Here is a 71,732-nt window from a genome sequence, read left to right on the forward strand (position 1 = left end):
TCAGTTAATTTCCATGCTCTCTGATTGTGAATACACACACACACACACACACACACTGTGTTTAATAGTTTTTACATTTTTTTCTTTTAGGGTATCCTCTATTATCTGGCAAAGCAAAATTCTTAATACTTTGGTTCTTTTATATTCCTTTTACTTTAAATATATATTTAATATACTGTATATGAAATCTGGTTTCCTTGTGAACAGTTTCTTTTAACTGTCTCCCACTCCAAGATATGAGCCATACTTTTCTTTTGTGTCTCATATTTTCGTTGACACTTAGATGTTTGCCATAATATAGCAACATCAATAATTCAAATTCTCTTCCCTCTACAGGGCTGTTGGTCTTATTGTTTTAGTTTACTGGCCTTTATGGACTAATAATGTGTTAAAGTCTATGTGCACACATATATGTATGTGTATTTGTGTGTTAATTAATTATTGTTAGAGGAATTCAGACCAAGAATAAGTCAGACTTTGAATTCTCCACTTTCCTGTGCTTTCTGTTTCCTATAATCTTTGGGCTGTTGTTGTCTATACACTGTACGTATCTGATATCTGTCTGTCCCTGGCATCTGTCCTGAATAAAGAGCTTCACTCTATATTTCTCAGACAGCACAGAAAACAGTATGGGAAAGGAATGAAGAATTCTTTTCCACACAAATCTTTAACAGAATTTTACAAGGAAAAATTACTTCATTGATCCCAACTGACCCAGAATAGCTCTCAAAGCCTTAAACAAATCCTAACTATGTGTTGTTTCAACAGTAGGCTGGATAATTGTTTTGTCTAAGGATACTTTCAGCCTGTTGGCTGCTTTCAGCAATTGATTACCACAAAACACACACACACACACACACACACACACACACACACACACACCCCTACATTATTCAGAGTTGGAGGCATGGGAGAATAAATGGTGGAACATTAAAGCTATAGACCAGTGAGCCATGGACATCTTTAACTTTGCAGCTTTTTTCTTCTCCAAGGCTGGCATGAAAACATCTCTGCCAGCAACCCTTAAGTGCCTATATATCCTTGGGGATGCGAGGGGCCTTGTGAACATCTCTTTCCTCCATGAATGGGCCCCATCTTGTGTATGGATAATGATAGCTTCTGAGGGTTCAGGAGAGCAACAGGCATGTTATGCCCAGAGGAAAGCGTTCCTCAAACCTGCATCCTTTACTTGGGCTCTGATGTAAGCTATCTTCTGTGATGCTCTCTGTGGTGGTTTGAGTAAGAATGTACCCCCATTGGCTCTGGTACCTGAACACTTGCTTCACAGTTGCTGGCGCTATTTTGGAGTCTTATATGGTTGCAGCCTTGTTAGAGAAAGCACATCGCTGTGGGTGGGCTCTGAGCTTATATAGCCCCACTCTACTTCCAGCTCTCTTGCTTTGTGTTTGAGCTTGAAGATGTAAGCTCTTAACTTCCTTGCTCCTGCTGCCATTACTGACACTTGCTGCCACGCTTCCCCCGCTTGCTGCCACGCTTCCCCGCTTGCTGCTACGCTTCCCCGCTTGCTGCCACGCTTCCCCGCTTGCTGCTACGCTTCCCCGCTAGCTGCCACACTTCTCCCTCTTGCTGCCACGCTTCCCCGCTAGCTGCCACACTTCTCCCTCTTGCTGCCACGCTTCCCCGCTTGCTGCCACACTTCTCCCTCTTGCTGCCACGCTTCCCTGCTTGCTGCCACACTTCTCCTGCTTGCTGCCACGCTTCCCCGCTAGCTGCCACGCTTCCCCGCTTGCTGCCACGCTTCCCTCACGTGCTGCCACACTTCCCTACCATGATGGACCCTTATACGTCTAGAACCACAAGCCCCAAACTCTGCATTCTGTGAGTTGCTTTTGGTTATGGTATTTTTATCACAGAAACAAACAAACAAAAAAAGGAACAAACCCATTCCCCGGGACATAGAAGGAATAATAAAGATGTCTCCGTTAAGAGTTACGCATTCGACGATCATTATTGTCAGCGCTTTGATCAGTTATGAGTCTCTGCAGTAACTTACACATAACTGTGAAAAGAAACTTTCCTTGGCCAAGGCTGACAGCAGGAATAAATTACAGGCATAAGCACAAGTGCTTCAAAGTCAGTCTGGCAGCTACATCATATCTATTTAGCCGAAGGATAAAGGAAATCCCCTAATAGGACCTATGACGTCATTGCCCATAGGCATTTGACCAGGCTTACGGTACTTGATATGAGTTGCCTGCCATGAAGTAGACCTTAAGTCTGGTCAGAAAGCAGTTGGTAGTACCCACGACAGTTGTGCCACTATCGCACTAGTGGCCGCATCTTGTCTCACAAGTCTGTGGTCTAACAATCAGGCGTCACAGCTGAGTAGGACACTGATGACCTCCAAGCAGCCTGCACAGCACCTTCCAGCACTGTGAAAACTAGTGCTAGCAGGAAGGAGGCTTCTCGTCCAGCCCCGGCTTGATCTCTGAATGTCCCAAAAGCAAAGTCTAAGCCCCAGTTGCACGTCTCATCTCCCATAGCAGGGACAATATGAACGCCACCCCTAAGCTCATCCTTGGCTCTGCCAGGCACCCCCCCCCAATATAGTACCAAGTGTGGGAATTTTTCTTGAGGGGACAAACAAACATCTATTCATTCAAGATAGGACACTGATAACAGACCAAACAATTGGTTCCATGCATGTATACACTGGTGAATAGAAGAGTTTAGGGTTATAGGGGCAGTGGCAAGAGGTTACCTACAGGAGCATGGTGTTCACAGTAAGCAACAAAAGCCACAACTGAAGCTTAAGGTAGCTAAAAGCCGGACTAGCACTTTATAGGAAATTAGTAGTAGGCTCTACTGAGCTTTAAATCAGGGCCTCTGCCTGGATGGTGGTGCACACCTTTAATCCCAGCACTCAGGAGGTAGAGGCTGGCAGATCTCTGAGTTTAAGTCCAGCCTGGTCTACTGAGAGAGAATTCCAGGACAGCCAGGGCTGTTAAAGACAGAAACCTTGTCTTAAAAAACCCAAACAACATCTTGCCCCCAAATCCCAAACATAGGGTCTCTGAACCTTACAGCGCAGTGCTGTTTTCCAAATCTTGTAGTTGTTGGAGTACAGTGACAGGACTGTGGAAAATGCGCTCCATACTAAGTAGGTGGGGCCAAGTGCTGCCATGCTTTTGTCACTTCTGCTGTGTGTCAACACACCCATTAAGTGACCAGTACGCTGCACCATGCTGCCTTGTTGGAGATAAACAACATTTAGGAAAACAAAAATTTAAAACACACACACACACACACACACACACACACACACACACACACACACACAAACAGGCTGGTGATGCAGCTCTGTGCCAAAGTGCTTGTTTGACTTCTAGGATCACAAGGAATTTAAAAAAAAAAAAAGGTGAGTGTGAGCTGTATGCATATAAAAAACAAAGTCCACTTCACTGATTTTAAGCAGACATTTCTTCTAGCAGCTGTTGAACCTTTCAAAAAGAAAGAGAACAAAAGAGCCATGTTACACAGATGCCATGAAGTGAAGTGGCCTTCACACTTAGTGAAGGACAGCCACCTCTGCCCTCGCCCCACCCCTGCCCCCACCCCACCCCCGCCTCTGCCCTGCATATGTGGATATAAAAGTGAGTACCTTTGCAATATCCGGCCTCCTGTTTTTCTTTTCCTGCAGACACTGACTAGCAGCAGAGTACATAGCTTCAACGGAAGCAGGGTCCGCATCGTTCATCTTCTCGTCAGTGTAATCTTCAATCGTCTTTTCTTCATCTTCAATTTCATCTTTAATATCCAGCTTTAAAATGGGCATTAAAACTTGGTTAAAATCTTCAAAATGAAAGAAATCATAATATAAATTATTTAAATTCATCTTTCTTTTTTTTTTTTTTAAATAACCTCATTAGGAATTGAAGCCATACAGGACAAATGTTAGATAAGATAATGTACACACATGCACATAACAGATCGACTAGTTTTATTTCCATTCATTCCTACTCGTCTCCTTTACAATTCTAGTCTTTCTGTGATGAGCTGACTGCTTGCATCCTTGTTGGCAGCACTTGCCTGTTCAGGGCCATCAGCTCCTTGAGACATTTTTGAAAATGCAGTTCTACTTTCTGGATCCAGACACCTGTCTTTATCCTCAGGGACTCAGACTGATGAATGAGAGAGAGAGAGAGAGAGAGAGAGAGAGAGAGAGAGAGAGAGAGGGAGAGAGGGGAGAGGGAGCCCGGGAGATGAGTGAGGAGGAGATGGCGCTGTGGGTTGAGTGGTCCATTGAGTGGCAGCTCCAGAAACATGTACCTGTGTATGTCTGGGCCCTGGTTCCTGGAGTCTGTACATATGACCTCATGCAGAAAAATGTTGTTCTCTGAACCCGAGAGGTCATCTTGGGTGTAGTGATTTGAATGCAGTGTTCTTCATGGGCTCATTTGCTTTTCAATTGATGGTGTTATTTGGGGGGCTTGGGAGGTGTGGCCTTGCTGGGGGAAGGAGGGTTGGGGTGGGGGAGCTTAAGGCCTCACTCTACTCCCAGCTCACTGTCCCTTTTGAACTTGTGGTTTAAAGTGTGAGCCGGCAGCCCATTCCCTTTCTTCTTTGTGTGTGCTTGGGCCATGGTGTTTTATCACAACAATAAGACAGTAACTTAAGACACTGGGTTAACCAGGTAATAATTTAACTTCAATGCCAAATGTATGTGTGTGTACATACACACATACACACACACACACACACACACACACACACACACACACACACACACACACGCAGACCACCAGCAGCAGAGACTGTGGACACAGGGCTACAAGTCAAAGCCAGCAGAAGGCACAGGTTCATAAGAGGCAGAGATGGTCCCCCCGGATTCTCATGAGGCACTCATGGTCTTTCTAAACGTTGACTTCAGACTTCTAGCCTGTACTGAGAGACTTGTTCCTGTCACTTGAAGACGCCTGGCTCATGGCATATTTTGTAGTAGCTCAAAGAAACTTGGATTGAAAGAAAGGATGATGAGTGAGGAGCGGAAGGTAACACTCCAAAGCTATCCCAAAAGATGGAGTGTGAAAGCACACATGCCATGGTAAAAGCCGCAGAGTGACTACTCTGAGCTACCTACAGTCTTAGGACTCTTGAGCTGACCACACTCAAGGGTATGCCTCCTGATTTCTTGTGACTCAGAGAGCCCCTTTATTTCATTCTCATTCAAGCCTGAGCGAGGACTTGTACACATTCTAAAGGGGAGAAGGGACAAGGTAGGTGCAGGCAGGCCTACATCTTGCCTGAAACAGAAGCCCAGGCCCGCATCGCTTTCCTTGTCCTGTGGGGCTCTGTTGGCTTTGCTTTTTTTGGTATTAGGGATCCAGTGTTGGGTCTCGTGCAAGCTGGGCAAGAGTTATACCAATAACCTGCACCTCAACATCCTTCCTATAAGAAAGCAATTTTGCATTTATTTATGTATGTATTTATTTTGAGGGGGTGGAGGTCAGAGGATGGCATGAAGGAGACCGAATTCAGGTCAGATTAGGGGCAGCACCTTTACATGCTGACCACCGCTAGGGGGCAGCACCTTTACGTGTTGAACATCTCTCTGGCCTTGTATTTCCAATACTTAACGTCTTTAATCCAATCTCCACCCTGAACTTCATCTATGTCCTTTTACTAATGGCTCAGATATGGCCTCTCCAGTTCAAGCTTCTCTCTTGACCTCCAGTAACTGATGGGTTAGAGACGTTTATATTTCTGGTTGACGTAACATTTTACCTTTTGATTTTCCGTTATAAAACTCTGATTATTGTTGGGGGCTGGTCTGGTTGCTGCCCAAATGAGAAGACTCACATACCCCGAAATGCTTATAATCTTGCCTAAACGCTCAGTCCTGTTTGATCAGTAAAAAGCCAACACACTCGAGCAGGGCAAATGGGACAGGCATGGCTAAGGTTCACAGAGCTTTGGGACAGAGAGGATCTTGGGAAAGGAAGCAGTCAGAGAGACCAGAGGGGGATCTTGGGAAGAAGGAAAGAGAGGAAGAGGAGAAGGAAGGAGGCCGCCGTGGGTTAGGGGGAGTAAGAAGTGCATGACCGGCGTGGATGGAGGATATGGCCCAGATGAAAAGCATTAGCAAGTATTATGGAATTGTGGATGGGAGGTCACTTGATAGCAGATGGAATGGGCTAGAGTTATTGCAGGAAGTTTAGGAGGTAATATCTGCCTTGCCCCGTGTAAAGGCTTGTTATAAAATACATCAGCTGTCTGTGTTTTCATTGATTGTTAGTGGGTTAGAAAATATTGCCTTAATAATAATTAGCCTAGTAATAGACATTTATTAGGCCATACTTTTAAATTAACCACAACGGAATATCATTACAACAGTCTCACAAATTTCTCACGATAAAAATATATTACATGTACATCTTAAAATTACATTTCCAACATCTTTGTTTTATGGTGGACTTTGTAACAATCTCATACCCTACAGTTTACTCAAGTCAGTACTGGAACTAAAACTTTAGCTGGCGTTCTGAAATTCTATCTCAACTGTCTGTGTGTGTGTGTGTGTGCGTGCGTGCGTGTGTGTGTGTTGCTATGTGGGTGTGAGAACAAGTTATGCCGGTGCCTATGGAGGCAGAGGTGTTGGTCCCTGGGGCTGGCGTTACAGGCAGTTGTGAGACACTGAACATGGGTGCTGGGAACTGAACTTAGGCCTCTGGAAAAGCCGTATAAGCTCTTAACTGCTGAGCCATCTCTCCAGCCTCAGCACCAAGACCGAACAAGCAAATTATACCTTCTGATTGTCTAATCCTAGGTCTGGGACGTGATCTAGTATATGTTTGTACCCATTTGCTCTATCAGGGCCTATAAATGAGTTAGAATAAAGGGAGCATAATTGTTAATTTTGAGAAACATTAGTATATGATATATATGTGTTTATATATAAAGATAAATGTATATGTGTGTTATATATCTTTATAAATATATATATATATATATATTCACATACAAACTTTAAAGAAGATGGCATGGTTTATCTATAGTTTAGTTACCATTTATAGTTATTCATCTATATTTAAACTCTCAATCAAATGCTCAATATGAAAATTAGAAGTCTAGGAATGGTATTACAAGAGTTAAGTGTTTTCACTTTGTTAGTAAACACTCCGAAGATACTCTCCCCGCCTGGAAAGTGACAAACTACGGGTGAACTAGCTTCCTTCTCATTTTGTCCACAAAGACACTGAAACAAAGAACATGCAAATAACCTTTTCAGGCTTCACAAATACATCCTGTCAAACTGAAGATCAGAATATGCATCATGCTCTTTCACCATGCCCTTCCACATAGCCAGTCTTATGTCGGAAAATCCCGTGTCTATATGCGAGAGTTACCCACATAAGTCTTAGACCACAAAGGCAAAAGAGAAAAAGACTGACAGAAATAAATTAGTTACTAGTAATTGAGGTTCACGGTTTTCATCCACGGCCGCGAGTCCGGTTATTAGCTCTAACAACACCTAGGAAGACAAAAGGGTCCATTTAGCAAAACACTTAGGATAGCAAGCAGCAGAAATTAAAAGGAATATGGACTGGGCCAGGGGACGTGAACGCAAGGCTTTCTTGTTGTCTAAGCACTGGCCTGGAGCCCAGGTGATGACTGCACATGGGTACCAAAGAAGTTCTATTCAACATGCCTTCTGGGAACTCCACGTCCTTTTATCTCTTACCAAGCTCTCAGGAGAAACTTATTTTCCAACCAGTAGCCACATTTTACAAGCCCGTGCCTTAACTTTATGGTGGAGTAAAGTTCAGTTTCCATAAATGAAACGTATTTGGGAAACTAAGATAGAAGATAAAGCCCCACTAGTCCTCCCATCCCCCCACCCCGTTCTCTACCTCTGCCTGTTAGATGATAAAATGACAGAAAAGGAAAGAGAGAGAGAAAAAAAAAGCACCCTTGACATGTGACATGATTCACTTTGTGCTCTCACTCAATTTAAGCTTCATTTAAATTCATTGTAAGAAAATCTTTAATTGCGATAATTAAAAAGAAAATAAACTCAAAACTTTTAAACATTGGGAATTGCTCATAAAATTTCTGGTATAACTAGAGGCAATTGTGAATAGTTTATATATTTATATAAGGGAGCTTAAAAAAACCACATGCATTAAAATGTTCTAATTTAATTCACAATTTAAAAGGCATGATCACGGGTTGGGAAGATGGCTAGCAAGGAGAGAACTTGCCGCCAAGCCTGGCGACCTGCGTTTGATTCCCCAGAACCAACGGCATGTGTATGTGGTGGCATGCACACACTGTAAAGAAATACATGCCGAACAGTAAAAAGAATCATCACCTACCACACCAAAGCTGTAGATGTCAGATTTGGGTGTTATTTCTCCTCGTAGAGCTTCGGGCGCCATATAAGCTGTTGTGCCCACAATTCGGCTGGTCATGACTGTCTGTGCCAACTTCGCTGAAGCCCGTGCGAGCCCAAAGTCAGATATTTTGGCAGTGAAGTCTTTGTCTAGTAAGATATTTGCACTAGAGGAAAATGTAATAAAGGAAGAAAAAACAGTTTTCTTGCTTAGGAGGTTATAGAAGTTCTTAGGAACTTACACACACGCGCACACACACACACACACACACACACACACACACACTATATGTATATACATGTAGTGTGTGTGTGTAGGTAGTTACATTACAGTATGCCATTCTGTAGATACAGCATAGAAGACTAAAGTGTGTTTAAATCAGTCAATTATTCAGATAATAGCAAGAGAGAAATTACTGTTTTCCTTTTTTTCCTGTATCTCGAAGAGAGATGTTTAAAGAAATGACAACATAATAAAATTTCTTCTTAAGGGAGGCACATTTTCAGTATGTCATAGACAGCTATTACCAGTAACAGCCTGCAAAGCCTTCCAAAGGAGCTTCTTAAAAAATATATTATTATAATATGTATGATTATACTATATTATAGCATCACACACAGACACACACACACACACACACACACACACACACACACACACACACACACACTCAGTCTGGGCAACAGCTTTACTACTGAGCTACATCCATAAGCCAAAAGCACTGGTCTTTGGGAATAATTGCAATTTCTAATGGGGTCTGTTTGCGTACCTTGTGTGGTACATCACGGGAGTTCAGTCTCATCCACAGCGCGTGAGAGTCACATCGGGCTTGGAAGTGTGTCAGCCCTACAGCTGTTAGCCATTTCTGTGTGCTGGGATTTTGTGTTCTCACAGCCACACTGAGAGACCTCACCACCATCTTAGCCTACAGTTCCACTGAGCCGAAGAGGCCTCAGAAGCCATGGCTCAACCCTGTTTGGTGCTGCTTCTGTCTTGTCTCCTGGCCTCCCTGCCCCTACTGAACACTCCTATGTTCCAAAGTTCTCTGGGATTACTTTCTTAAAATGAGTGAGAGCATGCGGGATTTGCCTGTCGGTGTCAGGGTGACTTAATTCCTTTCCCTTCAATTCTCAATATGTTTAGAAACACATTTCTAACCAAACCACTGATGTTTTTCGATCTTTCACCTGTCCTTACTCCCTAGAACAGTCAAATATATATGTAGCCCTGGCTGTCCTAGAACTCACTATGTAGCCCAGGCTGTCCTAGAACTCACTATGTAGCCCAGGCTGTCCTAGAACTCACTATGTAGCCCAGGCTGTCCTAGAACTCACTATGTAGCCCAGGCTGTCCTAGAACTCACTATGTAGCCCAGGCTGTCCTAGAACTCACTATGTAGCCCTGGCTGTCCTAGAACTCACTATGTAGCCCAGGCTGTCCTAGAACTCACTATGTAGCCCAGGCTGTCCTAGAACTCACTATGTAGCCCAGGCTGTCCTAGAACTCACTATGTAGCCCAGGCTGTCCTAGAACTCACTATGTAGCCCAGGCTGTCCTAGAACTCACTATGTAGCCCTGGCTGTCCTAGAACTCACTATGTAGCCCAGGCTGTCCTAGAACTCACTATGTAGCCCAGGCTGTCCTAGAACTCACTATGTAGCCCAGGTTGGCCTTGAATTCACTGAGACCAGCCTGCTTCTGCTGTGCCAGCATGACCAAGTTACCCCCTGGAATCTTAGGGAGATTATACACAGCTAAAAGATCTTCCATTTATCACACGCATCCATTTGAACGCATTTTTTTACTAAGAGCCCTTATACTTTATAGGATTTAAGATGAACGCTTAACATGAAGGTAAAAAAATCACAGATCTTATTTGTAAGACATAAGAATAATTTTTTAAAAAAATCAATGAAGACTACATGATGGGTAATATTTGGTACAAAACGCTGAGAGAATAATTCTGTCAAGTGAGCAGAGGTGGGTTCTAAAGAGCAGCTCGCAGGCATGTTAGTCATAAAGAGGTATTAGAGGTGGAAGGCTCTACCGGGTGAGAAAGACATGGGGCAGGCGAGTGGCTGCACATGTCCAAGACGGTGATATTACAGAATATACGGTGTACGGTGATATTACAGAATATACGGTGTACGCGATCCCTCAGCTGTCCATGGAACACACAGGGAATCTGGACTTTCCCCTTGAGCACCAGGACACCATTCAGTTTTCAGAATGGGCGGCTGATGTTGTCAGACCTGCCTTTTAGGACCCTAACCTGGCACTGTGATTGTGAACAGCTGAGGAGGAGAGTTTGACGCAAAGATGAAAAAAGCTAAAAAATGTCTCAACAGGCGGAAGAGAAAATGTGCAGCCACATCCGATAAACTTCTGCAACAGTGTGGCGTAGAATAGGAAGACTAGAAGATACTGAGAAAAGCCCAGCACGTAAGACCCAGCAGTGTGGCTATTCTCTGAACCAGCCTGGAGAGGAGTGTTAATTCGGAACATGGCTGCTCTAGCAAGAGCTCACATCCCAAGACCATCTAGGTCTGTGATCCGGCTGGAACACAAATGCACCTTTGACCGAGGAGACAGAGGCAAGCAGATCTGAGTTCAAGGCCAGCCTGGCATAGAGCAAGTTTCAGGAAAAGAAAAGCTGAGGTCCAGGCATGGTGGTACATGTCTTTAATCCCAAACAATGAAGGTAAAGTTAGTTTGTAGAAGGAAGCATCCATGTTTGAAAGTGATGTCTAATTGAGTGGCAGAAAAAGTGATGAATCAGAGAAAGGTTTGACAGAAGAGGACACGCCCAACTCTCACAAGAAGAGAGGGGAAAGGGAAGCTACTTAAGGGGCAATGGAGGGGCGGGGGCGGGGTGGGGAGGAGAGAGGAAGGAGGAAATTTGGAGAGTTTTACGGAGACATGTTGAGTGACAGAATAAGCTAGACACAGGTGAAGACAGAATGAGCGAGAGAAAGAGAAGGAGCCAGAAGATTAGAGCAGATGGCTGGAGTCAGTTTAAGGCCAAGCAGAGCAATTTCAGGGGCTGAGCGAGAAGCCAGATTGAATAAATCAGCCGGGAGAGGAATTTGAACCAGAACAGCTGAGTTGAACCAGCCAGCCCAGAGCTCAGTAAGAACAAGAGAGGGTGAGCTTATTCAGCAGTAACTCTCAGAGGCTGAAAACATTCTAGATTGTACAGAGGCTAGGAAGCTTCCAGAACTAGGCCTAGGTTTGCAGATGGAGGCAGTAAGCCTCCAAGACAACAACTGAAACAGGTGAATAAAAGTCCTTTTTACACCAGCCTCCTCCTCTGTGTGGCTCCCTGTGTCCTCCATGCCTTAGTTTATGAACTGCCTTATTATTTTTCTTCATTGTATCCGTGTCCCCTTTTCCTAGGCCCGTCTCATAGCTGTATATGAAGGCACTAGTCTTGGTTTTTTGAAGTGTTTCCTAAATGACAGATCTGCTTCCAGAGGCCACACTTAGTGTCCAAATGCCACACGAGGCTTCTTTACACTAACACTGAGCACTACAACTCACACTTAAAACTCTAGTACTTTGTGATGATTTCACTGAGGCTGACCTCTGTTTTGAGCTACACCTGCTAACCATATTGTGTACGATCTCTAGTGTAGAGTTGATACAGGTAATTATTTAACTAGGTAAATAACTTAAGAATGGGGAGGACCCCTACCCAGATCCAGCCAATGGACAGGACATTCTCCACAGATAAGTGAAGAGAGGGGACTGACGTTCACATGTACTCTGGTGCCCCATATTTGACTACATCCCCTGGATAGGGAGGCCTGGTGGCACTCAGAGGAAGGACAGCAGGCTACCAAGAAGAGACTTGATACCCTATGAGCATATACAGGGGGAGGAAATCCCCCTCAGGAACAGTCATAGGGGAGGGGAATAAGGGGAAAATGGGAGGAAGGGAGGAATGGGAGGATACAAGGGATGGGATAACAATTGAGATGTAATATGAATGAATTAATAAAGAAAAAAAAAGAACGGAGAGGATGAAAGTGACTCAGGAAAGGGGACCCAGAAATCAAGAGAGAACCCCATCTCCTTAAGGAAAAGCGGGTCAGAGGGCTTGGAGGCATCTCCAGTGCAGAGTGCTTCTCAGCGATGGGGGAAACTCCAGACACACACGCAAAGAGCGAGAGAAAATTAATCTCTAAAGATGGCTTTCGAGGCTTCGTCACAGTAGATTTACCTTTTAATATCTCTATGGATGTGATGATTTTCATGTAAAAACCTGATGCCATTAGCTGCGCCCTGAGCAATCGTGCATCTCCTGTGCCAAGAGAGCGGTGGAGTACCGTCCTTACGAAGAAACAAATTTATTTTAAACTATGGCTTAGGTGAGGAAAAAAAAACCCATAGAAAACACATAACACTATTTTTTTTTTGTAGTCAACCGATAAAGGGGTGTATCCTTAAGAATTTAGCATTACAATTTTTAAAGCTTGCAAAAATTAACCTCAAATAAAATTAAATGGGTTCTACACTCCTTATTTGAAAATAAAAATACATGGTGATGTCTTCAACATCCAGCCTCAGCTGATGCTTTTGTATCCTAAATTTGCAGTTCCTGTCAATACTTAAACTACATCTTACAGAACCAGAGAACGTTATATTTTCTGTGGCTTAAGTGACCCTGACCAAACGCGAACATCAGCATCTCAGTACAGAGACAGAAAATGAGTCAAGCTGGTTACAAGCGTCTTACCAAGCAGGACAGCCTGTCTAGCAAGGAGCCATTGGGCATGTAGGCATACACTAAGCACAGGTCATCGCTGTCACTTGAGAAGCCGAGTAGCTCTACCAGGTTTTCATGCTGGCACCTGTGACGAGAGAGGTACCGTGCAAAAACTGTCATAGTAAACATTTCTAGGGGTCACCCAATTTAAGAGTTTTAGCAGAAATATCGAGCTATTGGTCTGTATAAATAGTATGCAATATGACAGATATTCTTAACCTGCTAACATGCTCACGGAAATTGTTGATTCTTTCTTGTAAACGGTTCTGGTTTCAGTAACACTGATCCACTACAGAAGCGAACCTCTCCCAGTTCTGTAGTCCCAGCTCGATCAGATCAATGGAACCTGAGACAGGTTAGTTCAGGATGAGGCCGATGCCCCGTCTTTGTTCAGTGCATTTTCAAGATCTGGAAACTTGTAACATGGATGAATCCACTAACGTAACAAAACTCTGACAGACCCAAAGGCACAGCTTTGTAGGAACGATCTTCAGTCACATTTAACTTTCATTATTTACTGTCTTTAACCATAGGCTTGTCTACAATCTGCGTTTTTTATGTGTGAGAGAAATGAATACAAAAGCCAAGAAGTAACAGAGGCGCAGGGGCCTCAGCCGAGAGCGCAGTGCTGCCACCTCCTGGACATGTGGCGCATGGCATGTTGGCAACCTCAGCTTCAGGCTTCCCTGCATACAGTGTGTAACAGTACCGCCTAGCATGGATGCTGTGAGAGCTAGTGAATAACTGTGGAAGCCCTGAAGCACGCATGGCACATGAGAGATGCTCCGTTACTCATATTGCTCATCCCAAGCCGCCTATAATTCTGCATACCCTTGTATAAAAATCAGACTTCCAGTGTGAGAAACACTCTTGAGAAGTGTCCAATAAACTCTCCGTGTCCACCAAACTTGCATATTTTAAATACAAGTAGTTAACGTTTGTTGAGTTTCTATTATCCATAAATTAGGTGGTGGCTCGCCTGCTCCGGTTCATCAACCTTCACAGCATGTTAGGATTTTACTAGAGTCCTAAGAAAATTGGACCAGGTCATTCGGCATATCACATTTCCTTGGTTTTCTCTAAGTTTAAACTTGTCTGAGGGGCTGTTATTTCATAAATAATTTTATTTATTTATTTAAAGACAGAGTCTTCCTATATAGCTCAGGCTGTCTCAGACTTGCAATGTAGCACAGGCTGTCCTTAAATTCACAATCCTCCTACCTTAGTCTCCCAAGTACTGGGATTACAGGAGTGTACCATCATTCTTGGATTTTTAAAGAGTTTGTTTTACTTATTTATTTTTGTTTTTATTTTTATTTTTTAAATCACTACAACTGATCTGTCAGGAATTCTGGGAATAAAAAACCTGATAATGGAAAACACTTCAAGTCCTATGTAACTTTGTTGTGATTTAAAATACCGACTGCTTTTCATCTGCAGGCATATGAAAATCTGTTAACACCTAATTGGAGAATCAATAGTGCTAGTCTCAACCCTCCATCTTTGCACACTTCAATCTGCACTTTAATGAGAGACCAGGTCCCTCGCCTTACACCATGCTCTCGCCCCATGCCACACTGCAAAATCAACACTTACTTTGCCATTACTTTAATTTCTTGATCAAACTGTTGCTTTAATTCTTCAGTACTGATTTCAGCCATCTATGAAAGTAAAAACATATACTGTAACACAATATAATAACCTTGTGGCTTCTACAGCTGAAAGGGGCCAGAGAAAGAGTTCCCATGCTGATTTGCCTCCCCGGGCCCCGAGACAGGGTTTCTCTGTGTAGCCTTGGCTATCCTGGACTTGCTTTGTAAACCAGGCTGGCCTCGAACTCACAGAGATCTGCCTGCCTCTGCCTCCCCAGAGTGCTGGGATTCAAGGCGCACACCACTGAGTCCAGCTGGTTTGCTCTCTTTAAAACAACATGGTAAACCAGGTCTGGTGTTGTGGGACTGTGGTTCCAGAAACCTGAGGGGCTGGGGCTAGGGAACTTCAAGTTCAAGGCCTGCCTGGCTGACAGACCGAGTTCAAGGGTGGCCAATGGAACTTGATGTTTGCTGCAAGTGAGACATTAAAAGAGGGTTGGGATGTAGCTCAGTGGTAAAGTGATAACTTAACATATACAGGGCCCTGGGTTCACAGCACAGCAAAATGCACAAAAAATAATGTCTTGCCACAGTCTGCTTGGTTGATTTCTGGCAATCAGACAAAGAGCTATAGGAGATTAAGATGGACAGACAGAGCCTTGCACAGATTACAGCCTGTAATCCCAGCACTCAGGGACAGATGGACAGACATAAGTAACACAAAGCTGGGATCAGGTGGTCCATGTGGTGAGATGGAGCCATATCAGTAACCCAGCTACTCAGTGTGTTTATTATGCACAGCAAGGAAACAGAGATTGGGACCTTTTACACTGATTTTAGCTAAAGGGATTGTCAGCATCCATCCAGACTAGCAGGAGGACCTGCCCTTCCCGTGAGCCTGAGACTCTGGGGTTTTTTGGCATGGACATTCTCATGTCATGGATGCTTATTCATAGAGGAGCACATTTGCTCCCCATAGGTCTTATTTTCTTATTGACATCTAGAAATACAAGTGATTTGTTTAAGGGCTACTTTTTGTTTTGTTTTCAGTGAAAGGAAAAAAATTATAACCCTTTTTGGGCTGTGATAGAAACCAAGTGAAATATAAAACTCCATCATAGGGAAATTTTAAAAAAGAATTCTGTGTAACAAAATGAAAACACATGTGAACAGAAAAAGAGTCAAATTCTATGACAGCACATTTGACATAAGTGACACTGAATGCCCATGTTACATACACATGCAGGACACTGACACTTTTAAGATACACAACAGATTGATAGCATAATTAGTCAATAATTAAAGGTAAAAACCCTTATAAAAAAGGAACAAAGGACAGGCAATGAAAACTCTTTTTTCATAATGAAAAATTTTAAAAACATTATTTTTGCTGGGTATGGTGAGACACGCTTTTGATCCCAGCACTCAGGAGGCAGAGGCAGGTGGATCTCTGTGAGTCTGAGGCCACCCTGGTCTATGGAGTGAGTTCCAGGACTGCCAGGACTACCCAGAGAAACTCTGTCTCAAAAATATGTATATATTTATTTACTGTGTACATGTATGTGCACACACACATACACCATTCAACATGTGCAGGTCAGAGGACAACTGCAGCAGTCTATTCTATTCTACATGGGAGTCCCAGGGATAACACTGTTATCAAGCTTGGTGGCAAGCGCCTTTACCCACTGAGCCATCTGACTGGCTTCTAAATTGTATTTTTAAGTGGGGCAGTACTCACGTAAAATCTTCTCAATATCTTATCTCTCATCTAGATGATATACGAGGCATTGTAGTGCAAGGTTTTAAAATTTCATCTTGTGGATTTATCACAATCACAAGCATGAGTCTATGTCTGTGTCCATAAACACTTTTCTAGGGATAGGCTCAACAGAATCACCCATGATAAAGAGGTCGGAGCTTAGGATGGGGCCAGGCAAAGAGAGCAAGCGTTGAGCTGGGAATGTCCCGAGAAGGCAGCTGACAGGGGGTTGTGCCAGGAGGAAGGAAGGTAACTTACTGCCCCGAGCTTCTTCACCGCCACAGGCGTGCTGTTCACGCAGCCTCTGTACACCACTCCAAACCCCCCCTCGCCCATTCTGCTGCCCCCGACGGACACGGGCCGCTCATCAAAGTTATTTGTCATACTCTTCAGTTCATAAAAGGAAAAACTGTGAAAACCTGTAGCATCAAGAAAACAAGGAAGAGGAGCTTGAGAAAAGGAGGGTGGCTTTAATAACGGTGACATTTTCTCATTTTGAAGATTACGAGCATGCTCTCTGGTGCACGCAGACATACATAAAATACCGACTATGTCACCTTTATTATGACAATTATATTTAGCGATTTTGTATCAAACATCTATCCCCACCCAAAACACTTACTTGACTAAGTCCAGTCTACTCCCCCAAGGCTCTAGTCACATTTTAAAATTATTTTATTTATATAGTTAGTTTTGAGATAGGGCATCGTACAGACCAAGCTGGCCTCAAACTCCTTACCTTCCTGCCCCTGCCTTGCACATGCTGGGAGCACAGGTGTATGTCACCACACTGGCCTGTTAACTGTTTTTGTGTGTGACTGTATGCATGTCCCATGGCCTCAAGTCACCAAAAAGTAGTAACTGATGCAAAGAAGATGGTACTTAAGACATTTAAAGGGAAACAAACTGTTGTAGGATATTTGATCCTATTCATTGTGAACTACAAAAACCTGTTTCTTGTTTGCTGTGGTTCAGCCCTACCGCACACCTTTAATGCAAGGACTTTGTGTACTCAGGAGTTAATAAAGTTAATCCTAGGTCAAGAGGTGGAGCAAGTAAGCAGCTGACAGATTTAAGTAGAAAGGCGGGACTTTGAAAGAAGTGTATTGAAGACAGCGTGGAGAAGAAAGAGCTCTTTAGCTCTTTGGCTTTCCAGCTCTTGTTTTTCTCCTGCTGGGCTGCTGGGTGAGGTAGCAGGCCTTTTCCTCCTGAGCTCTCAGCTGCGTTAGCAAGCAAGCTTTGGCTCTGGGCTTTTTGACATTAATCTTTGGGATGTGAGCTGAGTAGGGAGGTCAGCTGTAAAAAGGAATGTTAATTCAGAATATGGCTGTTCTGGCAAGAGATCACATCCAAAGACCTTGTAGGTCTATGTGATCTGGCTGGAATACAAACACGCCTTTAATGCAGGAGACAGAGGCAAACAGATCTGAGTTCAGGGCCAGCCTGGTGTAGAGCAAGTATCAGGTAAAGAAAACTTTAGATCTAGGTGTGGTGATACATGCCTTTAATCACAAACAATGTAAGTATAGTTAGTCTATAGAAGGAAGCACCATGTTTCAAAGTGATTGAGTGGCAGAGAGGATTTGACAGAATAGGATACACCCAACTCTCAGGAGGAAAAAGAGGAAAGGGAAGCTACTTAAGAGGCAGTTTTGCAGAGAGAGGAGGCAGTTTTACCAGGACAGCAATAAAGAGAATGGTTGCAGAACAAGCCAGAAAATGAGAAGAAGCCAGAAGATTAGAGCAGATTGCTGAGTTAGTCTGAGGCCAAGCAGAGCAATTCTGGGCCAAGAGAGAAGCCAGATTGAATAAATCAGCTGGGAGAAGAGTTTGAGCCAGAACAGCTGAGTTGAACCAGCCAGCCCAGAGCTCAGAGAGAACAAGAAAGGGTGAGCTCATTAAGCAGTAAGTCTCAGGGGCCTAGGTTAGATTGTATGGAGGCTAGAAGCTTCCAGGACTAGGCCTAGGTTAGCAGACAGTGGCAGCAAGCCTCCCAGACAACAAATGAGCCAGGAGAACGAAAGTTATTTTTACAGTCAGTTGGGTGCTTTCTCTGCCTTTCTGAGCTAGCAGGTTTTCACCGCAGCATCTGGCCCCTGAGACTTCATTGGTAAAATCGACCGTTTGGGACTTTTCTTTTTATAACAACAATAAACATCGAAGGGTGCTGCCAATGTGCCTCTGCCCGTTGCACAGAGAGAAAGAGGCTTTACTTTAAATCCCGTAATGGCAAATCCACCAGTGGAGAGGAACAGGCAACGTTACGTACGAGTATCACTGAAGTCTAAACTTTTATTGTCTGGACTTGAGGAGTCGGGTGACTCGTAGCTCTGCTCTGGCTTCGGCAGAGGCATTATGGACGCCTTGTCCTTTTCGTGGCCAGGCCTGTGTGTCTGTGCCACCGTGGCAGCTTCTCTGGATGGTATATTGCTGACGGTTTTGGGAACTGCATCTATGAAACAAGAAGACACGATTAGTTTCTGTGTAAGAAAAGAGTTTTTGTGAAAAACCAGTGTGGTGTTTTGAAAGGAAAAAAAAGGTCCCCATAGGCTCATAGGGAGTGTAGCCCCAATTTCCTTAACAAATATATTTTATTACGAACTTATTAACCGAGAGTATTTCACTTATAACCCAACTAACCTAAACAATAGGAAAAGGAGATTAAAGAATAACAAAACCGTAAGGATATCAGTTCTGAGGAATGATTCTTCTGGCATAATCAGCAGGATTTCTTCTGCTGGAACCTGGAACAACCAGAACCCAGAACCTTCACTTGAGTGGTTCTCTCTAGGAATGTCTCAAAGTGGAGCAACGAACAGCCAAAACTATCCCAAGTCCCCAAAGGCCTCACCTCTTGTTTTTGGCTCACATTTATACCGCCTCTTAGAATTTGTTCAAGGATGTTTTTCAGCTGGTTAATAACCAATCTCCCCCTCATGGTGGTTCAACTTCTAAGGGGATAAACATCACCTGCTCTCTCACAAGTCTTTTTCTCATCCCCCACTTGTGATCTAAACAAAAAACATGTTTATCTTTCCTTCAGGGAGTGTGGCACTATTAGGAAGTGTGGCCTTATTGGAGGAAGCGTGTCACTGGGAGTGGGCTTTGGGGTCTCAGATGCCCAAGCCTGGACCAGTCTCTCTCTCTCTCTCTCTCTCTCTCTCTCTCTCTCTCTCTCTCTCTCTCTCTCTCTCTCTCCTCTTCTCTTCTTTCCTCTCACTCTCTTCCTCTCTTAACCTTTCTTGCTGTCTCTGTCTCTCTCTTTTTCTCTGGGGTGCCCTTCCCCCTTTCCCTGCTCCCCCATGCTCCTATAATAAACTTCTCCATATCATATCCGGTGCCTGGCATCTCATTTTTAATCATCACACTGGCATGTTTCCCACCCTGATGATAATGGATCAAACCTCTGAGCTGTAAGCCAGCCCCAGTGGAATGTTTTCCTTTATAAGGGTCGCTGTGGTCATGGTGTCTCCTCACAGTAATAAAAACCTTAACTCAGACAAAGAGGAACTCACATGCAGCTTCCAGACATCGGCCCTCATTAAACACACAGAGAACCTGATAGGAAGCTGCTGGTCACAATAAAGGCGAATAGACAGAGTGATGGTGTTTACAAAAGTAGTAAACTTTTGTAAGGGCCATTAGGAGATTAGGGACACTGTACTTATTTAAGAATAGAGAACCAGCTGGCATGGCAGAGTGCACCTGAATTCCCCCGCAGTTTGCAGGTGGAGGCAGGAGGATCAGGGTCTGGGCTACCTGAAATTCTGTCTCAAAAGCAAACAACTAAACACACACACACACATGCACACGTACACACATGCCCCCTACATACACATGCAAACATACACATACACACATGCATGCACACACATACACACATATGCACACATACATATACACATCCACACATGTACACACATATGCACACACACATACACATGCATACACACACACACACATACACACACACACACACACACACACACACACACACACACACACACGGGAAGAACCACAAACATTTTAGACTTTGAACTCAGTGGGTGTGGCATGGAGTCCAGGAATCTACACCTTCACCAAGAACTCTAAGAGACTTTTACAGAGTAAACACTGGGATCCACTAGTGTATCTAAGGGGAAAGAGAAGTGAAAAAATGAGGGGCAGATTGACAAAGAGCAACACGGTGGGATACAGTGTAACGAAGTCATGGTGAACGTCCTGTCAAGGTGGAGCTGAGTCTGGGAGTCGTCTGGGAGTCGAGAGGGAGACAGGGCTCAAAAGAGTAAATCCTTACAGGCTACACTCTTCCTCCCTCTGAATAAACCCTCCTGGCACAAAGCCACCTGACTCTGACGGGGTTAGACTCAATTCCTAACTGGCTACCACTTTAGCTGCACAGTCCTGAATGTCGAGATTCTAGAATGTTCAAAAGCCAGGGAGAGCTGAAAGAACAAAAGGGGCTCAAATGTCAGGTTTGTTCATCACGTGAAAGAGCAAAAAGAAACACTTGTACTTCTGCCATCCACCGCCCCAGCCAGCTGTTGACACTCTGGTCACACCTGTTTACCTGGCAGCAGGAGCGTGGCTGGGGCAAACAGCCCAGTCTGGACCAGGAGATCCACAAGGTCACCAACTGTGCAGTTTGTGGTGCCCCAGTCGAACAGCAGTTCACAAGTGGGGCTCTTTCCAGTTTGAAGTAAGGCCTCGAATCTCCTGAAAAGCAAGGAACGAAAATAGTACACAAGGAAGGTTCGTAGGAAAACAGATGCCGATCTCCGCAGCACTCCCACATTCCCTTCTGACTGTGTCACGTGACCTTCTGAGGATGGTAAAAGAAAGAGACGGCGAGAGAACCAGTAAGGATCCCAACAAGGAGGAAAGACAGCAGCAAAGGAGCAAAGGTGATGATGAAGATGACGACGATGACGACGATGATGATGACGACGATGATGATGCAAGCTAACAATTATGGCTGGAGAGATGCTCAGTGGTTACGAATACTGGCTGCCCGTACTACATTGGACTAGGGTTTGGTCCCCAGCAACTTCATGTCACCTCACAACCACCTATATTTTCAGTTTCAGGGGGTCTGATACCATCTTCTGACCTCCACAGGCATGAAATATGTATGTGGTTCACATACATACACACAGGCAAAACAGGCACACACATAGAGTTTAAAACACAAACAAACAAACAAACAAAAATACCTCTTAAAGTAAGTTAACCTTTGGGCCTGGGAGGTAGCTCCAATGGTAAAGTTCTTGCCACGCCAGTGTGAAGACTCAGGACCCACGTTCAGAGTCCCCAGCACCCATGCAAAAAGCCAGTGCAGGGCACCTGTGTTGCAGCATGCTCTGGAGCTACAAGCTAATTGCTTGTCCCTAAGATCTTTACAGTTCTATAAGCAAATGCTCATGTATACCAAATGATACTGTGTAATCTCCCAAATTATCCATGATTGGCCAATAAAAATACCTACACTGGGGCTGGGCATAAGAGAGATGGGGGAAGCTAAGGATTGTCAGCATGGAAGACAGAAGGATCACAGGAGAGGGGAGGGGAGGGGAGGGGAGGGAGAGCAGTCACCTTGGGTTAAGCATGAACTAGAGCACGTGGTTGAGAAGAGCTTGCTCTGAGGGTCGGAGACTGGAGAGAATTGGCCCCAGATGGAAGCAATGTGCAAATATTTTGGTATTTTGGCTGGGTTTAGACAAAGATGGCTTAGGAGGTTAGTTTCTGCCCAGTTCCAGTGTTTAAGGCATAGTAGAAATTCTAACAGTTGTCTGTGTATTTTTATTTATACAATAGTGAGTTAAATAATAACCATTGTAATAACTGTATGTATTAATAATAAATATTAGTAACATTGCTACAACAAATTGATGCTCAACATGGGGCAATTTTAAAAAAGCCGAAGAACTGCCCGGTCAAAAGCAGTCTCATAGGCATCTCCTTAAGATGTCTTTAGGCAAAAGGAAGCCTGTTGCTGGCAGGCAGGGACAAATGGAGTGGACTGAGTGAGACAGCTCTGGCTTGCAGGAGTGCCTCCAGCTGGTCCTGGCCAGCATCCGCCCAAGACACAAGTCAAAACAGCATTCACACTGGGTGGGAGGAGCAAATTTCCAAGGAACACACAGAGCAGGAAGAACACACAATCCCCTGCTGGGCTCACACTATGGCTCCTAGAAAAACTTCCCAGAGACCACAGCCTGGTCTGGGTCCATGAGCAGGATGGAGTATGGGAAACTCAGACTAGTGCAAAACAATTGATTTATTGATGATTTGAGCAGCCTACTAGTCTCCTTAGGTGTGGGGGCTCCCGGAGGAACTTATAGGTACATTCACTAGAACTAAATAAATAAATGACTATTGTTAATTAATTAATTGGTTGATTGATTGACTAATGCTCTGAGTAGCCTATTGGTATCCTTAGGTGTGGAGCTTTCATGAGAACTGATAGGTACTCTAACTAGGCAAAATAAATAATAACAAATAACAAATATTAGACTGGAGAAGCAGTGACAGGCGTATCCCTGAAGCCCACTGGTTAGTCTAGACCAGCTGTTCTCAACCTGTGGGTTGCAATCCTGCTAGGGATTGAATGTCAGATATCCTGCATATCAGATATTTTATAATTCCTAACAGTAGCAAAATTACAGTCATGAAATAGCAACCAAATAATTTTATGTTGGGGGAGGGGGTCACCACAACACGAAGAACTGTGTTAAAGGGTTACAGCATTAGGAAGGTTGAGAACCACTGGTCTGGATGAAGTGGTAAGGTCCAGACTCTGAGAGAGATACCCTGTCTCAAAGAATAAGATGGAGAGAGATGAGGAAGGCACCCAATACTGACCTCTGGCTTACACAAGCATGCACATTTAACACAAACACACAAACGTACACATGAGTATACCACTCAAATCCATCCAGTTAATATTATTTACCAATATTTCCTGAATATTTACTTGGAAAGCCACAGGACACAACAGTTTGATAATGTTACTAGTTTAACAGGAGACCCATAGGCTGGGATGGGTAGAGTCGCCAGCTGTGAGCCACACAGCACACTCAAAATGTACCCAAGTTTAGACCCAAATTCAGAGCTCTTCCAACCAAAGCACGTACTTTAAGACCACTTAGCTATATTGCAATGTCTTACATGTACCTCACACTATATAGTCAGTCTTTTAGCTATATAGTTTTAAATGAATACAGAATGTGCCTATGCTTTGAGCTTAACCATATTTAATTAAATAGAAAGGAAACCGTCTTTTCTCATTTCAATTCCTTACAGATAAAAATTTAGCTTTAGTAAGTAATACTGAAAATTTAACCAAAACAGATCATTCCATTTTTCTTCCAAAGCTTTTATTTGGAAAAATTGTCAAACTTTACAAAAACTTTGAAAGAGTAGCACTTAACAGAAACTTTGAAAGAGTAGTGTAGTGAACAACTTATTCTCCATCTAGATTTACCAATTGGCACATATGACCACATCTGTGCTCTTCTGGATGTGCTTTCAACGTCCCCTCTCCCCTTCTCTCTCTGCATCCTGCCCTATAGGCCAGGTATCTTGCCTATGTTGCACTGTCTACATTTACCTGACTAATTTTTTAATGAGTAATTTCAGTCATGTTTAACATTTTTTGGTAGGAACCACACAGGAGGTAATGTGTTCTCCCTGCTACATCATACCCAGAGGCACAACATGGTGGCACTTGAGTTTGACCATTTGGATAAGGGGATGCGATTCAGATTTCCTCATGAGACAAGTACCTCTCTCAAGCTGGGTATGCTGGTGCACACCTGTGGTCCCACTGCTTATGTGGTGGAGAATCAGTTGTCCAAGGCCAGCCTTGGCTATAGGAGACCCTGACACTAGCAACCATTAAATTTCTTGCTCTTAACGCACATAGAATTTATGGACAAAACTTTTATGCTTTTGGCTCTGATGAGCCTTGTAGGAACCAGTCTTCATTGGTGTGCACATTGCTAATTTGATAGCTTCTGCCATTCTGACAGTGTTTTGGCACTGATCAGTACAGAAGAACCCGTTCTCTCTAGAACAATTATGCAACAACCCCACGGCTATTTTTTAATGGAAATATTGACAAGCTATCCTCGAATAATTGGTTTTCAAGTTTGAAAGCTGAGCTTCTTCTCTGTACTTTGCCATGTTTGTCTGCACACGAGCAGACATTTGCTGGAAGGACAGTTTGGGAGCCCAGGCTCCAAAGTCTTTATCAGATTGATTTTTTTTAAATGAAGAATTTATTTTCTCCTTTCTATATAAGACAAAGTTTGACATTAATCTTTACTGTAAAATACAGAACAAAATTAAAATCTGAACTTGCATTTTCTACTAAATCAAGCAGAGAGGAGAAGAGAGGAATTATATGAAGGTGTTAGAAAATCCTAGATCCAAGAATTCTCTGTGCAGAAATGCATACCTGTAAGAGACAACCTTATCAAGCCCTTTGAAGAGCTGCTGACAGAAACTGTGAAGGATGAACTAATCTTTATTCACACACCTCACAGTTTAGACTCTAAATCTGTATTAGATTCTTACGATGGTCTTCTGTCTCTGCAGTTTGGAAATGCAAAGCCGGAAGCAGAGTAAACTGTTCTTGGCTCAACAAACTGAACTAAAACAAAGATGGGAGGCTTGATTCCAGCTCAAAACCACGTCTGTGAGATCACAACGTTAGCTCTGAATTGCTGTCAACTTAAGCAAAAACTCTATACACACACACACAAAAATATATATATATATAAATAAAGATGTATTTATTTATACAGCATTCTGCCTGCATGTGAGCCAGCAGGCCAGAAGAGGGCATTAGATTCCAGTATAGATGGTTGTGAGCCAGCATGTGGTTGCTGGGAATTGAAGTCAGGCCCTCTGGAAGAGCAGACAGTGCTCTTAGCCTCTGAGCCATCCCTCCAGCCCAAAAAATTATATATTACCAATATCTGCATGATAAAAGAGAGGAGTACCTTCTAGACTGTCGCATTAGAAAGCATTCATGCATGCATCCCTTGTGATGGAAAGGATTTAAAAAAGGAAAATAAGCACCACTTTACCTTATATGAAATTGGTTGTATCTATCATCACCGGATGGCTTTTTAATAGCGACTGCTAATTTCTTCCATCCTTCTTGAGGATCAATAAAATCTGATAGCTTCCTAATGATTCCGACATTAAGGCTGCGTACATATGTTGACGGTGTCAAAGGCTTGCTCATCTTCTACCTGAAATATAAAAAATTCGTATTAAAACTTTACAACATATCAGCTGGGTGGTGGTGCACGCCTTTGAGCCCAGCAGGTGCATCTGTGAGTTCTGAGTTTGAGATCAGTCTGGTCTACGGAGTGAGTTCTAGGGCAGCCAGGGCTACACAGAGAAAGAAACTCTGTCTTGAAAATCAACAACAACACTTTACAAGACAACGTCTAGAAGCAACACACCGTGCACTGCTATACTGCACGAGATGCTGACAACTGACCATCTGAATACAGTGTGACTCTCACTCCAAGCCACCTCACACAACAGGCACATATACTCAACCATGTTCATAGCAGCCTTATTTGTAATAGCCAGAACCTGGAAACAACCTAAATGTCCCTTAGTAGAAGTATGGATAAAGAAACTATGGTACATTTACACTGTGGAATACTACTTAGCTATTAAAAACAAGGAAATCCTGAAATGTGTGGCAAATGGATAGAACTAGAAATGATCATCCTGAGTGAGTTAACCCAGACCCAGAAAGACTCACATGGTATATACTCACTTATGATTGGACACTAGCCCAAAAGAGATGTCCCATGAAAGTCTGCACTTATCAGGAGATTGGGATAGTTGTGAGGACTTCCTATTGGGACTCTAGGTGAGAGAAGTATTGGAGAATGGGGAAATAGAAGGATCCAGAGGGTCCTAAAAACCTGTAAGAAGAACATCATGATGGGCAGATCTGGACCCAGGGGGGTTTGCTCAAACTACTGTTCCAACCAAGGTCAATACATGCAGTAAACACTGAACCCTTACTCAGATCTAGCCAATGGACAGGTCATTATCCACAGTTGTGTGGAGAGTGGGGACTGACTCTGACATGAACTCTGGTGCCCCATATTTGACCACTTCCCCTTGGTGGGGAGGCCTGGTTGGCTCTCAGAGAAAAAAATAGGCAGGCTACCAAATGAGACTTGATAGGCTGTGACCATATGGTGGGGGAGGATGTCCCCTTCTGTCACAGACCTAAGGGAATAGAGTGAAAGAGGGAGGGAGGGAGGAACGGGAAGAGACACCAAGGGGATAACAATTGAGATGTAATCTGAATAAATTAATAAAAAAAGAAAGGCATCGAATCACCCTCTATAGTCTGTCCTCCTCCCCTTGCCCCCCCTCCCTCCAATCCATCCCCCTTACCCTGCCCCAAACAAACACTGGAAAACTTTATTCTGACATTGGAATTTTCCAAGTGAAACCTATAAAAAAGCAAGACGTCTGTCAGAAAGAGACCTGGGAACATATTCGGGCATCAAATCTATTAAATTAATGAAAGAGACTCATCTTTGAAATTACAACTTTTCCTCATTAACTTTGCCTCTTAATGTTCCCCACAAGGCTGTACAGTTATTGGCCCCTGACTTATGGTTTGGATCTCTGCCTTCTGTCAAGTTTCACTGTGGCTCCTTGGATAGGTCCTCTTCTGAGCCACCCTAATGTTGGCCCCTTCTACACTACCCGTTTTGTCACCTTGAAGCAGGTGAAATCAGTGCTCCCAACCGCCCCCCCCCACCGGAAGCACGTTGGATGACCTCTGAAGGGGAGACTGTCGGGCCATCCAACTCCTCCCTCCATTTTTGCCACTCAAGACATTGTTTACAGGGCTCAGAACTAAAACAGCCGGACTGGAACCTTCCTCACGTCATTAGCCACCTCTCTGTCCCATCAGATCTCAGAAAAACCTCCATTTCAGACCAGCCTAGCATCCTTCAGAACCAGCTCAATTCCTTGGCTGCTACAGCCCTCCAAAAATTATCAAAGCCGAGCTCTGACTGCGGAGGATGGGATTTGTGCCCTCTATGAACGATGATGCTTCAGCGCAAACAAATCCTAAGTGGCTTGAGATGGTGCCTGAAGACACAGGGACCAGACAGAAACCACAGCAAGCTCCTATGTAAGAATTTTTGGTTCCTTCCGCTACGGCTCCTCCTCTTGATCACTTCTTTCTTTCTATTTTTTTTTTTACCATGTCTTTTAAATGTTTTACTTACCAAACTTCCCCCTATGCCCAAACAAAGAACATTCCACATCAGCTCTCCCAATGACTCTCACTGTACAACAACTCCATCTGTTCCTGATACATCTGCAATTAGTCCTTTTAGATGCTGCGGAAACATCCATGTTTCTTATACAGTGATCTACTTCAGTGGCAAAGTAAAATGCTTTGGATAGACTAAAATACATAATGGCATTATGTATTTCACTCCAAAGTGTGGTGTTTGTGATTGATAGTAATCCGAGTGCCTGGGTTAATAGAGAATAGAGAGGAAAAGGGTGACGAGAAATAGGAGAGTTTTTATCCTAATAGAGGAAGCAGGTAGCAGGCTAAGGATGTGTTCTACAGTAGGTTAAGCAGTGTCTGTGGTGGTTTGAATGAGATGGCTTGCATAAGTCTCCCTCATTTGAATACTCGGCTCCCAGTTGGTGGCTGTTTGGGAGGAGGAGGAAGTGTTACTGGAGGGGAGCCATTTTCAGGGTGCTCTCTCTGCTTCCTGCTTGTGGTTCCCTATGTGAGCTCTGTGCTGCTGCTGTTCCATCCCATCCATTTTGTCTGTCCATTCTCCCCCATTCTCCCACTACGCCTGTTGTAGGCTCTTATCCCTCTAGAACCCTAAGCTCAAGGTTGCCTTGGTTATAGCGTTTCATGACAGTAAGAGAAAAAGTAAACAAGACAGTGCCAGATGGAGAGAGAAGAGGTGCAACTTGAAAAGGGGGTACCTCACTAGGGGCCGCATGAGAGCTTGATGAAAGGCATAGGAATGAGAGCGGTCATCGGTGAGGTATCTGATGGTGAAGTTTCTGGGGGAAATGCATAGAAGGTACGGATGTAGAAGGTGTTTCTGAAGAAGGAGGAGGAGGAGGAGAAAAAAGAGGGAGAAGAAGAAGAGGAGGAGGAAGAGGAAGAAGAGAAGAAGAAGAAGAAGAAGAAGAAGAAGAAGAAGAAGAAGAAATAAAAGGGAGGACATGACTACTCCTAAGGGGCTAAGGAGACAGTTTATTATAGATAAGAGGGCGAGCAGAGCCAGGTGCAGAGGCAGAGACATCTGGGGGACTCCAGAGTGGACATGGACAGACTGGGCCTTCCCATGTGAAGAGAGGGTGGGAGGGAGAGAGAGCAAGAGAGGATCCACCTACTAAGAGTGGTGGCCTGGGCTGAGTCTGGCCAAGAGATTGGCATAGCTAATGGCTGAGTTATATAGCGCCAGAGGAGCTAGGGGAAGAGAAGCCTAGCCTAACATCTGTAACGGAAGTTTTGGTTTCTTTGTAAACTCAGTTATATTATGTGAATATGTTTTTGTTTTAATCTCAAGTGTAGGATTTTAGTATGGGCTTTAGTTTGTCCACAGCTGATAACAGTCTCATGTGAGGCATGATCTTTGCCAGCTGGTCAAGGCCCGCATCCTGCTGCACAGAGAGGGGCGTGGTCTAGGATTCTGAGGAAGATAAATACGAGAGCCCAGAGAGAGAGGGGGGGGGGCGGGGAAGGTAGTGTGAGGTGATGGCCTGTGGTTGTAGCAGTTTGGCAAGACCAGAGACTGGTGTGTCAGATAGAGAGGTTCTGAGGAGCCTGCTTGCTGAGTTTGCTGTTGACGGAGATTGGTATTGCCCCCCAAAGAACCCAATTGACCCTGAACATCCAGGAGAAGTAAAGGGGTCTGTGCCTCCTGTCTCAACTAACCATCTTTTTCAGACCCAGGGTTAAGGAGTTGGTGGAACAGAGATAAAGGCATCAACACCCCAAATAAAATAGAATTTAAAAGCAAGCATTAACAAATATCTGGGCTGGAGCGTTCAGGGTCGGGGTGGGGTATGCCAGCCACAAGGATCCTGTAACAGATACAGAGACTGGGGTGCTGGGAGAACCTGGCAGCCAGCACCCACTCTGATAGTTAACAGGCACCTCAGCTATTTGTCCTGGGTTTGAGACCTAACAGCTTCAACTGACAAGAAGCAAGGAGCAGGCGAGCTTAGAGATGAGCCCTGAACTCCCAGGGACTTAAAGCTTTTGAATTGACTTGATTTTCTTCTGACCTGAGATGAAGAGACAGTGGAAGTTCCGAGAGGAGTGCAGACAGCCAAAAGTGGGGTTGCCAGGACAACAGGATGTGGGAGTCAGGACAAAGAAGCAGGAGGGTGCAACTATAACAGCGCTCCAAAAAATGTACGCGGAAGGTATGAAGAGGCGCTGGAGTTCCGGTGTTGGACGTATTCTGCAGTGACGTCAAGAGGAGTGAGAAGACGGTGCCAAGGTTTCCCACTTGGACCCGAAGTACGACTAAGACAAGACTGAAAGGCACAAGTTTGGCCTGGGAAATCAGGTCAGTGTGGAACATGTAAGGAGCAAAAACGTTTAGCATGAGAACAGAATAAAATAAATCTGAGCTCTTTGACATATATCTTGAAGGACTGCCCCAGAAATGGAAAAGTTGGATTTTGTTGCTGTTAGTATTTTGTTTTTGTAGACAGGGTTTTACGGTTTCTCTATTGTAGCCTGACTGTCCTGGACAAATCCCTTCTTAGTCCAGGCTGGCCACGAACCCACCTGCCTCTGCCTCTTGAGTGCTGGGATTAAAGGTGTGCCATCACCGCCCATCCCATGTTGGATCTGTCTGTCTGTCTGTCTGTCTGTCTGTCTGTCTGTCTGTCTGTCTATATCTTCTGTTTTGGCGGGGTACTGTGTCCATTCTGAAAGCTAATGACACTTTCTTGCTCTCTTGGGCTTTCCTTTTTCTGCTCATTTTTTTGTTTCAATCTGTCCTGCTCTTACCTCTTCCTCGACCAGTTGATGGACTGTCCGACACACAGCTTCCTACAATCCCGACTCCAGCGGACCAGCGGGTAGAGGCTGCCGGACTCCCACGCCCCCTCTGAGGTGGGGGCGCCCCCTGCCTGGTTCTGTCTGGTTCTGGGGCGAAGCGACTGGATCGCAAACCTTGCCTAGGATAGAAGACTTCGGCTAGATCCTGGCCTCAGATCAGCCTTCCTCACACAACCTACTTCCTCTCTGACGTTCCTCGCTTCCTGCACAAGGCGATCGGCGCCCCGCCACGATCCCGCGAGGACTCGGAAGCGGAGGACGCAGGGCCACACCAGGCGACTTCAGAGCCTCAGCGACTTGGGCGTCGCGAGTTCGCGGAGCACCAGATCCCCTTGAGGGAGTGCGCGCGGGGTCAGGTGAGGATGAGAGAGTAGGGGCGGAGCCAACCCGGAAGGCCACGCCCTTCCCTTCCCGCCCCCTGCTCTTCTCTCGGTGCTTAGGGTCGGCCCTACCAAGGGAGGAACTACACAAATGGGAGCCTGTCCCTTTAAATGTCGCGGCAGGAGGCTGGGCAGCCGAAGGCTTCCGGGCTTGCGCACTGTCGCACACGGAGGACGCTTTCTCTCCGGCGGCAGGTAGAGCTGGTTGAATCTGGCGGGATACTGTGTCACACGTGGGTCCAAGACTGGCGGACGGGGCAGGAAGGGGTGGCGGCCACCGAGGGAGCGAGGTGGAGGTGTAAGTCCCTCTGCAGCCTCGGCTTCCCCTGCAGAGCCGAGGAGGGGCTCCTGCCACCCTCGCCCCGCGTGCCCTGTCTGCCCGCCTCTGCTTTCCAGTGCTTTACTAGCTGCGTGGCCGCGATGCCTTCGCTCCCGCGTCTACCTTAGAAAGTCTTCCTATGATCCTTCCTTTCCTATAACCCCGAGGCTTCCGAGGACTCCTGTGGTCTTGGTACCAGCTAGCTGCTGTCATGTTTAGAAACAGGACAGGATTCCAGCCATTGCCAGGGTGTTATGTATCTCTCATGGTTGGCATTACTTCGCCTGTATTCTCCGAAACTACCACCCTACTCCCTGTCCCCACTAATCTGTATCGAGGCTTTCCCCTCCCACTTAGCGCCCGGTTCGGTTTTAGTTGCATGTGGTATTTCTGCTCCGTTTGTGTCTCGAACTATTTTCAAAGATACGTAGCGATTTATGATACCGTTCCTGATGATCGTAGACAAAAGTGGACGTTTCCTTCTTCCTCATCACTGTTACAGCTCCTATTGTGGTCCAGTTGTTTTTATTCAACAGCCAGTATTGACTGCGGTCCTTCTATGTGCTCGGCGCTATTGTAAATATGGGCCAATCAGTATTGAATAAGGTGGAGTTCCCCGCTCGTGTGGAATTGACACTTAGGTGAAGAAGATGGACAGTAAATAATAAAAACATTAGCTAGGCAAGCTATATAGACGATTAAATTATTTTTGTATTTATTTATTTTGTGAAAGAAAATGGCTTTTAGGTTCCTATAAAATATTGACCAGTGAAAACCTCTAAGAATAAGAACCCTAAAAGATTGACTAGGAAGTTGCCACAAAGGTAGTGAGGAGGGCCAGTGGACATCAGGCTGCAGGATGGACAAGGTACAACATCTCAGGTTAGATAGCTTGGACTTTGTTGTAAATGTAACATTTGGGTTTTAAACACTTTTGGTACAGTTCACCTTTGAATACAGTATTTGGGGTGTTACATATGTTAGATAATAGTTGGATGGTGAGAAATAGGGAAAAAGCTGCCATAATGCCCAAGAGCTTGGGAGTTGGGACTGTTAAAAGGAAGGATGGGAAAATAGGCGCGATCAGATTCCTCTAGGTGGTAAAGCTTTGGTGACGAGAAAGGAAGAAAGAAGAAAGAAAGTAGACGGCTGCAGTGGTGTCGGGGGAGAGGTGTGGGAGGGATTGAGCTAGAAACCTGGCCCACGTGGGTGACCAGGGGCTCTGTTCAAGACGGTGGAAGCCAGGAGTCATAGGATGAGGAAAGGTGAAGACCCGGGCAAGACCTGCAGAGGAACCAGAGGAACCGCGGCAGAAGGGAAGGAACCTGGTAGGAAAGGTCAGTGGCGGACAGACACGTGATGCTTCTGACCTCTGGATCCTAACAGCTATGGGTTGAAAGAAAACCATGTCCTTCCCCTGAGAGGATGGTGGAAGGAGAGAGATAGTGGAGGTTTCTGTTAGGGCCTGGAATACAGGGACGGCAGGGAATGTTAAAAAAGGAAATGGGCTGCGTGGTGACTGGGGTATGGCGACAGTGGGCTGCGTGGTGACTGAGGTATGGCGGCAGTGGGCTGCGTGGTGACTGGGGTATGGCAGCAGTGGGCTGCGTGGTGACTGGGGTATGGCGGCAGTGGGCTGCGTGGTGACTGGGGTATGGCGGCAGTGGGCTGCGTGGTGACTGGGGTATGGCGACAGTGGGCTGCGTGGTGACTGGGGTATGGCGGCAGTGGGCTGCGTGGTGACTGGGGTATGGCGGCAGTGGGCTGCGTGGTGACTGGGGTATGGCGGCAGTGGGCTGCGTGGTGACTGGGGTATGGCGACAGTGGGCTGCGTGGTGACTGGGGAATGGCGGCAGTGGGCTGCGTGGTGACTGAGGTATGGCGGCAGTGGGCTGCGTGGTGACTGGGGTATGGCGACAGTAGGCTGCGTGGTGACTGGGGTATGGCGGCAGTAGGCTGCGTGGTGACTGGGGTATGGCGGCAGTGGGCTGTGTGGTGACTGAGGTATGGCGACAGTGGGCTGCGTGGTGACTGAGGTATGGCGACAGTGGGCTGTGTGGTGACTGAGGTATGGCGACAGTAGGCTGCGTGGTGACTGAGGTATGGCGACAGTAGGCTGCGTGGTGACTGGGGTATGGCGACAGTGGGCTGTGTGGTGACTGAGGTATGGCGGCAGTGGGCTGCGTGGTGACTGGGGTATGGCGACAGTGGGCTGCGTGGTGACTGGGGAATGGCGGCAGTGGGCTGTGTGGTGGCTGTAGGTTTCTTTATAGAATTGGGTCACAGATCCAAGAAAACTCTTTCAGGGTTTCTTTTCTCTGATGCCAGTGGCTTGGTAGGAATTTCCTTTCATCAGCTTGCGAGCTTTATTTATTTATTTTTTCCTGTCAGAGATTTAGAGAAAGCTGAAAGTCTGTAAGCCTACCGTGAGGTGTTCAGAGACCTTCAGGTAATTATTTACTGCAGGCTTTTCTCGCTTATCTTTCCCCATGATCTAACTCCCAATGTATAAAAATACTACCACAGTGTCTCTGAAATTAGCTCTGGGAGATTTTGAGGGTCCAAGGATGACAATCGTTGTAGAAACAGATAAGTTTTTTTCCTTTTTCTTCTCTCTTCTTTGTGGGAGTAAAGGCACTATTTTTCAGATAAAATTGAAATTGACCCATTTTATGTTTTTTTTTAATTTAACCATTTTTGCTGTGTTTTGTGTATGTGTATGCATGCACACCATGAGTGCCTGGTGCCAGTGGACATCATAAAAGAGCAATAGAGCCCCAGAACTGGACTTGTGTATGGCTGTGAGCTGCCGTGTGGGTGCTGAGAACTCATCTGGTATCCTCTGCACGAGCAACGGGTTCTCTGACCTGCTGAGCCATTTCTTCAGTTCAGAACTGACCCATTTTACCTCTGGATAACAGAAGCTTGGATTGAATGGGAAATCAACATACAGACCACTACTTAGGCCACAGATAGTTGGCCTGTTAACTCTGCTTGCTGTATGAAAGTAAAACAGGCACATTTATCCGTAAAATAAGTCATTAGTTGTTTTTAGGGGAAGAGAATTGAGAGGGAACAGCTGAGTGGATTTTGCAAAGACAGCTTGTTCCTTACACGTGTTTCTGTATCTCTTGTAGGCACCATTAAGAATGGAAGAGGCCACGGATGATGGAGTCCGGTTTAGTTCCTTACGTTTCGTCAATGATCATGTTGGATTTCAGGGCACCATAAAAACCTCACCAAGTGACTTCATCGTTATCGAGATTGATGAGCGGGGGCAGTTAGTCAACAAGGCCCTTGATGAAGCTGTTTATGAAACTAGTAAAATAGAGCCCGAGCCACGGAATTCTGTCAAAAAGCCGAAGCTAAATATCCAGAATGTGTCCGTCGAACATGAAAGCCACGGAGAAGCACCACCTGCCTTGACCGGGTATGCGGACCGTGACCAGGATCACGAGTCTGGCTCAGAAAACGAAGGCAGTGTCAATGGTGTGACTTCTGAGTGTGAAAAAGAAAGTGCTGATTTATTACGTTCACTTTTAGATGAAAAAACTCAGACACTGCTGGATCGGTTTGCCTGTGACGTCAAAGGGATGTGGAGTTCAAAAATCGAGTTGATGGAACCATCCCTTGCGCTCTCGCTAGGCAGGGTCCTTGACAAAAAGCGAAGGGCGGCTCTGCATAGCGCTGTCAGGCAGGAGTTCCCTTTCCTGATAACGGCAGGAAGCAACGCCGAGGTCGTCGTGAAACCGAACCCTGAGTATAAAGAACTCTGCCATTTGGTGTCGGAAGAAGAAGCCCTTGGTTTTTTCAAATATTTGGATGCAAGGAAGGAAAACTCCAAGTTTACCTTTAAACCGGATACAAACAAAGACCACAGGAAAGCCGTGCACCATTTTCTCAACAGGAAATTTGGCAACCTGGTGGAAACCAAATCTTTCCCTGGGCAGAATCATGGTGCCGGGAACCCGAACACGGCGGCCATAACCGTGAGGTTCCGGGAAAAGGCACATGGGAAGAGATCTCGTCTTGAATGTGAGAGAAGAAAAGCTGTCTGTACAGGTAATTCTGTAAGTCGTCATTTTCTTGTGAAAAATGTGTGACAGGTGAGTAATTTGAATAAATAGATGTGCACACAGAGCTATTGTAAAGCATAGATGGACTGATTTGGGGGGGAAAGATGAAGCCTTGCAGACACTTCACAGTATGTACGCACGCTTGTGGCACAGAAAAAAGGACTGGGCCACACGGGATTCTGTGTTTGAGTTTTCAGTGTTGTGCCAAAGGGATCCCACCTGGGCACTCCTGTCCCCAACTCCACCTGTCCCCAGTCCACCCGTGAAATTTGTTTTCTTTCCCCTTCACAGAGAGATCCTTGCAGCCACCTATAGGGCTTTCTTACTTTTTATACTGCTTGAAATAGTACCGGCGACTGAAGGTCAGGACGTGGGGATCTTTTCATAAATTAGTTAATTTTACTGAAGTTGGAGCTAATGTTTCACCACGAGAGCAACATGAAGATATTGATGTCCGAGAGCAAAAAGAGGAATTTTGCTTAGGTGACCTTTTTTTTTTTTTTTTTGGTTTTTTTTCGAGACAGGGTTTCTCTGTGTAGCCTTGGCCATCCTGGACTCACTTTGTAGACCAGGCTGGCCTCGAACTCACAGCGATCTGCCTACCTCTGCCTCCCGAGTGCTGGGATTAGAGTGCTGGGATTAAAGGCATGCGCCACCACGCCCGGCCTTAGGTGACCTCTTATAAGAATCAAAGTGGCTCGTTTATAATTTTCTCTGCCTCCATGCATACGTACATGTCTATGTAATAAGTTTACTACCCTTTAAATTGGTGGTTCTCAACCTGTGGATTGCGACCCCTTTGGCAAACATCTAGCTCCAAAAAATATTTACATTACGATTCATAACAGTAGCAAAATTACAGTTATGAAGTAGCAATGGAAATAACTGTATGGTTGGGGGGGTCACTGCAACATGAGGAACTGTGTTAAAGGGTCACAGCATTAGGAAGGCTGTTTACAAATATGTTTACAAAAATACAGTAAAATATATATTATATAAAATTTACCATTTTATTCATTCTTGAGGGCTTGGTTGTGAGCCCAGTCTGTAACTGATTTCTCTCTCCAGCCCGCCATCCTTGTAGCACCATTGCTAAATTCATCTCCTGAGTCTTATCACTTTCCTACCTGACGTTAGTGCCAGTTGAATAGTCATGCCTTTCTCTCAGTTCCCGGCAGCTCTGCTTCTGTGACCGACAGCTGTCAGTGTAGGCACACACGTCATGGTTTGTAAAACAAGTACAGTCCTCACTGTGGAGCATTCAACCTCAGAACCGGAAAAGCATTTGCGCCAGAACTTCCATTGTTGAAGACTGAAGAGAAATGCAGCAGATCACGAGGCTTGTGTGGAGCTGGAATTTCAGATATGGGAATGGAAATGGTCCATGTGGAGACTGGAAGGCGGACCTGTGAGCCCAGGGAAAGAACGCGAATTTTAATGCCGCCATCAGTGAGCCATCAAATGCTTTTACGTGGCAGCTGAAAATGCTGTTTTATGTTTTCATTAAAGCACAGTTTTATCATTAATCATAAGGTTTGTTATCCTTGCTTGTTAGTTTGTGAAGATTGTAATTATGTAAGTCTTCTCTTCTGTAATCTAGAATTATTTTTTTTTTCAGCTTTTACCCTACAAAAGGAAAATCTGGAGATGTTTGAAGCAATTAGCTTTTTAGCCGTCAAACTTGGTGTCATTCCTTCGGATTTTAGTTACGCGGGCCTTAAAGACAAGAAAGCAATCACCTATCAATCAATGGTTGTTAGAAAAGTGACTCCAGGGAGGTAATGACCTATTGCTTTCTAGTAAAGTACAGGGTTAAAACTCAAAATACTATTGGAACCACCCTATCCTTGCTGTCAATGTTAATTAACTGGTTACATACCAAACAGTACATCCTGGAACAGTAAAATAATTGCCTTCCCACTTATGCAAATGTACATTGAGTATATATGAAGTTTGGGGCTGGCAAGATGGCTCAGGGGTTTAAAAACCACTTCCAGATGACCCAAGTTCAGTTGCTGGCACTTAGGCTGGCAGCCTCACAACTGCCCACAGCCCAGCCCCCGGGGGGGTCCAGTGCCCTCTCCCGGCCTCTCCCGGCCCCCTTCACACACAGCATACATTCACACAAACACACAGAAATAAAAGAAAAAAGAATCTTACAGAAAATAGGAAGCTCTAGGATAGAAACTGACAAGTGGTAGGTTTGAAGTTGTCTGAGCTTGTTTATCAATATCTGATGTTATGTTTAACTACGCACTTGCATTCAGAAAAGCATAACCGAAGAAATGAACTTTATACATCTTTCTTCTTGACTATCATAGTGCTTTTATCATAAGCCCTGACATTTAAAACATATTCTTATTAAATAGGCTGTATAGAACTCAAATTTCACCTCTCAGTGCAATGAAGTTTTAACAGGAATTTTGCCTTTTTAAGGAAATACGTATTCTTCATAGAGATAGATAGAGGGAACAGCTCACGAAAGCCCGCACGGCTCAAAAACACCAGAGCAAACATGAATCTATTGTTTTCAAGACGCTTTTCAGAGTACACACACATCACAGACACGAAAATCATACCACCTCTGTAATTTTTATATTTATAATAAAGTAATATGAGAGTCTATGTTAAGAGACTTTCAAAGTAATTTTCATGAAAGACTTGACCAGGCAGGTCTGTCCCTGTTTTTAAAAAATAGGGAGTCTATCCAGTTTTTTTCATTATAAGTGATACTGTGGTTAATATTCTTGTATTTTAGTCTGTAATTTTTGTATACTTCCCTTAAGCCTCTAAAAGCTGAGTTGTGCATCAGAATTCATCCTACTCGGACGTGCCGCCCATAGCTCAGCACTTAGTTATAAGCTATTTGAGTACACACTGTTTGCACGGAGATTCTATTAAGGCCTAAATATGAACAGCAGTGGGATATGATTTTGTTTTGAGGTCTAATTTATAGGAATTCACATATCGTACTGTTAAGAGAAAGGCTAGTTTTTGACACCCAAAGGCCACATATAATATTAGTTCCTAGAAGAGAAGTGAGATTATTTTGTTTTGGTTCAAGGCTGTGGGATTTTAGTGACCCTTCAAGTAATAGCATCTAGCAGATCTAGAAATCAAGAGGTATTTTGAGAGGGGGGAAAAAAGCAGTTTATCCAATCAAGTAGGCAATTTTTATAAGAACTAAAGAAAAAAAGTAGATACAAAGATACAAAGAAAAATTTATATTGGCTTTAAAAAAAAAACAACAAAACAACATGATCCTAAAATCTGTTTTTAAGACTTGGCAGAGAACTGGAAGTTTGAGAAGGAAGTGTCCAAGTGACACTGTTGGTTCTAGTTTTTGGTTTTGTTGGGGGGACAGACCCTGAGAAGGATAGAGACAAGTTGGGACAGGAGGGTCGGACCCCACCCACTGCGAGGCTCTACTGCTTGAAGGAAGGAGAAGACAGGAGGGTGATGTGCCTTGTGCGCATGTCTCCAAAGCCTCTTAGCCCCGTCCTATAATAACGTTTAGTGTATCTTTACTAACATTAATTTAGAATTGCCTCAAAATATTTTACATATTTATTTCATACCCATGGGCGGTTTGCTTGCATACATGCCATGTGGAAGCCAGAGGAGGGTGTTGGATCCCAGAGCTGGCGTTACAGATGGTTGGGAGCTGCCATGTGGTTGCTGGGAATTGAACCATGTCCTCTGGAAGAACAACCAGTGCTTTTAACCCTTGAGCCATCTCACCAGCCTCCCTTGGTACTTATATTTGCATAGGAGTTGCCTGGCAGCTATCACCTTAAAGCTTGTATTAAATGTGTAATTTTAATTTTTAGATTTAACTGATTGTGTGATTTATCACTTATAGGTTGAAAAATATTGAAAAAGAAATTATGAAGAAGAGAATGAATGTGTTTAATATTCGGCCTGTAGGTGATTCTCTCAGACTTGGTCAGCTCAAAGGAAATCACTTTGAAATTGTCATCAGAAATCTAAAAAATCAAATAAATGATTCTGCAAGCCTGGGAGAGAGAATTTTGGAGGCAATAGAAAATGTTAAGGTAAAAAAATCTCAAATTTGAAATTGTGTTAAGGAAAATCTCTATAATCCTCTCTGCCACAAAAGAAAATAAGATTATATTTTTGTAATGTGTGTGCATATATAATTAATCTTTAAAATGATAATTATGTGTTAGTATATTTTATTTTCTTGATGTTTTATATTAAAACAAAAGATATGCATAAATTAAAAGAGAGAGTGTATGCAGGTTCCCAGAAGAAGGGGATCTGTCTCTGAAACAGGTTTTTCTAGCATCTTCCCTCAGGAGGGTGTGGTTGCACAGGCCTTCATGCCGTAACTGTTGTATTTCATGATCCCTCCAGAAATCTTTGGCAAATAATTACCTTAGTTTTTAGAGTTTGACACATCTTTTACCTTTCCACCTAATGTTGGGTTTTCTTTAATGAGTAAGAATTACAAATCATGTACCTGTTATTTTGTTACTCATTTTTTCCCCTTGAAATTAAAACATAATTACGTTGGTTTCTTCCTTCCCTTTTCTCCCTGCAGCCCTTTCGGCCACAACTCATTCCTTTGCAAACTCATGGCCTCTGTTTCCTTAATTGTTGCTGCATATGTTTATGTGGACTGAGTAGGACTTAGGAACACACACCTTGCTCAGTCAGCACACACGTCCTGCTCAGTCAGCGTATGTTTCTCAAGTTTAAGTCAGGCCCGCTAGGCATGTAAGCATGAACATGCCCAACCATGACCTTCAGTGTGATCGTGTAGGTTAGAAGTCAGCTCATTTCTCCTTCAGGGTCCACAGTCACTGCCCCTGGCTTTGTGGGCCTGTGCTTCCTGTTGCAGTCAGTCAGCTGTCCTTGTGCAGCAGTGGCCAGGGGTGGCGGTGCACAGAGGAGTGAGCAGCAGGGCTGGGTTCCTGTTGCTCCTTGGCGGAAGTGAGTGCTGAGGCCAGCTTGACCTATGGACCCTAGAAGTTTGCTCACGCCTGGTCCAGACAAGGAATTCTCATCCTGGGGAACTTTTAAGACATCTTGACAGTTAGTTTAGAATTCTAAAGCAGTCTAAAAAGAATGGGTGGAGGTGTAGTTTTGGCATTTTGAAGTTATTCTGTTCTGCAGCCCACTCTGAGAGACACAGATTTTTTTGCTTTTGTTTTTGGTTTATTGAGACAGGGTTTCTCTGTGTAGCCTTGGCTGTCCTGGACTCACTTCGTAAACCAGGCTAGCCTCAAACTCACAGTGATCCGCCTGCCTCTGCCTCCTGAGTGCTGGGATTAAAGGCGTGTGCCACCACCGCCTGGAGACATGGATTTTAATTCCTGACCACGTGTGGCCTTTTACAGTCTTACACCTCAGTGACAGCGCCTTCACTTTCTCTTCTCAGATTGTATACTCTGTGTGTGGTCCGTTTTCCATGACTGACCTACCTAAAAGTTTCTGTTTTCTTCTGAAAACTGTTACTAAGATGATCTGCCTTTAAAAACAGAAAGGCTTTCTGTGAACGCTGACAGATAGCACTTGTGACCAGGTCTGCTTTGGTATTTATGGAAATGCACTGCCTGTTCAGAAAGTCCCATTAGAAATGATCTTAGCTTTAGACAGCTTCTCTTTTAAAATTTTTATTTATTCATTACTGTTGTGTGTGCACATGTAGAGCACAGCTTTTAGGAGTCAGTTCTAGTTTTTAGGAGTCAGTTTTCTCCTTCCACTGTGGCTTCCAGGAACCAAAATTGGGTCATCAGTCCTCTGTGGTGAGTTCCTTGCCTACCATACCATTTTGTCAGCCTTTTTTTTTTAACCAGACTTTTAAAAAAGTGTCTTAATGAGAAAAAAAGTTGAATAGCTTGAAATAAGAATTCTTTGAAGTTTTCTCTAGAGAGTTATAGCTCTGGCTATAAATTTTTGGTTATATTTAATAATTATTCCAGTCATCCTATGGATCCAACACTGTTTATGCAAATTTGAAGTAGCCTTTAAAAAGCTGAGATTTACTATAGGGACCAGTTGATTTTTACATGTGAATTAGATGCAGCTCCTTGGAGCCATACTGATAACAGATCAGCATCCTTTATTGACAAGCCTCGAGTTGGTGCTTAGTCATTTTAGATTATCTGCTGAGTGAGCTTTTGCGTCTCTCATGAAGTGCATGGAAGACTCTTAATTTTCAAGATACTCGCTGGGCCGTGTGACCACGCATATGTGTGCACATGCTCTCTCTCTCTCTCTCTCTCTCTCTCTCTCTCTCTCTCTCTCTTTCTCTCGGTATGTTTCACACAGAGCAAATTTTTTCTATTTCTTCTGAGTAATGTGACATTTTTGAAGCATGGTGTCCAGAGGTGACATCTTCATCCCTCCCCAGGAAATAACAGAGAGTGACCCTGAGGCAAACAAAAGGATGATTACATAGAGGAGCAAAGCCTGTGGGGTGGGACAGGAGGTGTGAGACCTGGGCTCAGTGTGAGATGCGAGACCTGGGCTCAGTGTGCAGCTTGCCCCAGTACACCTCATCTCTTGCTTTAGCACTGCAGGTTGTATACACAGGAAGCCCTCAGTGTGTGAGTAGAAAGCTATTTTCAGGCTTTCTTCATTCATCTTAAAGGGACATTTTCGTTAGTTTGGTTTTCTGAGACAGGGTCTCACCTGGCCTAGGGAGGCCTTGACTCTCAGCACTGCCCCCTGCCCCTCCCCAATGCATACTGCCCCTGCAGGTTTTGTGTGTGGCTGATTTAAATTTGCTCCCTTCTTCTTCTGGTGAGTGACTGTTTGGCATTTCTCACACCATTTTGCCTCTCATCTTCTGTATTATTGGCGATGACTGGATTTCTTAATTAAATATGAAGAGAAACAATTTCATTGTACTTTGATTGCAATATTTAAGAAGTTCTAATTTACTGTATTCTGTTATATTCATAGAATAAAGGTTTTGTGAACTACTATGGACCACAGAGATTTGGGAAAGGAAAGAAAATTCAAACAGATCAAATAGGACTGGCTTTACTGAGGAATGAAATGGTAAGAATTTTCAAAAGGATAATCTTAACTCTAGTCATTTGTACTTATTACGTAAGCTCATTGCATACCTAACGTGGCGTAAGCCTGCATGTATATACATGCGTATACACTCATACACACAATTATACATCATGTTTTATGTTACTGGAGATTTATTAGGCTACTAGCATATTCTTGGATTCACACTGTAAGAAAACAGAGTACACACAATGGCCTTGTGTTTAATTTTCATTTGAGACGGCCCAGACTTGACCAATGATTCCTTGAATCTGTAGCTGAGTAAAAGATTCATTGGTAGAATAACTCACAGCTCCACACGTCAGGCAAAGCGACACACCTTTACCTTTGCTGAGTTCTGCTCATTCATACACATGTAGAGCGAACTCTGCCAGGCATAGGTACCATGTGAGGACATAGGAGCCACCTGGAGGCCGGTTCCTGGAGCTGGCATGCCACACCTTCTTTCTTTGCTTAACGCAGTCCCTCTGTAGTCTTCACATCTTGTATCTCAACTGTTTGTCCACTGATCTTGTGACCTGGGACTTCTCATCTTTTATATTTTGTTATGATTACCTTATGGAGATTGCTCAGTATTTTCCAGTAGATGGTGCTCCACCCACCACATCCCACACAGTCCTCAGCATGTGATGGAGGCTTAATATTTCTTTGGATGGTATCTTATTTTGCCTCCTGTAGCCGTGATAATACACCAAGACCAAAAGCAACCTGGGGAGGAAAGGGTTTGTTTGGCTTACAGGTTACAGTTGTCATCAGGAGAAACTAATGTCAGAGCTCAAGGCAGGAATCTGGAGGCAGGAACTGAAACAGAGGCCAAGGAGAAGTGCTTGCACCCATGGCTTGCTCCTCCTGTTTTTTCTATATAATCCAGGCCTACTTGTCCAAGAGTGACACTGCCTTCAGTGAGATGGGCCCTCCCACATTTTCATTAATCAAGAGGATGCTCTACAAACTTTCCCACAGGCTGGTCTGATGAAGGCATTGTCTTAATTGAGGCTCCCTCTTCCCAGATGATCTTGGCATGGGTCAGGTTGACAGAAAATCAACCAGCACCAGATGTATTAGATTTTTATGAATATTTGTTTGGATAAATACTATAGAAGAAGATCGAATGGAAATTGGGATGGATAAATTATTTGAAGTACTATGAGCTATGTACTTACAAATAAATCCTAGTGCTAGAAACAGCGATACAATAACAGGAATTAAGTAGATATCTTTTTTAATTAAAAAAAGGTCACATATGTATGGTTTAAGATAAACTGTTAAATTGTAACATAAAACATCTAAGTTGACACTTTTTATTGTGTTTTGCCAGTGTGGAGGGCAGAGGACCACTTGCTGGAGTCAGTTCTCTCCTTCTACTCTGTGGGTTGTGGGGACTGAACTCAGGTCATCAGGCTTGTTGGCAAGCGCCTTTATATACTGAGTCACCTTGCCAGCTCTTATTTTTTTAAGACCCAAAACTTCAAAGAATTTGAAAATATAAGTGAAACTAATGGCTTAGCATTCTTCCTGCTTCCTTCCATGTTTTTGTCATGTGTTGGTCAAGTTTGAGTATTTAAGTCATCACTTTGTACTTGTGTTTTTAATCTCAGCTGAATAAAGAATGATAGAAATGAAATTTAGAAAGTGCTTTGATGGGGAGGGGGCTTTTCCAGTATATTTTTTGTTATTTTTAGTTTATATGGACTGTTATCTCTACATGGAAAACTGACTAAGTGTTGAAAGGTTAAGGACGAAATTACAGCGACATTTTCAGTCCTTTAAGAATGCCCAAGAATTTGCCTCTTTTTTTTTTTTAAAGTCATTTGTTGTTTATTTAAAAACATGTTTACTTGGTTAATTTTTCAAGGTGAAAGCCATAAAATTATTTCTTACACCGGAAGACATGGATGATCCTGTAAATAAAGCCAAGAAATACTTTCTTCAAACTGGTATGTAAGTTTCTTTACTGATCTGTAGGAATACAAACACAGATACAAGTGACCTGCAGAGTCCGCTCCTTAAAAGGCATGCTCTGAGAAATAGCGGAAATAGCTGGGCTGGGAGACAGACTGGAGAAACACAGGGGTGATAGTTTGCATTTTGAATCATTAGACCGCCTGACACAGGTGCCTCAATTTGGCCAGCTTGCTTGGAATTTTGTCTATTCTGACTGTACCCGGGGGTGGGGTGGGGTGGTGGTGGTGGGGTGGGGGGGTGCTGGTGGTGGTGGTGGTGGTGGGGGTGGGGTGGGGGGGGTGGGGGGGTAGGAGAGGCGGGAAGTACTTCCCTAGTTTCCCCCACTTAAGTCCTAGAGGAGGAGGAGGAGGTGACAGGACAAATGTGAGCCAGTGAAGGGTGGGGTACCTTTGCTGGGGTGGTGCCAAGGTACCCCTGAAAAATTACAACATCTGGTGTGAGAGGTTTATGGGGAGCAGAGAGCAAAAAGCCACCTGGGAGTGGGGACATGAGGGAGAGCTAGAGGCAGACAAGGAGACAGAGAGGAAACGGGAGAGAGACACATGAGAGAAGGAAGAGAGATGGGTGGCCGCGGCCCTTTTACGCAAGGCAGATACCTGACGCATGTGGCTGCTGCTCAGGTGATGGCCTAAGCAACTGCCAGGTCCTTGGGAGCAGGCCGGTGCAATCGTGTGTTTGCTAACACTCTAATAGGCTTTTTCTCTCTTGCTCAGTGATGCCCATATATGCCAGATCAGACCAGATTAAAAGCAGATAAAGGCAGGCTTATTAGGTGCTGCTCCCTGGTGGGGTCATCAGTCTGAAAGAACATTGCTGAGGAAGTCTGGGCTAGGGCAGGAAAGTTTTATAGACTATAGACGAAGGGTGATGACATGTCATCCATAAGCTGAGCACTTAGGCAGGGATTTGGGTGGCTGGCAGCGTCAGGGAGGAGGTTGTGACTGTTGTTCGAAAGAAAGAAAATCCCAGGTTGTTTGATTTTACCAATAAACACTCAGGAGCCAGATGCAGAGGTGAAAGCCTACTAGCTCAGAGAGGCAGAGCAATCACCCAGCTTCCCACTCGCCTCAAGTCCCAGAAAGAAAAAAAACCCAAAAAGCAGAAGCTCGCTAGCTCATCTAACAGCTCAGGAGGAAAAAGCCAGAAGCCAGAAAGCTAAAGAGCTCTTTCTTCTCCACACTGTGCCATCTCATGTACCCTTCTCTCACAGTCCCGCCTACCTGCTTAATCCCCGTCAGCTGGATTCTTGCTCTGCCTCTTATCCTGTGTACAGAAAGATTAAAGGTGTGTGCTAGGGCTGAGCCACACCATAAGCACCTGCTTACAAAAAAACAGAACGTTCGCTGATGAAAGGTGTGTGCTAGGACTCAACTAAATGGTTCACAGTCTCGGAGTTCACAATGAGATCAAATATTCTGCAACTTACCACAGCTGCCAAGAACGTGAAACTGGGCTCTTGGCGCCTTTCCCATTTTTAAGGCTTCCCAGTTTGGGCAGGGTTGGGGGAAGGAGGGCAGATGGGGCTTCCCAGCTTGTGCAGGGCCGAGCAGGGCTTCCAGCTCAACCCCCTACCCTGCTGCTGATGGTAGTAGAGCCACAGCAGCCAGCGAAGCCTCTGGCTGAGTGAAGTTGTCTGGGATATGGAGTCCCTCAGGAATTGTTTCTAAGGGCGCTGTCCTGTATTCCTGGCACCTCCTCTTTGAACACTTGAGCCTGATGTGGACATATAGAATTGTTCACAGGTGCACTAAGGCAATGCGACTCTGAGGGCCAGGGGCAGGGAAGCTGTGGCTTAGCTCTGTGAGTGTGCGATGCGCGTCTCTCGTAGAGGCTGAGCAGATAACCCTCATGTCTCAGATTCTGAAGCTTCAGTGCACGTAAGAAGTACCCAGTGCGTTTATCAAATACCAGTCGCAAGGCCCCCCATGAGTAAGCAAGCATCTTTGGAGCTTAGCAATGTACGTTTTAAGAAGCATCCCGTTAGCTAAGATACAGACTGCTGCTTCTTATTCGGCTGGCATTCTATTGGATGTCTATGTTCTTTAGAAACTCCTAGACCCCTGCAGCTCGCCAGCTTAGTTGATCCTGGGTGACTGGTTCTTTTTTGTTTGGCAGACTTCCAAATTATATTAACTCTGTTCTGAGGGAAGGGGGGCTAGTCAGCCATTCCTAATGCTGGCCTCATTCGCTCTTTCTTATTTTTCAAGGAAAATAAAAGTTAAAAAAAAAATCACTAGCTTTTAAGAGTATAATTGGGTTTAACCAGTAGTGCTCAGTGTCTCCACAAAACATTTAGATTGATTGAAAAAGGCACCCCGCCGTAAATGGCTTTGCAGCGGAAGTGCCTACGAGCGGATTTGTTCTTCATTTCAGAGGACGCCAAAGGCACGCTTTCGCTGATGCCTGAGTTCCGAGTTCGAGAGCGGGCCCTGCTGGAGTCATTGCATCGCTTCGGCATGACAGAGGAAGGCTGTGTCCAGGCCTGGTTCTCCTTTCCTCATTCCATGCGGATATTCTACACTCACGCGTACAGCAGCAGGGTTTGGAATGAGGCGGCATCTTACAGACTTGAAGCCTATGGGACCAAGGTGGTGAAGGGCGACCTGATCTGCCTGGATGAAGACGCTGGCGAGCATTTTCCAAGCAGTAAAGTGAGTATCTGTCGAGGAAGCTGACTCGCCACACCAGAGAGGGTGATTGCAAGACCCCCCGGGTTCTGGGAACACTTCCGTTCACTCATCTCCTGGTTTGCTTTTCTAATAGCTGAGAGTCAACACATGCTGCTAAGTGAAGAAACAGTCAGGGGTACAGAATGGAAGGTGGTAAAGCCTTCGATAAAGAGCACACTTTCACACCCAAACAACAAACCAACCAAAACCCGTATGCACAGAGCTGTCCTCTTAGAACCAAGAATTGAAGCGCCCAGAGCTGACATGCCCCCCACACCCAACCCGGTGCTCTCCCTTGTCATCTTGTTGTCAGGCCCCGCGGCCCATCAGCCGCCTCTGCTTTCCCCTAGATGTCCACAGAAATGGCTTGTGTTAGTTTGTAAGAGATGCACAGCTTCAAAGACAAGGAAGGAAAGTTTCATAATGATGCTGGGAGGCTATGGGATGTACATTTCTTTCCCATAAAATGTGGCTTTACATAAAAGATTTTTAGTGGCACTTATATTAATGAGTTATGACTATTTTATAAAACTTACTTTTCTATTTCTTCCCTGTCCAACTGGCTTTTTAAATCTCTATGGACTTGAACTAAGCAGTGAAGCTGAATTCCACAAGTCTGGTGAGAAAGTTCACATAATGTAAAACAAAAGAAACAGAGAATTTTTTCCTGTCGTCATCATCATCATCGTCACTATCATTATTGGTTTTTCAAGACTGGGTTTCTCTGTGTAACCTTGACTGTCCTGGACTCCCTTTGTAGACCAGGCTGGCCTCGAACTCACAGAGATCTGCCTGCCTCTGCCTCCCGAGTGCTGGAATTAAAGGTGTGTGCTACCACACCCGGCTTCTCTAACATTATCTTAAGTCAGTTTTAAAACCTGGTTAAAAAAAACAAGGACGAGGCCCCGAGAGGCGCTTCATGCTGTACATTGTAAACTGTCGGATTTTAGGAGAGTAAAGGATTTCAGGGATCCGGTCCTTTAAACTCCCATCCTATAGGAATGAGCGCTGCGGCCCAGATAGGAAAGGGGAAATTCAGAATCACCAGTGCAGTGCACCTAAAAAGACCCGGGGGTCTAGGTGGGTCTCCGATGGAGGAACGTGATCGGAGGCCTAGGAATCAGCTAACTGAGGTACACCGTGCCCCAGCACTTCAAAAATGGAAGAAAGGTCGGCTGCAAGCCCTGCATAAAGTTTTACCTCGATTAATGATGGGCTCCACATGTGTGAACTAAGGCTATTTGGTTTTAGGTAATAGTAAGCTATCTCGGCCGAATTAAAAGAGAATCCGGTGGGAATTAGCTGGCCCCACATCTGAAACCCACGATTTATTCAGGCACAGCTGCACCCCAAGCCCGATCTCTGCAAGAGCAGTGAGTGCTCCTAACTTTGCTGTGGAGCAAAGTTTCTCCAGCTCAGTTTATCGCGCGTCTCTTTGTTTCCCCTTCCGCTTCTGGTGCCAACTCCTGTCCTCTGAAACAAACCCAAGCATGATGGCTGGATGTTATCTCCTGGGGACGGGGATGGCTGAAGGCAGGGGCTGCCTTTCCAGAAACAGACACTGAGTCCTGCAGAACCCCGTGGTGACAGAGGAAAGTGGTGCCTCAGGGCAGCCACCGCTACAGCTTTCCAGCTTCGGGGTGGTATGTAGTTAAAGAACTGGTCTACTTTTTATGCAGTGGGCTTCCCTGGAGACACGCTCTTCTGAAAAGACTGTGTTTGAGCATATGTCTGTATATTCAGCGTGTGAGTCAGAGTTAGGAATTTGGACGTCTGGGAACCATTCACCTCCATTGTGTTTTATAAAACTAGGTTCATCTGGTGACAGAAGAGGAGGAGTCAGCCAACACGTATACGGTACACCAGGTAAATTTGGTGTTTAAAAGTTACTATTACTTAGATTTAAATAAGCATTGTCTACTAAGGACATCTGACCCTCCCGTCTTAGGTAACTTTTAAATTAGGCTATGATTTATAACCAAATCATTTATGCTTTAAAAAAATGAATTTATGCTTATAGTAAACTTATGCTATAGTTGTCCTAATAATGTACATTCTGCATGCTTTTAATAAATATATAATCATGTGGATGCTGAAAAAGTCAACATTAAGTAAGAATAATTTCTATGTCCCTCAGATTTCCCCATGTTCACGGCTCCTTTAATGTTTCTGTGTTTGACCTCTGCGTTTATCCTCTCAAGGCAACCACTGGTTTATTTCTATCACTGGATTTTACATTTGAAAAAAAGTCACATGAATAGCATCACACAGTATACGTGTGGCCTTGGGTGAACCTATATTTCAGCTTCAAAGACTGTAGCCTGTGGTCCCATGACTCAATGTGGGATATGTGAACGTTTTTTTTGTACAGTACAAAGTTTCTGAATTCATAGTGACAGAAAATTAATTGAAAATCAAATGCTTAATGGATCCAAGTTAGTTTTAGAAACATTCACCAGTGTTGTGTCTTGTGGCTGCACTGCAGATCAGATTCTGCGTAGCAACACACACACTTAGCACTGAGTACCATCCTGCCCAGCCATACAGATGATGATGATGGTGATGATGATGGTGAAGATGATGGTGATGCTGCTGCTGCCTGAAGTACCTCAGCTCAGATTCCAGACTATTACATATGAGCAGTTGTAGGTTATACTTTATGTACAAAGTTTTCTGTTCTTAAAGAACATAACGGCCTGCTTCTGGAAAACAAAGATGTAATATTTTCCCTACCGTCATCATCAGCTTGTAAATACCAAGTTAATATGTGCTTGGGCTGTATTGTAGTAGATTACTTGATTTTAGGAATTACCATTTTGCTTGCTGACTTGAGTGTCATAAAAAAGATGGTTAAATGAATTTGACTTGGGATTAGGACGGAATTTCTAACGGTCTCTGAAATGGCTCTAGATGTGCTGTGTGCTTATGCGGAGCCACACTCTTAGCAAGGAGGATTACAAAATCCAGATGTCAACTCCAGAAAGCATTAAAGACGTTTTGCGTCCTACAGGTTCAGATATTCAGCCAAGATTTAATGCTGTAGATGAAAATAAATAGCACATCATCTTTTAGTATGCAAATTTGCTTCGATAACTTAATAATGAAATTGTCTTTAATAAATGGCACAATCGTATAATAAAGAACCATCTTGAAATAACTCTTTTATGATTTATTATCAGCAAATTTTATAGAGTTGCATACCTAGGGTCAAGTACAAATTTCTTGGATAATAAGGGTCACATGTGAGTCAAGTTGCAGAAGCCCAGCTGTGGCCCAGGCTAGATTCCAACTTATACCCTGCTTCAGTCTTTTGTGTGCTGGCCCAAACCCTAAAATGTCTGATTTCTTTGAGATCCATTTATATATTTGAGGATTTTGCCCGTTTTCCTAAATACCTTTCAGCATTCACACAGTGTGTCTAGCAGTCAGCAAAGGAGAAATCCCTACAAATCACAGGCTTACTCACATGTATTCAGCTGACAAAATAAAAATATTTGCTGTCACTTGTTAGTTTTTTAATAAAAAGAATTTAAGGTTGTCGCCTAAACTAGCACGGGTCAGCAGTAGACAGTCTGTGTCGCAGAAGACTGCTTGTGGGATTGCATGCTGTCAGAGGCTTAATTTTTACCTGATAATTAAGCAACCATTATATTATTATTATTATGATGATGATGATGATGATGATGATGATGATGATACTTTGCCCAGTGATACCTGATATAAGCTGATTAGCATAGCTCTCCAGAGTCTTTGGTTTTAGTTAGCTCCTTTCTTTACAGGATAACATTAAAAATAAACTAGGTAGTATTCAATACATCTCAGGCTAACTGTCATGTTTATAGCCTGTCACCGTGTTTACAAATCTGGGTCCCAGTCATAAAGGTAAAGTATGATCGCATATCTTTCTGAAGGCTGATCCATGTGTTGTGGTTTCTCCCTGCCCTTCCCAGGTGGTCCTGCCAGTACTTGGATACAACGTTCAGTACCCAGAGAACAAAGTAGGGCAGTGGTACCACGGAGTCCTCAGCAGGGACGGACTGCAGGCCTCCAGGTTTAGGGTGCCTGCCCTGAAGCTGAATGTGCCAGGATGCTACAGGCACATCTTGAAACGCCCCCACAACGTGTCACACCAACTAGTCCGTCCTGACTCTGAGGTTGAAGTGGAAGGTTCCCACGCTGATGACGCAATGCCATCTCTGTCCCTGTCCTTTGATCTTGACGCTTCTTGTTACGCCACAGTTTGCCTGAGGGAAATGATGAAGGGTGACATTTAAACCAGCACAGCTGAGAAGAGGGTAGCCATGGTCCCTAGGGCCCTGGATTGAGCTTTGTGACTGTTGACTCCCTTGACTTTCACGGTATCCCAAGAAGTTGGAATTTGATGTGTTAAAGTAGACGCAGTGTCTCAGTTTAAAGCTACGTGGCCACGGTCTTCAGGTCCTACTTCAGGAGTTTTTGCTCCAGTTATGAAAGTCACAGGTCTTTGGAGCACTGCGGTGAGCGCTGGCTGCCTGGGATCACACTCTTAGAAAGGTAAAGCTAGGCAACAGCGGAACCCGGGGTGACAGGACACGCAAAGCATTCACCATTGCTGCCATCCTTTCTGCTTTGAAGGGGCTGGTCACAAAACCACTCATCTGTCCTTATAATTTATTTATGAGATCATCTTTGAGGAAGACTAAAAACTTTAATGAAAAAATTTTATACTAGTTTTTTTACGCACTCCCCCAACTTTTTGTTATGTTTTATATCACCTAAAAGTCTAATTTTAGACTCACATCTGCACTCAGCGGTCCAGCTCTCACACAAGCCAGTGACACTGGATATGGTATTGATTCTTTTTTTGCAAATAAATACATTACCCTGAAGTTACCACAGAACTGTCTCTGCTGCAAAAACAAATCTTAGCGTCTGTTGGTTTGTTTTCATTGTCCCACAGTGTGAGGAACTGTGTTAAGGGGACGCACCGTTGGGAAGGCTGAGAAGCTCCATATGTTACGGAGCAAGTCAGAAGTCAGTTCAAAGTTCACTGTAAATAACATAAGTGGGATGAGTTGAATCAAATCGATAGCAAACACATAGCTACTAAAAATGTCAATGAAAACTTAGTAGCATTTGAAAATGTTGTTTTACAGGAGCAAAACACAGGTTTTACAAGTGCTGTGTCTGTCAGCGAGAAGCTTATTTGCACAGTGGGAAAAGCCACAGCTACTGGGGACAAACACCCCCAGCTTGAGCCCTAGCTCTAATGATTATTCAAGTCCTGCTCTTCCCTGTCAGCATTCATAGAAGGGGACATTAACACAGGCACTCTTCAGGGACTAATGTGAGCACAGTATGTTGAAGGACAGTCTGGCACTCCACAGTTGTTACATGTCTGCAGGTGCAAATTTGGAAGAGAAGAAAAAAATATAAAATGACATTCTGCTAAGATGGTGAGTATTCAATTAAAAATAATATATTATTTTTATATAATATATAATATATATAATTTTATGTATGTATGCATGTATGTATGTAATGACCAAATATATGTAATGATGACATATATGTGATATATATATATTACATGATATGTCACATATATATGATGTTACATATCATCTTAGTTACCTTTCTGTTCCTGTGATGACAAAAGCAATGTAAAGGTGAAAGGGTTTATTCTGGTTCCCAGGGCCCAGGTAGTTTGTTATGGCAAGAAGCTGTGGCAACAGGGCCTTGAGGACACTGGTCACCACAGCCAGGAAGCAAAGAAGGGTGGGCGCTTGTCGCTCTTGCCACTCAGACTCTCCTTTTTATACAGCTCAGGATCCGAGCCCCGGGAACGGCAACAGCTGTGTCAGGTCAGGCTGCCTACCCCAGTCTCCCTAAACAGGGTAGTTATCTCCCTGTGTGGCCAGGGTGATTGTCTTCCAGGTGGCCCTAACATCATCAGGGTGACAATTGAGAGCACCCATCACACGTACTTCAGCAATCTCAAAATGCAAATGAGGTTGGGGGCTGGAGAGATGGCTCAGCAGTTAAGAGCGCACTGGCTGCTTTTCCGGAGGACCCAGGTTCAGTTCCCAGCACCTACATGGCAGCTCACGACTATCTACAAAACCACTTCCAGGGGCTCCAACATTGTGACAAAGACACATATGTAGGCAGAACCCCAATGCACATAAAATAATAATAAGATAACCCCACAGGCAAAAAAAAAAAAAACAACCCAATACAAATAAAGTTGGATATTGTAGCACCAATAGTTTTTAAAACTACCTTCACAATTTTACTGTTTATTGAAAATAAAGTGATAGTCTATTAGTAAAAACTGGGGAGGAATATTTTAGCTTCATGCATTTAATTATATTTCATAAATATAAAAATAAGTTATATAAAACTTGGTGTTCTTTTAAGTAATAAATTTATTTTAAAGTGCCAATGCATTAAAATGTGCTGTCATTAATATTCTTGGCCTGTAGATGGCACTCTAACTTTAGAGTTCTCCTTTAGTAAGCACGGGGAGCTACTCCTGTTCTTTTTATCTAGATAAAAATGCCTGGGTATTTTTGCTTTGTTTTTGTTTTATTTTTTTGTAAGTTGTAAGAGTTGAAAGCTCTGTAACATTATGCCAAGTTAACATTTAAATGTTATGTCAGTGTCTCTCAGATTAATTCATATTATCCCTTATTGGCGGATGTGTAATATTTTCCACTTTGAGCAGTTGTAAGCATGGCTGAATGGTGTACTGATCAATTTAAGATCAGCCAAGATACACTATGATGTTGAACCTGATTCTGTTTCCTGAGTGTCTTAGGGTCACTATTGCTGAGATGAAACACCAGGACCAGAAGCAAGTTTGGGAGGAAAAAGGTTTATTTGACTCAGAGTTCCGTGTAATGTTCATCCTCAGAAGCAGTGAAGGCAGGATCCTGGAGGCAGGGGCCGATGCAGAGGCCACAGAGGGTGCTGCTCACTGGCTTGCTCCCTGGCTTGCCCAGCCTGCTTTCTAAGCACAGGACCACCAGCCCAGGGCTAGCACCACCCACACTGGGCTGATCCTCCCCTGTCAATCACTAATTAAGAAAATGCCCTACAGGCTTGCCTGCAGCCGGATCTTATGGAGGCATTTTCTCAATTGAGGTTCCCACCTCTCTGATGATTTTAGCTTGTGTAAAGTTGACATACAACTAGCCAAGATATTAGGTCAGTGCTGCCTTCACTAGCATGTGCCTTCTGAGAGCAAGCTTTGGGGTAAGAATTTCCGTGTCCACAGACTTCATATTGCCTGTTGCTGCTGCTGCTGCCAAGCAGGCACACTGGGGCATGTCTTGAGAGAGAAATAGTATTCTTTCTGAGATGCCAAACTAAGCATACAAGAATCATTCTGGAGCCGTTCACACACTGCATTATGTATCACAGGGATGTGTTAAAATCACTGCAGAAACAGAGTTGATACCAGGGACAATCCTAAATGCCACAGGAAGTGCTTCCTGAGAAAGTTTAGTCCTAATTCAGGGCTAGCCTCTCTAGCCCTTCTGCCAGTCTTTCTGTGAGAAGAATCGAGTGAACTGATTCTATATTATATGTTCACTTTCTTCCTATTATTATTATTATTATTATTATTATTATTATTATTATTATTACTTTTTTCATACAATACATCTGAACTGCAGTTTCCTTTCCCTCCACTCCTCCCAGCCTCCCTGCCCCTCTTCCCCAGGTCTGTTCCTACTCTGTTTCCCTTCAGAAAAGAGCAGGCCTCCCAGGGATAGGAACCAAACACGGCATAACAACTTAAATAAGACAGGGCACAAACCCTCGTGTCAAGGCTGAGCGAGGCAACCCAGTAGGAGGAAAGCCAGCGAAAGAGGCAGAGGCAGCCCCCACTCCCACTGTTAGAAGTCTTACAAAACACCAAGCCAACAACCAAAGCATATGCGGAGGTCCTAGCGCTGACCCATGCAGGTGCCATGACTGTTCTGCGAACCCCTATGAGGCCTGGGTGGTTGACTCTGTGGACCTTGAACTCCTGGTGTCTCCAATCCCTCTGGCTCCTACAAGCCATTCTCTTCCCCCTCCCCCTCCATGGGGTTTCCTGATGGCCAAGGGGAGGACCTGATGGATGGATGGCTGTAAAGGAAGCTACAGGGACCTGCTTAGAAACATCAGCAAATGACATTATTCAGAGATCACCTCTTGATTGACTTACTTTCCTACTTACCACATGTTCACACAATTAACTGCATTTCTACATTTGTGTGATGGAACCGTTTCCTTTAAAAGCAAATTTAGCTGTAAAAGGGAGAGTCACCTCAGAGCCACCCGACAATGCAGATGCGGTAGTAATTACACAGCGGTACATTGGTGGCAGAACATTGAGAAACACTAGAGCTGTGAATTCCTCACCTTGAGGACTGGCTATGCCCTGATGTTGCCTTGTGACTTTAGCCTGGCTTCTCTGTTGTGACAGTCTCAGATTTAAAGTAACATTAGCAGTCCTGGATATGTTATATCAAATAAGCCTATGAAAAGCACACAAATTCCAGATTTTATTGCGCTATAAGTAGAGGCATTAATGGTACATATGTCCTGTCTTGAAAAGTTATCAATAAGGACTTCATAGAAAATCTTAACAAGACCATCAGGACGGTGTCTGGTACCTAGGGAATGCTTAGAAAACTTCCAGCTGGTGTTCTCAGAGTTGCCACCACCTCACTGGGCTCCCTGAAACCCTGTCACAGTAGTAAATCAGTTGCTTGTCATTGAGATCTGAGCTGATCCTGTCTCAATGCAAACTACCATTTATATTTTTAGGGTCTGGGGAGATGGCTTAAAGAAAACATTTGCCACACAAACCCAAGGCCTGCAGCATGCGCACAAAAGCCAGACAGGCACGGTGGCTCAGCCCTCATCCCCATCCCTTAGGAGACAGAAATGGGGTTCTCTGAGGCAAGCTGGCTACACTTGCCGAATCATCATTTTCTGGGGTCAGAGAGATTCTGCCTCAGGAAATTAAATGGAGTTCAACCGAGAAAGATACCCAATACCAACCCCCAGCCTCCATGCACACATGCAAACATGAGTATACATGCATGTGCACCATACATGACCATAAAGGGAAACTTTTAGGTGGAAAGGAAGTATGGTTCAGAAGTCTGTTCAAGTTAGGCTCAGTAAGGACTCTGTAGATTAATATTTCTCAATGTTAAGAGGCCAAAAGGAAAAATAAGCCAGCCTTACACTGAGTGCGAACAAGCTGGAAGGCAATGCATTTAGGAGTGCAGTCACTACATTACACTTGTAAGCCTTTAATTTTCTTTTGCATGTAAATAGGTTAATATCCCAATTTGAAATTTTACATTGTAACAGGCCTCCAGACCTTAGCACAACTGACACCGTCTTAGAGGTCCCATTCTGACCTTAAAACCTGGCACATAGGCCCAACACACCTGCCAAAATGGGAGCAAAGACATAATCCGTCAAAGACCTAGTCCAGAGTTCCAGGAAAGTCCATAAATGTACTAACCTTACTTTTTTGGCAAGTTCTTGTTTAACTGAAGTGTCACACTCAGGATGTGGCTTTTGTGAATAAAAAACAAAGGGCTCTAAGGCTTGGGCTACGTGATTTGGGCAAGTTCTCCATGTAGCTGCGAGCCAGCAAGCACAGCTCTCCTTTGGGGCTTGTAGAGTGTTTCTGTGGTGGTCTCTGGTGGGCTCACCTCATGACAACACTTTTTATGTGGTATGCAGATGCCAGAAAGCTCGCAGGTATGACGTCTCCTTCCGACATGTGGGTGCCTGAGCAGAAAGTCAGTCGTCAGGTTTGGTGGAAGGGCCTTTTCGGATTTCATAGTGAATTATGTTCTTGTTCTTACAACCCCAACCCCTGGATAGCTCATCAGACTATTCCTTAGACCTTGTTTTCTAAGTAAACCTGCAGGATACTCACCAATTTTCTCTGCCTATTCTCTGTACTGTTCAAATGTTTTTTAATTATTTAATTTAATATAACCTAATTTTTTTTATCATGCAACCATTTTCTAGGTGATATGCCAAATAAAACATTTTGAAAATTAAATTAATTATTCCAATTGCAATTAATCGGACTTTCTTGGTCGTTATTGGGACATACTCTTACATGCTGACCATCTTCTTTGATAAGACAAACAAACCAATTTGTCATTGCCAGTCCTTGATTACTGTACTTGCAATTGTATTCTTCTTACTCGACAGTAGACACAATGCTGTGTCTTCTAAGACAAGAGTTAGGACGCAGGTCTGTATTTAAAAAACTCCCTGGGGACTCCTGTCTCTCGCTTTCCTGTCCCCACAGTCCACACCCGGCTTGTGTGTGGGCGCTGGGGATCTGAACTGATATCCTCGTGCTTGCCTGGCAGCACTTTACCCAGCGAGCCACTCCCACGGCTCCAAAAGCACATTTCAAAAGCAGCGACAAGCCTTTCCTAAGCAGAAATGACACATCGCTTGTGTGAGAGTAAGGAGCTAAGCAAGGCTTACTCAGGTTTGGGACTAAAGAGCGCGTGCCAAACACCAGCGGGGAGGCAGAATACGTGTGAGAAAGCTGGCGGCCTTGGCTGTCCCGGAAGTCACACTAGAGTACGCTGGGGTCCCGGAACTCACACTCGAGTACGCTGGGGTCCCGGAACTCACACTAGAGCATGCTGGGGTCCCAGAACACACACTAGAGTACGCTGGGGTCCCAGAACTCACACTAGAGCATGCTGGGGTCCCAGAACACACACTAGAGCATGCTGGGGTCCCAGAACACACACTAGAGCATGCTGGGGTTCCAGAGGTCACACTAGAGTACGCTGGGGTCCCAGAACTCACACTAGAGCATGCTGGAGTCCCAGAACTCACACTAGAGCATGCTGGGGTCCCGGAACTCACACTAGAGCATGCTGGGGTTCCAGAAGTCACACTAGAGTACGCTGGGGTCCCAGAACTCACACTAGAGCATGCTGGGGTCCCAGAACTCACACTAGAGCATGCTGGGGTCCCGGAACTCACACTAGAGCATGCTGGGGTCCCAGAACTCACACTAGAGCATGCTGGGGTCCCGGAACTCACACTAGAGCATGCTGAGGTCCCAGAACTCACACTAGAGCATGCTGGAGTCCTGGAACTCACTCTAGAGCATGCTGGGCTCAAACCTACGGAGATCCAGCGGCCTCTGTGCTTGCTGTTTCAGGCTCTGCGAGCTCATGTAAGGCTTTGCTTTGTTGATTCAGAGGGCCTTGTTCTCCTGCTGGCTCTGTCTGTCTCCTCTTCATCGAAGTTCCAGGAGTGTTGTTTTAAAAAATGAAAATCCCAATCGCTCAATTTTACCAATAAAAACTCAGCAGCCAGATGCTGCCGAGGTGAAAACCTACTGGCTCAGAGAGGCAGCGAAAGCACCCAGCTGATCTTCCTACTCAGCTCACGCCTCAGAGGAAAAAGCCCCAAAAGCTCACTAGGTCAGCTGACAGCCCAGGAAGAAAAGGCCAAGGAGAAACAACAAAATAACAAGACCGAAGGCTTGCTAGCTCAATGGGATTGAATATCCTGTTTTTACAGTTCACAGTCTTGGGGTTCTCAATGGGATCGAATATCCTGCAACACCGGAGCTCTGTGAGGAGGTGCCTGATGGAGGCATCCCAATTGGAGCTGTGTGCTCTAACGACTCTCTGCGTTGTGTCTGGCTGTGGGTTTCTGTATCTGTTCCCATTTGCTGCTGGAGGAAGTCTCTCTGATAATGGGTAAGTAGGGCACTGATCTATTGAGTATGGCAGAGTATCATTAGGAGTCATTTATTGATACATTTTGTTTTATTTTGTTTTTAGGCCAGAAGTGTTCAGTTTTACCCTAGGTCTCTGGGATATCTAGTCTCTGGTTCCTGGTCACTCAATTATGGCTTCCATCTCCTGGAGTGGGCCTTAAGTCAAATCAGACATTGGTTGGTTACTCCCACAAGCTCTGTGGCACCATTGCCCTCACATGTCTTGCAGGTAGGAGACAGACTGCAGGACAAAGGTTTTTCGGCTGAGTTGGTGTTTATATTTCCCTTTCGGTAGTCTGCAAATAATTTCTTCTTAAAGGTGTGAATTTACTTTTTAATTGTTGGATTTTTTTTGTCATTAGCATGAACTTAGAACAAAATTTGGTGATAATTTTATTTCCTCTTAATTATGGTTTCAGGAAATAAAAGAATAACTATGAAGGGGGATTAAAAACAAGATGTAATAATAATAATAATAATAATAATAATAATAATAATAATAATAATAATAATAATAAAAAAAGGAACACAGGGGAGATGCACCTGCATGAGAAGGGTGGAAGGTGAACTGGGGATACAGGCCTGAGCAGGGTTGTAAGAAGATGGTGCACTTGGGAGAGGGTTTGCCTACTCTGCATGAAGCTGTGGGCCCAGTCCTCAACACCAAATAAAAATAGGTGTATCCTTGTAAATATAGCACCTGGGGAGATGGTAGGAGGAGGACCAGGAGTTCAAGGTCATCCTTGACTAAATGCTACAGAGTGAGTTTAAGGCCAGACATGGGTACGGAGACCATGACAGACAACAGTGATGATGAACAGCAGCAGCACCACCACCACCAAAGTGAATTACAAAGCTCAATTCTCATAAGAAAAAAAAAAAAAGAAGATACAAGATATTTTGAAAGAGACACAAGTAGACCTTGAGGAAATCACAATAAAGCACAAAATTTTTACATCTGTAACAAAGCCCAACTCTCTCAATATTTGAAGATTCCTCTTGTTTGTGGTAATGAGACCATCTGGGATAAAATAAAATGATAAGACTGATAGTCTCCCACAGAACTAACAGTCTTAGATGCATGGATGCCTTTCAGGACTGAGCACCAGGTGAAGTGGGTTCTTCACAGCTAAAGAGGAGCCATGCTCCCTATTTTGTGGGTGGGTAAGTACAAGGCCAGCACTGCTTTGGGCAAGTCTCAAGCCAGTCAAACATTAGAAGGAATCAAGAGACACAGCCCTCCCTGGAATAGTCAAATAAAGAACAAGCTTGTAGTATTGGGGGCATATTAAAAAAAAAAACAGCACATTGATGTTTTATCCCTAAAATAGGGAATGGAATTTTAAAAAGAGAGAGAGAGATTTGGGGTCAGTTGGGATGGCTCATGGGCAGAGGGATTGACTGGAAGCCTGATGACCTGACTCTGATGGACCTCCTGGATGATGGAAAGGGAGTTGATTCCTGAAAATTGTTTTCTGATTTATTGACGTGTGTGCATGTGCACACACGTCAACAAAAAAAAAAGTATGAAAAAGTGATTAAAAATAAAAGATTAAGTGAAGCGAGAACACATACTCCAACGTGCAGAGAGAAGTTAAAGGTGACATATTGGACAATCTTGCCTGAAGTTGAGAAGCAAGGTGTTTGCTTTCACCACTGATGTACTAGCCATCCTCAACGGTGAGCCAGAACAAAGAAAAGAAACCAAGTGAACACAGATCTTCTTGAAACTTTATCTTTGGAAGATGCGGTGGTGAGCATAGGAAATGCAAAGGAGCAAAGCCACAAGCTGGCAGAAGTAATAACCGCCATCCTGTTTATGGACTGTAAAAGTCAACTTAATCTCCATGCAACAACAACAGCGGAGCAATGGAATAATAAAAATGGCACTGTCGGGCGGGAAAGGCAGCTCCCTGGTTGAGAGTGCTGGCTGGCTGCTCTTGCAGAGGGCCTAGTTTGGTTTCCCAGCACTCATGTTTGGCAGCTCACAATCATCTATAACTCGAGCTCCAGAGAACCCAGCACCCCCTTCTGGCTCCCACCAGCACCTGCAACTGTATAACTGTCATAATTTCTCACATATACACACAAATAAAAAAGAATAACTTTTTCTTAAAGAGGCCAGTGTATGACAAATGATACTTAGATTCAACTAAGTATCACCTATAACACAGCCAGATGTTTGTATGAGGACTATTACAAATGATCAAGAAAACTGTCATTTCTCATAAACTGAATATGCAAAATTACCATGTTAATTGACAGTTCCATTCCTAGATATTGACCAAAGATTAACGAAAGCGCATGCCCATATGATTTGTTTAAAAATTTCACGATAAAGATATCTATATTAGGCGGTGACTGGAGAAAACCAAAAGTCCATAGAAAGAAAAAAAATAGATATATAAACAAATAGTTGTATATTTATGCCATGGAACAGAGTTGAGAAGCATTGGCACATGCAATAACATGTATGAATATGGAAAACGCTGACTTGTGCTAGAGAGGCCAGAAGCAGAACAGGACATATGGTCTGACTCCATTTATATGGACTTCAGAGCAGGCAAAATAAACCAGTGTAAAAGCAGATCCCTGGCCTCCTCAGCGCATCTGCGGGTCACGGGGTGGGGGGTGGGAGAGCGGGAGATGGTGAGCGGAAGGAAGTGTGGCTGACTGGCTGGATCTTGTCTCGGATGGCACAAATGGATATCTGAACTTGCCCAAGCTCGTTCACTGTGTCCACCTGTGGTCTGTGCATTTATATATGCAAATTATATCCAAACAGACATACTGTGTAATGCACGTGTTGGCCGTTAGTCCTTCACCGGTGAGTCTTTCGTGAGCTGTAACTTTCAGGACTTGTAGCACTGGAACCAATCGCAGCCAGACTTGGCTTGGCTTGGCAGGCGCGTTAGAGCCTGGCTGCTTCTGCGCAGGATGAGCCTTCTTTAGCGCACAGCCATGGTTCTGGAGAGAGCCTGGTAGACCGGACCGTGGAGTCTTCAGAGCTCTAGAGGATGGTGCGGTGCTTTCTACCCAAATGTCCTCGCCTCTCAGTTCTCAAGTTGCCGTCACGCCATGCGGTGCTCTGAAGGCTTTTCCTACCCACTCTGGCGTCTTCTTTCCGTAGTAGACATTACACCCAGCCCATCCTTTGAATGTCTAATTTTATTTGGTCTGCCCATTTCAAATTAAGCTGTGATAGCAACCAGACCAAATTTATGAGCAGTTCCTAGAAAACTTATTGCCGGTAATGACTACAAGATAAATTTAAAAAAAAAAAATCAAGTCAGGATTTAGGGGAAAAAAATGCAGTTATCAAATATTTGCAGAATTTCCAGGATTAGATGGAACTCTAAAAGCAAAGCAAAGCAAAACAAAACAAAACAACAACAACAATAGAAACACCCCAAACTTAAAAATATATAAAATTGAGCTGGGCGTGGTGGCACCTTTAATCCTAACACTCTGGGAGGTAGAGGCAAGGGATTCCTGTGAGTGTGAGGCCAGGTGGTCTACAGAGAGAGTCCAGAACAGCCAAGGCCACGCAGAGAATCCCTGTCTCTCAGGGCTAGAGAGATGGTTCAGCGGTTAAGAGAAACCCTGTCTCGAAAAACCAATATAAACACACACACACACACACACACACACACACACACACACACACACACGCACACACACACTTCTGATAGTAATTATTTTACAGTGCAGGGAAAAAAAAATATCTCCAGGGTCTCTTCATGAAGTCACAGTAAGGAGTAGTAAAGCCTAACAGTTACCTAAGAGAGTCTCTGCTCTAGGATGGCACATTTGTTTCTGTGCCCACAAGCTCCTAGAGTGTCCCCTGTAGTTAGATATGGCACATGATTAACTCAGGCTGTTTTAAATGTTAATTAATGAACTGCATTTATTTATTTTACTTGTGTGTGTGTGTGGGGTATGGGTGTGTAAGTGCTTTTGGTAACATAGCTGCCTGAGACAGACATACTCCTGTGAGCAATGTCAGTATGCTCTTTTTTTGTTTGTTTGTTTTGTTTTGTTTTGTTTGTCTATCTTTAGCTCTTTGGGATAAATAACATTTCTTTGGGCCTCTTCAAGAAAATTTCACGCAACATAGGTATATAAAAAATGTATGGCTTAATAATTTACATATTTGAAAAAACAGTTTAAAGATAAGGCTGAAGAAAAACTGTTTATATGATACCAGCAAAACAAATAGAAATCTTGGGAAAACCTTGCTAAATTTTAGTGAAAAAAAAATTTGATGTAAAGGAATGATAAGCTATGATATGCCTGGTTCTTTTCAACTAATGCCTAATTGCCATGTGAGGCCAGTAAAAATATTTAGTAGATTTGACTTTAAAAGAAATAGTATTCAGTCTGATTCTTTGTTTGTTTGTTTAAGATTTGTTTATTATTTCTACAGCATTCTGCCTGCATGTGAGCCAGCAGGCCAGAGGAGGGCACCAGATCTCAGTGTAAATGCTTGTGAGCCGCCATGTGGTTGCTGGGAACTGAACTCGGTACCTTTGGAAGAACAGCCAGTGCTTTTAACCTCTGAGCCATCTCTCCAGCCCTATCCAGTTTGATTCTAAAGGTTACACACACACATACACACACACACACACACACACACACACACACACACACACACACACGATTATATATAAAATATATGATAGATAATAATAGATAATATAACACACACATATAATGAAACGTAAAGCCTGTGAAAATAATTTTAGGTGGCAACTTGACTGATTTCTGGATACCCAGCTGCTGTCTGGTCAAGCTTTATTTCTGACAGTATCTGGAAAGGAGTGTTTAGAAGACATTAGTGTTAGCGTCAGGGGACAAAGTGAGTCTGACAGTTTTCCCAGGGGAGCGTGCATTATTAGAGCCACTGAAAGCCTGAATGAAACAAAAATGTGAAGAAAGTCACAGTCACACTCTGCCTGAAGCTGGAACACGGGGACAGACACCAGCTATCCACTGAGGATCCTGATTCTTGCGTCTTTAGATTGTCGCTGGAATTTATGTCAACAGCTGACAGGATCTGACCTGCCTTGGTCACTCTCCTGGACCTCTGGATCACACAGGTAGATGATGAGATTTCTGAGTGAGCCAAAATCATAAAATAGTCTCTTTCTGCACATATGGCCGATTTGTTCTGCTTGAATTCTTTGGAGAACCCTGACTGATACATCGTCAATAGTCAGTGATGCACAGTCAGGATTATCAGGGAAACAGAAGGCCAAGAAACACCCAAATGCGTTCAGAAATTGAATAAACTATAAAAACGCCATCTCAAGGCATAGGGGGAAAGTACATCATTAAATAACAAGTGGTGGATAACTTGTTAACATTTGGAAAAATAAAATTATATCAATGCTAGCTGGGCGTGATGGTGCATGCCTTTAATCCCAGCACTTGGGAGGCAGAGGCAGGCGGATCTCTGTGAGTTTGAAGCCATCCTGGTCTACAAAGTGAGTCCAGGATGGCCAAGGCTACACAGAGAAACCCTGTCTCGAAAAACCAAAAAAAAATAAAAATAAAAATAAAAATTATATCAATGATTCATATGGTACAGAATAAGTATCAGACAAAGTTTTCAATGTGAAAAGGGAGGGATGTTTTAGCAAAGACAGGATGGATTAATTCCTATGGAATACTGTTATGGAAAAGGCCTTAGTTTGAATTCTCAAAAGCAAATATACATAAATTAGCATATTAGAAATAAAAACTGGATGATAAAACTCCTGGGTGATTCTGTCAGATGTAAACCACAAATGACATCAAACATAAGCAGTGCACTAGGAAACAATATGTGCAAATTGCACTATGGACAAAACCAGTTTATTTTCCTCAAATAATGGAGAACCTATGAGTTGATGAGGCAGAAATCAACAAGATGTCAGGAAGAGAGGCATAGAGTATGAAGCATATTTAAGCACACGAAAGAGCAATTTATAGAAAACAACATGTAAGTTGGTCGGAAGCTTAGAAGATGCTAAATGCTACCTCTACTGAGGTGGTAGATATTAAAATATATTTCTCAATTAGTCTGCACAAATTTCAAAAGCATCATTATTCTCTGTTGGTAGGTCTGCATGGACTTGATGTACCCTCATAAATTGCTTGCAAAATGATAGATAGTTACAATTATCAAAGTCATTTAACAAATCTGTAGAATACAGACACATTTTCTTCTCAGTAGGAACTCTGCTTCTGGGGATGAATCCTACAGAAACATTCACACATGTGAGAAATGGGAAATGATATGTACCTACTCTCAAGTGCAAAAGCATTACAGGTAGCAAAAATAAGGAAATATCCATCTATATAAAAATAGCTTAAGCTATAACATGTGTAAGATGGGACTCCAGGTTGTCAGACATACGAAAAAATTGTGTTCTACTAAAGAAAGTTCCCACAGCATAGTAAGCAAGTAAGCAAGAACGGGAGATGCAGAACAATACACATATTTTTGTTTATTTATTAATTTATCTTAAATTAGCATACATTATACTAAATATAATCATGGCGTTTTTTTTCAAGCAGACTCTGTTTTAGTAGATTCCTCTCCCTCGTCTCCTTCTGATCCAGGAAAAGTCAAGTTTTCTAGAGGTTTCATTCTTAGATGTTTCTCAAAGTTCCTGCATCTTCAAGGTTTACATCTGCATGTCTGTTTATGAAAGACTTTCAATTCTAACAACAACAACAACAACAACAACAACAACAACAACAACAACAACAAAGACATTTCCAAGTAGGGAAAAGACATAGTCTGTAGCTCCCATGTCAACCAGAAAGGATATTCCCAGAAGATTTCCTCCTTTCCAGTTCAGGTCGGCTTGGAGAGCTTTCAGCGGAGTCATGCAAATGCTCGAGTTACCAAGGAGGATGTATTCAAGCCAGAGGAGGAATGTCAGCACGGTGGAGTCATGCACAGATCCAAATAGCATCTAATGTGCTAGATAAGGAAACGCTGCCACCCAGAACACCAGTGCCTGTTTCTCTCTTGTTGGTGGGGGTTTGAGTTCCTAAATGAAGTTGCTCTCTAGTTCCTTTAACATCAAAGGCGCTCCGAGAGACAAACAATTCAAAAGGGAAAATATCTCTTTTGACAGCAGAATGGAACATTCCACATACAGGTGACTTCAAAGACAGTCAGGGAGCCTCAGGGTGAAGAGGCAGAAAACAAATTTGAAAACAAATATTTGAACCTGTGAGCTGTTCTGTGGTTAATCTAATTTAGTAGATCGATGTGTATGAGCCCAAACTAGAATTTTCCTTTACTTTCTATCCAGCTATTACTTTAGAATGTATTTTCTTTAATAAGCCAATTATATGTTTTGTCTGAAAATATTACAGTATCTGCTTTAGGTAGCTGTGCAAGATGATTTCCAAAAGAATTATAACCCTTTTCTGAATCCCCATCTCACCTGTAACTTCATTTTTTTTCAGTGATTTAATATGTATTTCCCATCACATTGCAATCTTATGCAAGCAGGGACATGGTTGGTTAACAAGTTATTTTTAGCACCTTACCTAAGTAGTGGCTTAGTAATTCTTATGAGTGAAAAATAATGAGGCTAACATACAGCTGTACTCATGTGATCCCTTATGAACTGCTATAACTGAATTTATTCCATTGACATAAATGAATTATTGGAGGTAGATATATGCTGAGATCATTATCTGATTGATTAATTCATTCAACAAATATTTATTTACACTGCACATACTGTTCTAACACATAGTAAATTGGCTAAGGGGTGTAAACAGATGGAGAGGCTGTTCCTGTGCCCCAGAAGGAGCTAATTGGCTGGTAGTAGACACTTAGGAACTTAGTAACCCTCAAAATCTGATATTTTATGCACAGATTTAGTTATATGCTCATAGTTGTCACTGAACCAAAGGTTCTCACAGTATATTTTTCTTATTCGATACTCTATTTGTCACACAAAAAGACAGTTGCAAAAACCAGTTATGCTTTACACTCTGTTTAATGAATATTTATTGAACACTCCCTATGAGGTGACAACTTCTCAAGGAACTCAAGACACAGAAATGGACATGACAAAGAGTATTTATGGAGGTGGCAAACAGAAGTGAGTAAAAAGAAAACATCCAATAAACACTGGGGGCTGGGGAGATGGCTCAATTGCAAGGCAAGCATTACAACCCAACTTCAACCCCCACCACCACTACCATCAAAGCCAGCATGTTGTGTGTAATTGTAATCTCATTGCTGAGGAAGTGGAGACAGGTGAATCCATGGGTCTCGCTGGCTTAGCCTGCTCACTGAGCCCCAGGCCAGTGAGAGACCTTGTCTTTACAAACAAGGTGAATAGCACCTGAGGAAAGACACCCAAGATCATCTTCTGGAGAAATGAAACCATATGGAAATTACTGACTACAGAGAGAAAATCCAGGGAGAGACTCTCTGGGGATGGTGACATTAAACCTAGAAGTGGTGAATTAGAAGCAGCCATTGGAGAAATGCTTTGAAGGAGCATTGGCTCTATGGTGCGCCCTGAACATAGACAAGGGTGGGAAAGAGGACTGATGGTGCCTAGAAATGGATTATATGGGACAGGATTCATAAAGACCCATTTCCACGCACAGTCAATGGAGAATTCACACAACTTACCAATCATACTTGAAGATGTTTGCTCTAGTCTACGTATAAAATAAACGAATTGTGTTTGTGCTTGAATCGACCAACTCCATCAAGAAAGTGAAAGTAATTATTTTACAAGCAACTGGACGATTCCTTCAGACCAATGCATCACTTTGGAGACACTGAAAGAGGAATGAAGGAAAAGCCAGTAATGCCGAGGTTTTGAAATTCTGACCTTCTGACAGTACCGATGTCAGGAAGACATCTTTGTCGAGATCTGAAAAAAGACATCATCAGAACTTTGGGTTTTAGGGGGATAGTTATCAGCTGTTAAAACGTCACAGATCTTAAGGAGGAAAAGGAAATGGTTATGCTGGGTTAAAAAATGGAAGCACACCCAATTAACTATGAAATGACTGTAAGTGGAGCTTGTACTCGGGCGAGGCGCTCACAGTCTCTCTGTGAATGGCATTGGCTCGCACAAGACTGTTCCACCAATGGGCATGCACAGTCCCTCAGCCCGTAGAACCAGCTTCCAGCATCAGCACCCCTTCATAGGAACACGTAATGGCAGAATATTCTTGCTCTCTGCTTGAGTGAGCAGGACAGTGCAAACTTCTCTTTCAGGTTAAGGCAAGGATTTTGGAGAATGCAGAGGAAAGGCAAGGCCCAAAATTGCTGTGTGGAATTCTACGGAAACAGTAGATCAGCGTGTTAGCAATGAAGTGTGCAAGTGTGTGTGTGTGTGTGTGTGTGTGTGTGTGTGTGTGTGTATGTGTATGGCATGGGGTGATCTTATGTCTTCCCCAAGTTTGTATAGCAGTCTATATGTACGTATTCCAAATGCAACCAGTCTTAAAAATATGCTTCTGGAAAGCAGATTGGGAGACATTTGCCCCTATGGTTTCTGTAGTTCCGTCTTCAACTCTGTGTCATTTCATCCAGCCAAAACCTGCACTAAGTTGTCCCCAGGTTTGAAGCACTCAACAAAAACTGGCAAAGCTATCGTTAGAAAGGGGCATCTGGTTTTCAAGACTAATATGGAAATGCTGTATTGGACAGTGGATGAACTTTCTATATCCTGGGATTACATACACAGAAATAGAATGAACGCCTGTTGACAGTCTCCTTAAAGCAACGAAGAGGCCAGCAGTGCTGCCAGGAGAACACAAACAAGCAGTTGTGTAAAAACAAGGAAACAAACTTAAGACATGATACTGAAGGGGCTTACAAAGAGAAGGAGAACAAACATTTTTATGACACTGTCTGTTTTCGCCGGAAATTTGAAAACACAAAACTGAAATTTTTACCTGGCACCATGTACTCAAAATATGGGAGAAGATTTCATTGTTTAGAATTAAGTTTGGCAACATTTTAATCTGTGTTTAGGGAGCATCCATTTGGAGCTCACCTCCCGCTCTCTGCATCTCCAGGAACCCTTCTTTGCTCTCTTGGCTCCAAAGTGTCCACTGTGAACACTGCCTGCGTTCTGCCAAGAGCCACAGATGCTCTGCAGAATGGCCTCCGGACAGCTTCTGAGGAAGGATTTGCTATATTGTCATCAAAATGGTCCTCCACTAAAGCATTTCTTGTAAAGATGCAGACAGGGGTGCATCGGGAGTGCCGGGCAGGAGTAATGCATTCCATCATCAAACTGTGATAAGCATTCATTATCAGCATAGCTATCTATTTTCCTGGCAGGAACTATTCCCCATTGGTGCATGTTTATGGAAAGTTGGATAAACCACTGGCCTAGCTTCTATAGTGTTTAGGCTTTATTACTAATAAGCAACAGGAACCAAAGCTCGGTAAGTTCAGTCAAGGCAAATATTGTATCGCAATTGATTATTGGTACTGCAGGGAACTGTGGCACCAGAGATTCTGGCTGTGGCCAACACCTCTGGAAAAAGGAACAAGGTGTGTTTCCTTATCTATCCTTATGCTACTTAAGAGTCGGCACCTTATCAGATCCAATGATATGCCATATTTAATCGCCTTCCTTTTCTCCCAATAAAACTGGGTGTGGACGTAGGAAGTGTTTGGCAAGAAAGTTTTGCTTTCTGCGGTGATAAAGCAAGCATTCCCATCACTCAAGATGACACAAAACAACAGAACTCAACAGGAAAAGAATAGATTCACACTGATATCAGTAAAATGGAAAAACAGCAAGAGCAACAACAGAGAATTGTTATGGAGGGCTCTCAAAGGAAGCGAACTGAACTCCCCAAAGCACTAGCTTAGAAAGAAATTATACCTGGAAATGTGCTCATTCGAGACACTGAGCATAAACGACTAAGTAACTCAGCCAATGTTTGTACACCCATACAGATGAATGTAGACTATATAACCACCAGAAACCAAGAGTCAGTTAAAAATGGCAAACTACAAGATAATGTTTTTCCAGGCCTAGTGAAGCCATGGGTCTTAGGGGAGTGCCTACCACTGCCACTTTACTAAGGCAACACAATGCTCAACTGCGTTCCGAATATTTATCCTTATACCCACAGATAAGTGTAGCTCCATCCTTCCTTGAGGAAACTTCTCTTTGAAACAGAGAGCATTACAGAAAATCATAACTGATCAAAATGCAGAGCCATGGAGCCCGTCCCACGTGATACATCTGTAACACAGACCCTGCCTCTCAGGCTCAGGGCTCAGTGCAGATGGTGGGCTGGAAAAAATGGCGAGAGCCAGGAGAACAGGATGTTTTCTGTGAGATGGAGGCTCCTAGATACTGCAGAGAAGCCACACCCATAAAGTCTCACTACCAACCTGCTTAAACGAGACCCGGACAATGATGACATGCTAACACGGACGGTGGAAAGCTCACGGGCCTCAACCCTAAACAAAGAACCAAAGAACCACTGGCAACCAAGGGATGCGGAGAACAGGAGAGTCTCTTCCCCAGGAAGGAGTATGACAGCTGCTTATCCAGTACCAAACGGTGAGCCCTGTAAACCTGCACAGACAAGTAGCATGATATGGGATGAACATATTGCACCAACATATTTATGGTTACACACACACACACACACACACACACACACACACACACACACACACTTAAATAAAAAGATGCCATACATTTGAAAGAAAGCAAGAGGTAGGAAAATATGGGAGGGGCTGAAAGAAGGAAAGGGAAGGATGAGGAATAATGTAGTTATACCATTAAAAAATCTAATGTGCAAATTTATTAAATAAACTCTTCAAAAAACAGTGTTTCAGAAACAACTGTGGCTAAACCGAAGTAAAATGAGAACGTGCTATGGACTAAGAGCACAGGACCTGCCATCTTGGTTTTGTGACTGAATGAGGTACTGACCTCAAGTAATCCATGTAACTTTGTGCCATGAAAGTTGTTGAGTCCCATACACAGGCCCAGAGTGTGAGTCCGTGTTGCAGCAAAGTATAACAATTCTATCATCTTCAGCCTTCTGCCTGATATATCTTACAGATAACATTTGTGAGGCAGGAACTATTGAGGACTTGCTTACACTTTCTTGCCTTATAAATGAAAAGAGATAAAAATAGTCTTTACTGTGTCTCTTCATAATTTAGTGATTAATAGAACACTTTATTTAGTATGTAACTTAGAAGAAAATTCGAGATTAAGTAGTGAACTACTTTCCTCCTGATATGTATTGCTATCTGTAATCCTTAATGGAAAATTAATATATTGTACAGTGCACTGAAAACGAACTGAGGAGTTGAAAAATTATCTTGAAAGATACTGAGTTTGCAAATGTCCAACTAAGGAATGGGAGAAAAGTTCTGAGCAAAGAGAAGCAAGTGAATGAAAGAATATGCTCAGAGTTTCTGGCATCTTAATCAAATCTGTGTATATATTCACGGGCTTCCATAAAGATCTTAGTCAAAAGGATCATTTTAAAGTTCTGTATAGCTACATAATCTGTATTGAAAACCAGTTAAATTTTTTATGTGACTTCTCAAAATAGGGTGATTTTTATCATTTCTTTTCTACCTCAAAAGAGAGAGCCAACCATTTTGTTCACAATTATTGCACTGATTTTGTTTCTGTCTTTCTTTTTGAGGAAGGGATCATAATGTAAATACTTCATCCCTCTTACCTTTCCTCTCAATAAGTTCTCCCATAAACACTTCCTTGTTTTTCAGCGTTATCACCTCTTTTTTTATTTGCCGTTAAATTCACTCATGTATATACATAAGTATTCCTAAATACAACATGATTACTCTGTATAATGTTCTTTGTATATGTCTCTAGGATTCACCATTTGGTGTAGGGGTTTGAATATGGTTGAGGATGTAATCC

General features: G+C 43.6%; 2 protein-coding genes across 7 annotated transcripts; one reads left to right on the forward strand and one right to left on the reverse strand.

Moving 5' to 3' along the window:
• Positions 1-3,314: 3,314 nt before the first annotated feature.
• Positions 3,315-30,908, reverse strand: IRAK4 (interleukin 1 receptor associated kinase 4). Of its 2 annotated transcripts, none has more exons than XM_084749753.1 (12): positions 30,768-30,908; positions 25,569-25,732; positions 21,047-21,192; positions 18,746-18,928; positions 16,735-16,895; positions 14,719-14,783; positions 13,093-13,207; positions 12,577-12,686; positions 8,337-8,520; positions 7,430-7,492; positions 3,623-3,781; positions 3,315-3,461 (listed from the first exon to the last, which is right to left on the reverse strand). In XM_084749753.1, exons 2-12 carry the CDS (start codon positions 25,727-25,729, stop codon positions 3,429-3,431), a joined length of 1,380 nt encoding a protein of 459 aa, XP_084605879.1. In that variant the 5' UTR covers positions 25,730-25,732; positions 30,768-30,908; the 3' UTR covers positions 3,315-3,428. The 2 variants fall into 2 exon arrangements, with proteins under 2 accessions (XP_084605879.1, XP_084605878.1); XM_084749752.1 differs by lacking the exon at positions 30,768-30,908 and adding an exon at positions 30,542-30,676 and having other exon boundaries at positions 25,569-25,736.
• Positions 30,909-31,034: 126 nt separating this feature from the next.
• Positions 31,035-56,645, forward strand: PUS7L (pseudouridine synthase 7 like). 5 transcript variants are annotated; one of them, XR_014773122.1, is made up of 9 exons: positions 31,035-31,167; positions 34,429-35,353; positions 36,986-37,145; positions 39,230-39,422; positions 42,301-42,399; positions 44,273-44,354; positions 46,756-47,033; positions 47,648-48,917; positions 51,002-51,092. XR_014773122.1 is itself a non-coding variant. In XM_084749748.1 (9 exons), exons 1-9 carry the CDS (start codon positions 31,084-31,086, stop codon positions 51,323-51,325), a joined length of 2,199 nt encoding a protein of 732 aa, XP_084605874.1. In that variant the 5' UTR covers positions 31,035-31,083; the 3' UTR covers positions 51,326-56,645. The 5 variants fall into 5 exon arrangements, 4 of the variants coding, with proteins under 4 accessions (XP_084605874.1, XP_084605875.1, XP_084605877.1 ...); XM_084749748.1 differs by having other exon boundaries at positions 48,864-48,917; positions 51,002-56,645; XM_084749751.1 differs by lacking the exon at positions 31,035-31,167 and adding an exon at positions 31,223-31,270 and having other exon boundaries at positions 48,864-48,917; positions 51,002-56,645.
• Positions 56,646-71,732: the final 15,087 nt, after the last annotated feature.

Source organism: Acomys minous, assembly GCF_964271855.1.
Source record: "Acomys minous genome assembly, chromosome: 12".
NCBI lineage: Eukaryota > Metazoa > Chordata > Mammalia > Rodentia > Muridae > Acomys > Acomys minous.

Bases quoted from the DNA above. Each gene is read 5' to 3' on its own strand.
- IRAK4 (XM_084749753.1), bottom strand. From the start codon at position 25,729: ATGAGCAAGCCTTTGACACCGTCAACATATGTACGCAGCCTTAATGTC. The intron at 21,193-25,568 runs GTAAAGTGGTGC...CTTGCTTTTCAG, and splicing joins TACAACCAATTTCATATAAG to GAGATTCGAGGCCTTACTTC. The intron at 7,493-8,336 runs GTAGGTGATGAT...TTGTCTTCCTAG, and splicing joins ACATCTACAGCTTTGGTGTG to GTGTTGTTAGAGCTAATAAC.
- PUS7L (XM_084749748.1), top strand. From the start codon at position 31,084: ATGTCGCGGCAGGAGGCTGGGCAGCCGAAGGCTTCCGGGCTTGCGCAC. The intron at 37,146-39,229 runs GTAATGACCTAT...TATCACTTATAG, and splicing joins AGAAAAGTGACTCCAGGGAG to GTTGAAAAATATTGAAAAAG. The intron at 44,355-46,755 runs GTATGTAAGTTT...TCTTCATTTCAG, and splicing joins GAAATACTTTCTTCAAACTG to AGGACGCCAAAGGCACGCTT.